Genomic DNA, 71,514 nt, shown 5'->3' with positions numbered 1-71,514 from the left:
TGTTCTCTGTATTTTCTGAATTTGACTGTTGGCCTGCCTTGCTAGGTTGGGGAAGTCCTCTTGGATAATATCCCGAAGAGTGTTTTCCATCTTGGTTTCATTCTTCCCATCACTTTCAGGTACACCAATCAAATGTAGATTTGGTCTTTTTATATATTCCCATATTTCTTGGAGGCTTTGTTCATTTCTTTTTACTCTTTTTTCTCTAAACTTCTCTTCTTGCTTTATTTCATTAATTTGATCTTCAGTCACTAATACCCTTTCTTCCATTTGATCAAATCAGCTATTGAAGCTTGTGCATACATCACGTAGTTCTTGTGCCATGCTTTTCAGTTCCATCAGGTCATTTAAGGTCTTCTCTACACTGTTTATTCTAGTTAGCCATTCGTCTAATCTTTTTTCAAGGTTTTTAGCTTCCTTGCAATGGGTTCAAACATCCTCCTTTAGCTCGGAGAAGTTTGTTATTACTGACCTTCTGAAGCCTACTTCTGTCAACTCGTCAAAGTCATTCTCCATCCAGCTTTGTTCTGTTGCTGACAAGGAGCTGTGATCCTTTGGAGGAGAAGAGATGCTCTGGTTTTTAGAATTTGCAGCTTTTCTGCTCTGGTTTCTTCCCATCTTTGTGGTTTCATCTACCTTTGGTCTTTGATGTTGGTAACCTACAGATGGGGTTTTGGTGTGGATGTCCTTTTTGTTGATGTTGATGCTATTCCTTTCTATTTGTTAGTTTTCCTTTTAACAGTCAGGTCCCTCAGCTGCAGGTCTGTTGGAGTTTGCTGGAGGTCCACTCCAGACCCTGTTTGCCTGGGTATCACCAGCGGGGAGACTGCAGAACAGCAAATACTACAGAACAAAAAATATTGCTGCCTGATCCTTCCTCTGGAAGCTTTGTCCCAGAGGGGCACCCGCCTGTATGAGGTGTCAATCAGCCCCTACTGGGAGGTGTTTCCCAGTTAGGTTACATGGGGGTCAGGGACCCACTTGAGGAGGCAGTCTGTCCATTCTCAGAGCTCAAACGCCATGCTAGGAGAACCACTGCTCTCTTCAGAGCTGTCAGACAGGGACGTTTAAGTCTACAGTAGTTTCTGCTGCTGTTTGTTCAGCTATGCCCTGCCGCCAGAGGTGGAGTCTATAGAGGCAGCAAGCCTTGCAGCAGCGCTGCAGTGGGCTCCACCCAATTCGAGCTTCCCAGTTGCTTTATTTACCTACTCAAGCCTCAGCAATGGCGGACGCCCCTTCCCTTGTCGGGCTTGCCTTGCGGGTCAACCTCAGACTGCTGCACTAGCAGTGAGCAAGGCCCCTCAGTCTGACCCACTGAGCCAGGCACAAGATATAATCTCCCGGTGTGCCATTTGCTGAGAGGGTTGGAAAAGCGCAGTATTTGAGCGGGGGTGTACCACTTTTCAGGTACAGTTTGTCACGGCTTCTCTTGGCTAGGAAAGGGAAATTCCCCAACCCCTCACGCTTCTGGGGTGAGGTGATGCCCCGCCCTGCTTTGGCTCTCCCTCCGTGGGCTGGACCCACTGTCCATCCAGTCCCGTTAAAATGAACCAAGTACCTCAGTTGGAAATGCAGAAATCACCCATCTTCTGCACTGATCATGCTGGGAGCTGCAGACCAGAGCTGTCCTTAATCGGCCGTCTTGGAATGGACCTCTAATATTTTTTATTTCATTGTTCATGTGTACACATCTTTTCTATTATATTCACTCAGCAAACATTTATTAAGCATTTATTTCTTACTAACCCCTTTTTTAAGAATTGGAGACAGAGAAATCAAATGAGAATCTTTTCCTTCAAGGAACTCACAGCCTAATTGAGGGTCGTAGACAACAAGTAAACCTGGATCTAGAATATAATACCGTGTGATAATTGTATTTATTTATTTACTTATTTAAGAGACAAGGTCTTGCTCTGTCACACAGGCTGAAGTGCAGTAGTGCAATCATAGCTCACTGCAGCCTCTAACTTCTGGGCTCTCCCGCCCCAGCATCCTGAATAGTTAGGACTACGGGCACGTGCCACCATGCCCAGCTAATTTTTTAAAACTTTTTTTGTAGAGATGGCATCTTACTATGTTGCCCAGGCTGGTCTCAAACTCCTGGCCTCAAGCCATCCTCTTGCCTCAGTTTTCCAAAATGTTGGGATTACAGGCATGAGCCACCGCACTCAGCCCAGTGTGATAATTTTAATATCAGTATTTCTAAATGTTCTGAGCAGAGAGATGGGGTGCTTAATGCTGCTACCATGGGATTGGAAAGATAAGGCTATTACATTGCTCATCCTATGTGTATAATTGTCTGTATTCATACTGCCTTGGAAAGACCCTGCCATCAGTCAATCAGTTGAGAAATGAAGAGGCATTATATGTATTTAATAGTGTTACATTCACTTTTATTTGTTTCACAGAAATAGTAATAGCCAATATTTAAAGTACTTGCTTACCACATCTCAAGCACTGCTCTAAGCACTTTACGTATAGTAACTCATTAGCCTTTATAACAGTCTTTAAGTTAGGTGCTATTGATACCGCTATTTTATAGAGGAAGCAACTGAAGCATAGGCTTTAAATCTGTGCTGTAAGACACTCTCCTAGTAAGTAGCAAAGGTAGGTGGCTTGAATCTAGAGGCCGTATTCTTAACCACCTTCCTCTCCTATCTCTCAATTCTACTTCCTTAGTATTTAATAAAATAAGGTAGCAATATATTTTCTTTAGTAATTCTTTCCCTCTCCTTTCTCCCCCTTTCCCCCCTCCTTCACACTCCCCATTTCCATAATCATTTGTTAACTACCTATTCTGTGCAGAGTGTTGGGGACACAAAGGCAAATATAACAACAACAACAGCAAAAGACATACTTAGAAAATTAAGGGAACACTGAGGAAAGAGATGTCTAAACAGGATGGAGAGAGGAGGTCAAAGAAGCCCTACTGGAAGAGATGATCTTGAGCTTAGTTTTGAAGGGTGAATAGGAATCAACTACTAGGATACAGCAAGGCTTAGAGGAAAACACACAGGCTCTGGAATCAGATCCAAGTTCATTCAAATCAAGTTCTGTGTGACCTTGGGCAAGTTACTTAAAATCTTCCAGACTCAACTCCCTGCATATGTAGAATAGGCATTATAATACCTACCTTTTGGCCAGGTGCAATGGCTTATGCCTGTAATCCCAGCACTTTGGGAGGCCGAAGTGGGCCGATCACCTGCGGTCAGGAGTTCAAGACCAGCCTGACCAACATAGTGAAACCCCGTCCCTACCAAAAAATATAAAATTTAGCTGAGCATGGTGGCCCATGCCTGTAGTACCAGCTACTTGGGAGATTGAGGCAGGAGCATCATTTGAACTCAGGAGGCGGAGGTTGCAGTGAGCCAAGATTGTGCCACTGCACTCCAGCCTGGGTGACAGAGCGAGACCTTGTCTCAAAATAATAATAATAATACCTACCTTTTAAGGCTGTTGTGAGAATAAGAATGATGACTTATGGAAAGCGTCCTGCACAGTGCCTGCCACAAAGCAGACCGTATGTGCTGGGTGTCATGATGATTGTTTGTAATCTCATTAACAAAAAGTGAAATAGAACCACTAAATAATAAAGCTAAGCAGAGCGTTAAGAGTTATTATGTAGATAAGGAAATGGAGACCCAGAGAGAAGCCAGTGTCACACAGGCTGAGTGGCAGTTGGAACTGCAATCCAGATCCTCTGACAGTTCTACTTTTTTCTTCGCCTATCTGACATTCCAAACTCCTTTGTTTACAAGTCCAATCCACCTCATCCCCTAGCTTAACGAAGTAGTTCTCAAACTTTCCAATTGTTTATACTCTACCTTTGTGATTTTTACCATGTTCTTGTATTGACATTCTTCTGTGCTATTATTTACTTAGCTTTTTATTTTTCAAAGAAACTCATTTTTACTAAAAGTACTTTAAATGAAACTTTAGCCTGAGCAACATAGAGAAACTCATCGCTACCGAAAAAAAAATTTTTTTTAATTAGCCAAGCATGATGGTGTGTGCCTGTGTTCCCAGCTACTTGGGAGGCTAAGGTGGGAAGATTGCTTGATTCCAGGAAGTCAAGGCTGCAGTGAGCCATGATCACACAACTGTACTCCAGCCTAGGTAGCAGAATAAGACCCTCTCTCAAAAATAAATAAATAAATTAGTAAATAAATAAATACAATGACAATTTTATATCATTATCGTAAATGGAAAACCAAAAATATCACCTGTGAAATCATAGGTTTGTGGTATAATATAGTTCTTCAAAGACATCTTAAAGTAAATGCTGAACTATTAAAATAAAAGGTGTTTCATCAAAAATGATCTGCACTGCCCTGAGTGGCATGCATACTACATCTTAGGAAATGCTGGCCTATAGAGTGAATTCTTTTCCTGTCACAGAAATTCTAGATCATGTACAAATCTATCCTAAAACCAAACTGCCCTTTTCAGTGGCTGGTTTATATTCAGAAGGCACAGAACATAAGACCCAGCTCACTCCCTGGCCTGCCACCGACCCACTGTTATTCATATCAGCTACCACTGGTCCTTAGTTGAATACTAGTCTCACCTCTTTTAGCTAACTTCTCTACTCCTTGGAGTTTTAGATCCCTAGTATAAAACATGTACTAGAACCTAACTTGATAAAGCTCGTTTGTTTGGAAACTTCAGCACCCTGTTTCTAGCAGATTCTATCACATGGACTTGGGGTTTAGAGTTGGAATAACCTAGATCGGTCCCTGCCCAAAAGGGACCACTACTGGCAAATGCAACCTTCCAAATGGTTCCATTCCAGGTGGCTGCCAGTTGGCCTGTGAACCAATTGAGGTGCAGGTGCTTCTGGCTAGAACTGCTGCCACTAGGTGGACATAAATGGCAATTGCACCATTCTGACCTGTCAACTAGGTCATGAGCCCTGGCTCCCCCACTTTTCCTTAGAGGCAATTGGCCTTTCTCTCTAATTCTCTGACACCTTCTGTTCCCCCTCCCTCCAAGTCCTCCTCTGGGTAAGTTAGCAATGGGGATGTTTGCATACCAAGCACTTAGCTAATTGATATTCTGTCACAATCTGCTCAACAAATGTTAGGCTTTTTTGTATTTTGTTAGAATTTAGTGACACTTAGGTTGTATTTTTAGCCAGCTTGGAGAGAGAAAAGGAGGAGTTACTTTAGCATGCAGGAAATGTATTGCCAGGTCTTTCTTGCCCGGCATTCTCCTAAGCATCTGTGAATACCTTTAACACACAGCGTTCAGGATCTGATCTGATCTGATTTTATCAGCTTGTATCCTGGGCAAAGCCAACAAGAGGATGAAGAATCTTTTGTGCTTTTTCATGTTCTGTATCATTACCCTTTATTGTTAGTGCTCTCATCTCATTCTAAAGAGGCCAGCCTTGCTCAGCCATGGCAGGCACCTGTGTGGGAGTCACATGGCAAAGTCTGATGCACCGCTAGAAGTAAAGAAGGTGGCAGGTCTGGCCTAGAACTTTGTAATGAGGGTCCCCCCACCATCAGCAAGAAGTACATCTTATTCATATGTTTAAATGTCAGAATGTTCTTGTGATCAAGAGAAAAATGGAAACAAACCCAGACAGAATCGCCATCCTCAAAGACTACTAGGAACACCAAGAATTACCCACAGTTCTTTTTTGTTTTATTTTGTTTTGTTTTAAACAGAGTCTCGTTCTGCCACCCAGGATGAAGTGCAGTGGCGAGATCTCTCGGCTCAACGCAACCTCCACCTCCTGGGCACAAGCAATTCTCTCCTCAGCCTCCTGAGTAGCTGGGATTACAGGCACAAACCATCACGCCTAGCTAATTTTTGTATTTTTAGTAGAGACAGGGTTTGCCATGTTGGCCAGGCTGGTCTTGAACTCCTGACCTCAGGTGATCTGCCCGCCTTGGCCTCCCAAAGTGCTGGGATTACAGGTATGAGCCATCGCGCCTGACTTAAGAATTACCCATAGTTTGGCCAGGTGTGGTGGTTCACGCCTATAATCCCAGCACTTTGGGAGCCCAAGGCGGGCAGATCGTAAGGTCAGGAGTTCAAGACCACCCTGGCCAATATGATGAAACCCCGTCTCTACTAAAAATACAAAAAAAAAAAAAAATTAGCCGGGCTTGGTGGCAGGCACCTGTTGTCCTAGCTACTCAGGAGGCTGAGGCAGGAGAATCGTTTGAACCCAGGAGGCAGAGGTTGCAGTGAGCTGAGATCATGCCACTGCACACCAGCCTGGGCAACAGAGAGAGACTCCATCTCAAAAAAAAAAAAAAGAATTACCCGTAGTTCTATCTGAAGGGCCTGGGACTTCCTGATGAAAACAAAAATAGGATATCATTTTTATAGCAGCCTATGAGACAACAAAAATAGAATATCATTAAAACTGGAGACTGCATTTCATGTCTGTCTCAGGAAACACTAACTAATAGGAGCAACTGTCACCCTGAAAAGTATGTGGTACAGTGAATAGAGCCTGGACTGCAAACAGAAGAAAGTGGGATATCTATTTCCATCAAGCTGCTATTAACTCTGATTTTGCCCAGTTCAAATAGATGTACAATACTTTGTTCTTATGCAGGGAGGCTGGGGAGAATCCTGTCAGGCAGAGCTTAAACAACCTGTCCATCCAACCAAGGCAGACTGTCCTTCCTAGAATCCATGCACCTACAATGGCCTATCAAAAACTCCCTTAGCACATCCCACTACCAAATATGGCACCCAAATGAATTTAGTCATCTCTATGAGAAGAAATGAATCGAGTGAACCTTCACTAATCCAGTCAATTTAATTCCCCCTTAATGGGAATTAAATTAAGAACTCAATAATGCATGCTGACATTTCTGCTTTCTAGTCTTATATAGAAATTATTCCTCTAGCTTTAAATCATGGTTATCTCTGATAGAGGAAATGAACAATTGATCAAGTAATAGGAGTGCCGTGTTGTAGGAAGTGAAGGAGTAGAAAAAATAGAGTGAGAAGTAAGTGATAGAATAAGTAAATAATGAGCTTGAGACTCTTCGATAAGCCAGACAGGGATGCTGGGCTGGGCAGGAGAGCTATTTGTTTTGGAAATTACTTAGTAATCATCTCAGGAATTACATGAGCCTGGGACACAGTAAACACTAAATTTCATAGAATGTCCTGGCTGGAAGAACTCTGTAATTTCATTTAGTCAAACTTCCCAAAAGATGCCTGAAAGCCTTCTGCAGACTCAATTTGCTAGAAAATGTTTCTGATTTTAAGCATACTATTAACACAAAACCCCAGCAAAGATTTTTTTTTTTTTTTTGAGACGGAGTCTTTCTCTGTCGCCCAGGCTGGAGTGCAGTGGCGCGATCTCGGCTCACTGCAAGCTCCGCCTCCCGGGTTCCCGCCATTCTCCTGCCTCAGCCTCCTGAGTAGCTGGGACTATAGGCGCCCGCCACCGCGCCCGGCTAATTTTTTTGTATTTTTAGTAGAGACGGGGTTTCACCATGGTCTCGATCTCCTGACCTTGTGATCCGCCCGCCTCGGCCTCCCAAAGTGCTGGGATTACAGGCGTGAGCCACCGCGCCCGGCCCCCAGCAAAGATTTTAAAAATAACTCTCGCCGGGCGCGGTGGCTCAAGCCTGTAATCCCAGCACTTTGGGAGGCCGAGACGGGCGAATCACGAGGTCAGGAGATCGAGACCATCCTGGCTAACCCAGTGAAACCTCGTCTCTACTAAAAAATACAAAAAAAAAAAAAAACCTAGCCGGGCGCGGTGGCGGGCGCCTGTAGTCCCAGCTACTGGGGAGGCTGAGGCAGGAGAATGGCGTAAACCCGGGAGGCGGAGCTTGCAGTGAGCCAAGATCCGGTCACTGCACTCCAGCCTGGGCGACAGAGCGAGACTCCGTCTCAAAAAATAAAAAAAATAAAAAAATAAAAAAAATAAAAAAAAAAATAACTCTCATGTGTTACAGTACTGATTATTACTTCATAGCCCTGAGAACGGGACTTCACTTGTATGATCCTTTGCTTACAATGTATGTGACCTTGGGCAAGTCACTTCACCTCTCTGGACATTAGTTTTCTTATGTATAAATAACAACTCCAGCCCTGCCTTGCCTGCCTGCCACTCAGGGTAAATAATGGGCTAAAGAAGATAATATTCAGCCTGAGCAACATCATGAGATCCTGTCTCAAAAAAAAAAAAAAAAAAAAGCCAGGGCTGGTGGTGCCTGCCTCTAGTCTCAGCTACTCAGGAGGCTGAGGTGGGAGGATCCCTGGAGCCCAGGAGGTTGAGACTGCAGTGAGCCGTGATCACACCATTGCACTCCAGCCTGGATGACAAAGTGAGACCCTGTCTCAAAGAAATAAAAAAGATATTAGTGGAAGTCTCTTGGTAACCATTAAGGTTTGGTGGACATTTTAAAATACTGTATAAGGCCGGGGCTGGTGGAACATGCCTGTAATCTCAGCACTTTGGGAGGCTGAGGTGGGTGGATCACTTGAGCTTAGGAGTTCAAGACCAGCCTGGGCAACATGGCAAAACCCCATCTCTCCAAAATATAAAAAAAAATTAAAAAAAAAATAAGCCAAGCATGGTGGCATGTGCCTGTGATACCAGCTACTCAGGAAGCTGAGGCAGGAGGATCACTTGAGCCCTGGAGGCGGACATTGCAGCAGTGAAGAGCAAACCACTGCACTCCAGTTAGGAAGATGGAAGTGAAACCCTGTCTCAAAATAAATAAATAAATAAATAAATAAATAAATAAATAAAATTAAAAGTAAATACTGCATAAAAGTGTTGCTCTTAGCTCCTACATTCCATAACCAGGGTCATCCCATGTGCTATGTAAGAGTAGCAGTGGTTCATGCCTCTCTTTCTTTTTTTGAGACAGGGTCTCATTCTATTGCCCAGGCTGGAGCAGTGACGATCATAGCTCACTACAGCCCCAAACTCCCGGGCTCAAGTGATCCTCCCACCTCAGCCTCCAGAGTAGCTGGGACTGTAGGCATGCACCACCATGCCCAGCTAATTTTTTTTATTTTTTTGTAGAGACGGGGTCTCATGATATTGCCCAGGCTGATCTCAAACTCCTGGACTCAAGTGATCCTCTCACCTCGGCCTCCCAAAGTGCTGAGATTATAGACATGAGCCACTGTGCCCGGCCTCATGTATCTCCATTCTACTAAGAGGTTCCTCCCCTTTGCCAATAATTCTTCCCCAGAGTTAGCCACAGATGGGTCACTATAAGAGCATTCTTCAAGGGGTCCTGTGTTTTTTCACGAAAAACAATGAATGGGCTTGTGTGGCCACACCGTCTGCTGGGGTAACAGCCAGCAGATAGTGAGGCTTTCAGCAGAGACAGCTGCAGGCCTCTTGCTTTTCCCCACATCTTCAACTACCAAGGCCACTTGCTCGCTAGGCCTCCCTTGGCATGGGTGAGCCCTAAGGAGCATGGCAACAGGCAGCCACGCAGAGGATTCTCGTAGTCTTCGTTCTCAGGCACAGGAGAACCTCATAAAGGCACACTTGTTGTTCATCCTAACAGGCATTTAGTAAGTGTTTATTATGACTCAGGTCCTGTGCTAGCCACTGGGGATAAGAGCTGAGTCAGACGTGCTGCCTACCCCTGAGACCTCACAGTTTAGTGAGAGAAACAGACTCATGAGTGTTATACACAGGATGTGTTATGATCAGAGCCTGCAGTGTCTGGGCATAGCTGATGGGTCACTAAAATCTGTCTGAGGACTCAGGCTCAGGGGAAGCTTCTCAGAAGAGATGAGATTTAAACTGGACTTTAACGGGCATTTCAGACAGAAGGGGCTGCAAGTACAAAGGCACAGAGATGTGAAAGGGCATCTTGGCTCTGGGCACGGTAGCAGTAAGTTTGAAGTGTCTATTACATATCAGGGAGTGGAAGAACTGAAACAGGAAAGGTAGCTGGAGTCCAAGGGGCCTGGCCTTTATATGTCACAGGAGCCACAGAAGGGTTTTAGGGAGGAGAATGTGATGGGCAGGTAAGACTCTTCAGTTATGGCAGTATGAGGGCTGGGTGGGAAGAGGTGAGAAATGAACTGGGGTATTGAAGTGAGAAACAGATTCTAGAGAGATTTAGACGGTAGAATTGATTGATCTTATTAGAAATTCTAAGAGCTTCTGGGACAGGAAATTAAAAGAGAAAGAAGGCAGACTGAAAACTTAGTGAAGGCCCATGAGTAAGATGACAAGATATCTTGCATCAAGCAAATCAGACCTTGATTTCACCTTCTGGACAGCCTCGCCATGATGGCCTATGTAATGTTTGTGGACAATAGATCAAAAGCTTTTTGTTACAGTTTTACAACTTTTTTTGAACAGCTACAGAGTTGGATTCAGCAGATCTGGCTGGCTAGGACAGTGTGCCCTTCCTCCTCACCTCCTGCCCCCACCTCATGTCTTAGCCTCAATACAAATTATTTTGTCAAGGAAGAAGCCTTCCCAAGATAGAGGAAGGTTAAGAATTAAGAAACAGCTATGCTGAGATCTCCATATTAAGTCCTGTCTACTTCCATGCATTACCACTAAGAACTGTATCACTCAGAATGCCCTGCTGCCTGTAGCATACAATTACACACCATGCATAGGGACAGATTCCCAGAAGAACTGGTATTTGAGCTGGGTCTTGAAGGAAAGCAAAGGAAAAATAAGCATACTAAAATAGTATCCTCCCTGGTGTAGCCCTTTTCTAGAAGTACACCTAGAATGCAACAGAATGTTCTGCAGTGATAGAAATTGTCTTCTGTATTATCCCATATGGTAGCCACTAGTCACACATGACTAGTGAAGCAGTTGAAATGTGGCTAATGCAACTAAGGGACTGAATTTTTAAATTTTTATTTTGCTTTAATTTAAATGTAAATAGCCATATTGCAGCTAGTGGCTACCATATTGGACAGCACATCTCTGGAGTCCACTTAGCATCACGAAGATTCTGTTTCACATGGTCCTTCCTTGCTTCATTCCCCTTGGGAGATTTGCCTATCCCTGTTCTCTTCTGCCCAGTCCCTCCAGTTTGACATGCTCATTGGCTACCTTCCAGCTTCCAAAACCAGCTCTGTTTCCTGGTTATTTTTTTATTTTCTATTTTTATTTTTTGAGACGGCGTCTCGCTCTGTCACCCAAAGCGACAGAGGAGCCTTGGGAGGCTGGAGTGCCATGGAGCGATTTCGGCTCACTGCAACCTCTGCGTCCCAGGTTCACGTGATTCTCCTGCATCAGCCTCCCGAGTAGCTGGGACCACAGGCATGCGCCACCACGCCTGGCTAATTTTTGTATTTTTAGTGGAGACAAGGTTTCACCATGTTGGCCAGGCTGGTCTCGAACTCCTGACCTCAAGTGATCCACCCACGTTGGCCTCCCAAAGTGCGGGATTACAGGCGTGAGCCACCACACCCAGCTTGTTTCCTGGTTATTGATTTCCTCTCTGTCATCATGGCAGAACCCTGAACTGTCTTCCATTTGACTCAGCCTTGCTACCTCCCAAGCTTTGCTGGTGTGTGGTAGATAATGTAGCCTCACCAGATCGTGTTCCTACAGTTTTGGTCCTTTGTTAGGCCTTATTCACTCCTCCCTTCTTTTCCTGGCTATTTAAACCAGCCAGTTAGTAACCTGGAATATTCTTCGATGTTTTCCCTCCCTGTCAACTTGAGTTAGAGAAGGGAACAGTTGGGATGGCGGTGTGTATGTACTGGGACAGTGTGTGTGTGCGTGTGTGTGTGTGTGTGTGTGTGTGTGTGTGTGTAACTGGTTGCATAAATACTTTGATAGGAGGTCTCTGGTAGTAGGTGAAGGGCTCCATCTCTGAGATCTTTGCTGTCTGGCATTTTAAAATTTGATTCATATAAAAAGGCCAATATTAATAGATTGATTACATTTGTGGGTGGAAAAGATGGATTCAGAATCTAAGAAACAAAAAGTTTCTTGACGAGCCAAAACACTAGGCCAGATTTAACATGGTTATATGTAACAATGACCAATTTCCAATCCTGTATTTGGGTCTAAATGGCTAACTGCCAAGGTAGCATATAAGGTTTAGAAGACTTAGTGGCTTTAGCTGATTATGAATCAGTGGTGGGTAACAAGATAATAAACTCTTAAAAAGAACCAATAGAATAACATCCAAGAAGAGCGATAGGCCTACTCACTTTCCCACTGATTAGACCACACTTGGATCATTGTTTCAGGTTCTGAGCACCTCTCTTTAAAACAAAAACAAAACAAAACCCAAGAGTTTAAAAAAAATCACCTCAAACAACTAAGGGGACTGACCACGATGGTGAAGGGACTGGTGACCTGTCATACAAGGACCTGGGACAAATAAGCTTTAGGAGAGCAGACCATCAAGATGGTCACTGTCTTCAGTCTCCAAAGGGCAGTTACAGAGCACTCCAGAGGGCAGGGCAAAAATAAACAAGTGAATATTTGAGCAGATTTCAGCTCAGTATAAGGAAAATGTTTCCAATTGTCAGAACTGTGACTTCTGGCAGTCCAACCTGCTGAGGCAGAGTTTAGTGGAGACCCTGGAGGAACGATGTCAAACATGCCCCAAAGCCAGTCTGCTCAAATATTGATTGTCTCCCCAGTGATGGATAGCTAATTCAAAGTTTGTAGGCCCTGTACTTGCTGACCCCGTTTAGCTTACAGGTTCTATATTAAGTGTCAGACTCTTCTCATTCTAGCTCAGCATTCCAGTTAAATAACCTTGGCTCCCTGCATGTGGGAAACAGGTTTCAAGCACAGAACCCCTAGCACCAAGCAGAATGGCAACATAATTTTAGCTCCTGAGCAAAACGAGTCTCACAATAGCGTCAGTACAGTGTGCATATTAACATTTGAATATGCTGTATAATAAGCGTGCTAATTACTCTGAGAAGAATACTTAAAGAATAGAATAAGCTGTGATCATTAGAGGAGAAAGGGGTTAGCAATTTATGGCATGGGCTGCTGCTTGATATTCAAAAGTACATGATGGCTCTCATCTCAGGTAAAAGGGAATTATTGAAACCATAAAAATGTAACGATCGTGACACGTAGTGATCAGCATTTCATAGGAAATGTTTGTGGCAGAGTCTTTTTTTAAAAACACTTTCAGATTTACTACTAATAAAATGTGTCCCCATTTGGTTGTTTGGTTCCATGGAGCAGTTTGAAATGTGAAGCCATTGTTGTAGCCTTAATCTCAGCTTTGTAGAAATGGCTGACGGAGTCTTCACCCAGATGAGCAGCTGAGATGGAGAGCCCTCAGGCTGGACACAGGGGCCTGATAACCACCTTGTGCCAACAGAAGCTGGAAAGGGAAGCTGGAACCACACTTCTTGATGACCTAGACCAGCGGTTTTCAGTCTGGTCTGCACACCTTTTGGGGATCTTAATACTCTTTCAGCAGGTTCATTAGGTCAAAATTATTTTCATAATAATATTAAGATGTTGTGTGACTTGTTCACAGCATTGAAAGACTACATATTATATAATTACATTTATATGAAATGTCTACAAAAATTAGTCAGGCATGGTGGCACATGCCTGTGGTCCCAGCTACTTGGGAGGTTGAGGTGGGAGGATCACTTGAGCCCAGAAGGCAGAGGTTGCAGTGAGCATCTTCAGCACTCCACTCCACTCCAGCCCGGATGACAGAGCCAGATCTTATCTCAAAAAAAAAAAAAAGAAAAAGAAAAAGAAAGAAAGAAATGTCCATAATAGGTAAACCCATAGAGATAGAAAGCAAATAGTAGCTGCCAGGGACTGGGGGAGGCCAGAATGGGGAGTGACGGCTTAATGGGCACAGGGTTTCCTTTTGTGATAAAAATGTGCTGGAACTAGGTAGCAGTGGCATTTGTATGACACTGTGAATGTACTAAATGCCGTGGAATTATATACTTTAAAATGCTTACTGTTACATGAATTTTACCATGTACATACACAAAAAAGGTAAAGGTCGCATAATGTAGTACATGGGAGAGTCTTCCCATCCAGAACAGAAACTTCTTGAGGGTCTTCTAATCTTGGAAGTTCTCTTTGTTATGTGCTATTTGAAACCAGCACATGAAAGTTCTCTTCATCACAATTCTTTCAGTAGCTACAATTCTTAAAGTAATGAAACATTTTCCCTAGTCCCCCGACATGCTAGGTATTTTAAATCTACTTCTTTTAACCCTGTCTATGCTAGTTTCTCTACCTGAAATATCTTTTCTGTCAACCTGGAAAGCTACTACCTGTCCTTTGAAACCCATCTAAAATGACACTCCCTCTTTGAAATCTTCCTGGGCCACTACACACCCCAGGAATTGGTCCCTTCTGCCTCTCTGGATTTCTACAGTACTTCGGTTCTATTCCTTTTAACGCAGTCCTGATACAAGACCTTATCACATTGAAACACAGTTAGAACATATCATTTTTTGTTAATGTCTGTCTCCCCAAAGGTGACTCGTAAGAGCAGTATTTTCTTTTTTTTTTTTTTTTTTTTTGAGACGGAGTCTCGCTCTGTCACCCAGGCTGGAGTGCAGTGGCCGGATCTCAGCTCACTGCAAGCTCTGCCTCCCGGGTTCACGCCATTCTCCTGCCTCAGCCTCCCGAGCAGCTGGGACTACAGGCGCCCGCCACCTCGCCCAGCTAGTTTTTTGTATTTTTTAGTAGAGACGGGGTTTCACCATGTTAGCCAGGATGGTCTCGATCTCCTGACCTCGTGATCCGCCCGTCTCGGCCTCCCAAAGTGCTGGGATTACAGGCTTGAGCCACCGCGCCCGGCCTAAGAGCAGTATTTTCTTATCCCTAAAGCACAGTGCACACACATACACAAACACACACATACTCCAAATGTGCTCATTAATAACTATATGTTAGGTACTTTTTTAGAGGCCTTAGAGACATTGACTCACTTAATCCATATAACCTTATATACATTTTATTGATGATTCAACTGAGGAAACAAAAACTTTCAGGTTGTAAAGTGATGCTAAAACAGCAAATCCATGTGATAGCAAAACCAAACTTGGCCCTTGGTTGCTGCACATGGTTGCTGCCTGTTTTCTCTAACAAAAGAAAAAAATAGCTAATAATATTCAGTAAATGAAAGAGACTTTATGACTTAAATGACATTTAGGAAGATGTTTCCATACTTTTCAGACTTCATAGTGTTAGAGTTGAAAGGGACCTTGGGGATCTCCTGGTGCAAGTTAAAGGTAAGGCAGGGAAAATAGGGCTTGCCTGTACCAGAATAATCCTGTAGAAGAAATCCTGTTGAAGAAACAGGAACCTAAAGCTTAAGGGGAGAGATCAGGAAGAGGAAAAGAAGCCAGGAGAGTGAAGGGGTTCATCAAGGAGAGAAAGGGTAATTAAGACAATTATTCAGCTAGCACCTTAGAAACCCTGCACAGAAGAGGGCCGGGTGCGGTAGCTCACACCTGTAATCCGAGCACTTTGGGAGGCAGAGGCAGGCAGATCACAAGGTCAGGAGATCGAGACCATCCTGGCTAACATGGTGAAACCCCGTCTCTACTAAAAATACAAAAAATTAGGCGGAGCTTGCAGTGAGCCGAGATCACGCCACCGCACTCCAGCCTGGGTGACAGAGCAAGATTCCGTCTCAAAAAAAAAAAAAAAAAATTCGTTTGTTGATTTTGTTTTTGTTTTTCTTAACCCATCCTTGCTCAAAGAAATAAAATACATTCATTTGTAAGTAACTAAAACACAACCAACAGACTGACCTAACAATGAAAATTCACACTAAAAGTCCAGGGTAATTCAGGCTCCAGGCTTGGTTTGATTTAGCAGATGACCAATGTCATTAAAGCTGACTTTGATGTGAGATGGCTGCCAACAATTCCCAGAGCTACATAAGTCCTTGTGCATATCCAGATGGACAAAGGTCATTTCTACAAGCCTCTCTCTCAGGAGCCCCCAGAGAACCTCTGTTAATCTAAACTGAGTCATATGCCTACAGTGGCTATGTGGGGCCTTGCCCGGTGCCCCTCTTCCCTGCAGATACACCCATCCTTCAGCTGCAGGGGATATTCCTGCTCTCAGCCTCAGGAAATCATTTCATGTTCTCCTAGGGTACAGCCTAAGGCCAGTGACAGGCTGATGTGGGAATACACTTCGACTTCGGACAACTCTGAAGGGCTAGCTCAGCCCCCGAGCTCCTAGTGGGACCAGAGAAAGCCTTCATTGTAACTACCCAGCAACTATTTTGCTGGTCAGCTTCTCTCTACACCCAATCCTATCTTCTCCACTTCCCCACAGTTGTATGTCCTGAGAACACTTTTCAGTAAACCATCTGCATGCCATGCACAGTAGTGCATGCCTATACTAGGTACAGATGCAATCCTATACCAGCTACTCAGGAGGCTGAGGCAGAAGGATTGCTTGAGCCCAGGCATTCAGGTCCAGCCTGGGCAACACAGCAATTCCCTGTCTCAATACTAAAAAAATGAAATAAGAAAAAATAACCCTGTCTCAATATTTTAAAAATGAAATAAGAAAAAATAAAAATGAAGAAAAAAAGCCCTTCTGCATGCAACTTTCCATCTTAAATTCTGTTTCCGGGGAATTCAGTCTAAGACAGTGCTCATTTCTGAATCAATAAGTGTGACAAGATGTGGGACTATGCTGATAAATTAGGATTAATTGCATGCCCTATCCTAGAGTTGGAATCAACCTCTGTTGCTTAGAAATTAGCATTATAGTCTAGCATGTCAGAGCTGCAAGAGTTTCAAAGATCATGCAGTCCTTCTCCTTTAGCTAATAGAAGACACAGAGAGGGGATGGAACCCACCTAAGTTACACAGTTAAACCAGGACCTGGACCCAGATGCCTTTATTCCAGAACAGAGTTCTTTCCACTGTAACCCATTTCCCATTTTTGGTCATTAAGCAGAAATGGCAATTGATCTATCTCAAAGTGACAGGACTGCCTGTCTAATGGACCTCAACATTCTCACAAATAGGTGGCAGACAATCTCTGCACCCCATTCCTTTTTAGCAGCCTAGAATGCCTAATTTATAGACATATTTTTATTTTATTCCATTCAAGATTTTAAAATATTTTTGAAATAGTAATGTGTGCATATGATTCAAAAAATATTTTTAAGTATAAAAAGGTATGCACTAAAAAGTTTCACTCTTAGTTCTTCCCCATCCCGCCTACTCCCCTCCCACAGGTAATTTCTCTTATTCAGTTTCTTATGAACCATAACAAGAACTTTGAAGTCAATTGTTCTGATTACCAAAACAGTCTGGAGGAGTGGCAACACTGCGATGTAGACAGCCTCAGTGAATGAAAGAACGAAATATTGACCAAGTCCAAATTCAGTGTTCTTTCCATAATATCACCATGCTTTTAAAAAGACCTCAGTTGTGTGGTGAGAGCTTAGATACCAGAAGTAGGATAAAAGATATGTTAGCCTGGAAGACAGGCTGAGCTATTGAACCAGGGCCCTTTAAATTCCCTGACTGGACAGAGCCTGCAGAGGGGTTGATTGGCCCAAGCTGTGAAGAGAAGAGGAACTCAATAGGCGGGTGTCTGCATTGACATAGGACTTGATTCATCCCGCATCTTCATGTAATTCACCTAGTCTGTCACAAAGTCTTGTCAAGTCTTCTTGTGAAATATTTACCCTATCTGTTCCTCACTTTCTCTTCTCACAACAAAAAACATACTCCAGACTTCAGTCAACTCACACATGGGTTATTGCCACAGGCTTTAAAAAATTTATTATTTATTTATTTACTTATTTATTTGAGAGCGAATCCCACTCTGTCACCCAGGCTGGAGTGAAGTGGCGCGATCTTGGCTCACTGCAACATCCACCTCCGAGGTTAGAGCAACTCTTCTGCCTCAGCCTCCTGAGTAGCTGGGATTACAGGTGTGTGCCACTATGGCCAGCTAATTTTTATACTTTTGGTAGAGATGACAGGGTTTCACCATGTTGGCCAGACTGGTCTCAAACTGCTGACATCAAGTGATCTGCCTGCCTCAGCCTCCCAAAATGCTGGGATTATAGGCGTGAGCCACTGCGCCCGGCTGCCACAGGCTTTTAATTGATCTCCTGGTAGGACTAGCTAATTTTTGTATTTTTAATAGAGACGACAGGGTTTCACCATGTTAGCCAGACTGGTCTCAAACTGCTGACATCAAGTGATCTGCCCGCCTCAGCCTCCCAAAATGCTGGGATTATAGGTGTGAGCCACTGCGCCCCGCTGCCACAGGCTTTTAATTGGTCTCCTGGTATACAAATAGCTTTAACCTAAATGAGCATGTATTGCATCCAGTTTCCATTTATAGCTTATGTGTAAATTTTGCTGGTCCTTTAAAAAGCCCACTTCTTTCAACTTCCAACTCCATGTAGTGGCAACAACTCCATTAGCGTGTTAGTTAAAAGGCTCAAAGAAGACTTGCTCCAGCTCAGAAACAAGGCTGATCACCAGAAAAATGAGACTTGCCCAGCAAAAGGATAAATTGTTTATCCATTGTTTATCAATTGTTTATCCATTGTTTATCCACTGTTGCTGGGTGCAATGGCTCAAGCCTGTAATCCTAGCACTTTTGGAGGCTGAGGTGGGCAGATGACCTGAGGTGAGGAGTTCGAGACCAGCCTGGCCAACATGGCGAAACCCTGTCTCTACTAAAAATACAAAAAAAATTAGCCGGGTATGGTGGCACATGCCTCTAATCCCAGCTACTCAGTAGGCTGAGGCAGGAGAATTACTTGAACCCGGGAGACGGAGGTTGCAGTGAGCAGAGATCGCACCCTCTGTACTCCAGCCTGGGTGACAAGAGCAAAACTCAGTGTCAAAAAAAAAATTGTGATATATTCATACACTGGAATACTAATCAGTAAAAAGAACGCCAGGCACAGTGGCTCACACCTGTAATCCTAGTGCTTTGGGACTGAGGTGGAAGGATCTCTTGAGGCTAGTAGTTTGAGACCAACCTGGACAACATGGTGGGACTCTGTCATTACAAAAAATAAAAGAGAGAACGAAAGAAAGAAGAAATGAGCTACTGATGCACCCAACAACCCAGATAAATCTCAAAACATCATGTTGAGTAAAAGAAGTCAGATATAAGAGAATACATGCAGTATGATTCCATTCAAATGAAGTTTAAGAACAGGTAAAATAATCTATGGGGGCCAGATGCAGTGGCTCATGCCTGTAATCCCAGCACTTTGGAAGGCTGAGACGGGAGGATCACCTGAGGTTAGGAGTTAGAGACCAGCCTGGCCAACATGGTGAAACCCTGTTTCTACTAAAAATACAAAAAAGCCAGGCATGGCAGCAGGCACCTGTAATCCCAGCTACTTGGGAGGCAGAGGCAGAATTGCCTGAACCCAGGAGGCGGAGGCTGCAGTGAGCCGAGACCACGCTGCTGCACTCCAGCCTGGTGACAGAGTGAGACTCTGTCTCAAAATAAATAAATAAATAAATAAATAAATAAAAATAATCTGTGGGGATATAATTTAGAATAAGGGTTGTCTCTGATACGCATTGGAAGGAACACAGGGGCATGCGATAGCAGTAAATTCTATCTTGACTGAGGGACTGGTTATACAGGTGTATATTTTTGTTAAAATTCATCAACTGCATGCTTGAGATCTGTGTATTTCACTGTAACTATTCCCCAATGAGGGGGAGAGAGAAAGACAGAGTCCAGGCACGATAGCTCACACCTCTAATCCCAACACTTTTGGTGGTCGAGCCAGGAGGGTTGCTTGAGCCCAGAAGTTCAAGACCAGCCTGGGTAACATAGGGAGACCCCCATCTCTACAAAATAATAATAATAATAATAATATTGGCCAGGCGTGGTGGCATGCACCTGTAGTCCCAGCTACTTGGGAGGCTGAGGTGGGAGGATTGCTTGAGTCCAGGAGTTCGAGGTTGCAGTGATCATGCCACTTTATTACAGGCTGGGCAACAGAGCGAGACCCAGTCTCAAAAAAAATAATTTAAAAAGCCCAGATGTTGGTAAAAAAACAGAGGCTTCCTAGTAGACTCCTACTCTTTCTCAGTTCCTTACTAAAAAAAATCTGAAGAAAATGGAAAATTAGGAATCCCCAACACCATAAAAAGTCTGAAAGAAATCTGATGCCAGAGTCTTGGCAGCATTTCTGTTCTCTGTTTTTCTAATGTGCATGCTGCAGCTGCATTAAGAAAAACTGACCCAATTTAGAGCACACATTACACTCACCTGAATTTTATGAGTGGATGCCTGTGAAAAGGAAAGAATGCCCTTGGCTGCTCCCACACCATCTGTCCTCTGCCCCTCTGGGACATTAGCCTGATGGGAACAGATCGCTGAGGAGGCAGAGCACCTTTTCCCAGCACCTACACCCAAGGTCAGGATGCTCCTCTGCCAGCTTGCTTGCTTTTTCAACATAAATCTCATTTGTTTCAGAGTAATTCATGGGCAGAGTTTTAAACATCAAATAGAACTACTCCAAAGTCTGGAGGCGCAGTGGCTCACACTTGTAACTCACTCCTAGCACTTTGGGAGGCCGAGGCGGGTGGATCACTTGAGGTCAGGAGTTCAAGACCAGCCTCACCAACACGGTGAAACCCAGCCTCTACTAAAAATATAAAACTCAGGCCGGGCACAGTGGCTCAAGCCTGTAATCCCAGCACTTTGGGAGGCAGAGACGGTCGGATCACAAGGTCAGGAGATCGAGACCTGACCTCTAACTAACGCGGTGAAACCCCGTGTCTACTAAAAAATACAAAAAAACTAACTGGGCGAGGTGGCAGGCGCCTGTAGTCCCAGCTACTCAGGAGGCTGAGGCAGGAGAATGGCGTAAACCCGGGAGGCGGAGCTTGCAGTGAGCTGGGATCCGGCCACTACACTCCAGCCTGGGCGACAGAGCTAGACTCTGTCTCAAAAAAAAAAAAAAAAAAAAAAAAAAACTCAGCCAGGCATGGTGGCGCATGCCTGTAATCCCAGCTACCGGGGAGGCTGAGGTGGGAGGATTGCTTGAGCCCAGGAGGCAGAGGTTGCAGTGAGCTGAGATTGTGCCACTGCACTCCAGCCTGGGTGACAGAGTGAGACTCCATCTCAAAACAAACAAACAACAACAACAACAAAAACAAAGTCTGTTACCAAAAACGGCAGGCCTCTGCCTTATCCCTTCCCACCTCACTTGTCATTCTCCACAGACAGTGCTCCAGAGACTGTTCTTTTAGCGGTTGCTTCTGCTGTTTACCTCCTTTTATATAAATACTATGACTATATTATTATTTTTAAAAATTTTTGCCATTAACTATTGACTTCCTACTATGAAAAATAAGACTCCCTCTCTTCATCCTTACTCTCACACACTTCTGACTCCCCCTCCTTTCAGTAGTGGTTACTTATGTGAATGTGACTCTGTGGTGTTTACAGGTGATTTTAAGACCTACATATAACATACTATAATTACATATTTTTATACAACTTTTAAATTTTCCTGGCATTAAGAATAACCTCCTTTTGTCTTCCTTTGGCTTAATTTGCTACATCCGTCAGAACTGTAAAACTCCTTTCTCTTCTCAGTATGGTTACGCAGGTGGTACCCTTGATTGTTATTTCCTGACATCCCCACACCACCCCACCTCCGGCCACCCCAAGAACCTTCTGTCCTCTGGTTCCCGCCTGCACGGAATTGCTTTCCGGGCCAGCTGTACAGCTAACATTATTGGAGTGTATTCTCCAGGAGCAGGGAAAAGGGATGCATGGAGGGTCAATAGTCTTACACCCTGAATGTATGAAAATGTCTTTATTCTATGCTTACTCTTGAATGATAATTTGGCTGCAGAAGTTCTAAGATGATAACTTTCTTCACAATTTTGAAGACGATGTCAGTTGCTCCACTGTCTTCTAGTTTCCGGTGTTCTATTGAGAAGGCTCATGCCATTTTGAATTCTAGTCCTTGGATTATGAATTTTTTTTCCCCTCTTAGGACACTTTTAGGATTTCTAGTTTTCTGCAACTTCATTATGATATGTCTTGGTGGGCTATTTCGATCTGGAATCCCAAAGGAATTGCGTTGTATTATTGTTTGATAATTTCATTATTTACAGCTATCGGTACTAAAAATACTGACATTTGGGGGTTCCTCAAGGAACCTGCTTCCTGATCACCCTGGGGGAATGTCCACTAGTCTTTAAGACCAACCAGTGGACACAGAGTTCCCACAGAAGCACTTTTTAGTGCCTCTCTCATAAATATAAATGATATTTAAGGATGATCATATACTCAGGAAAGACTCTACAATGAAAGCCAGAACTCTGTGTTACAAAAAGAAACCTGGAGGCTGAGCGCAGTGGCTCATGCTTATAATCCCAGCACTTTGGGAGGCCAAGGCAGGTAGATCGTCTGAGGTCGATTTCGAGTTCAAGACCAGCCCGGCCAAAATGGTGAAACCCCGTCTCTACCAAAAATACAAAAAAATTAGCCGGGCGTGGTGGCGGGCACCTATAATCCCAGCTACTTGGGGGGCTGAGGCAGGAGAATTGCTTGAACCTGGGAGGCAGAGGTTGCAGTGAACCGAGATGGTATCACTGCATTCCAGCGTGGGTGACAAGAGCAAAAACTCTGTCTCAAAAATAAACAAATAAATAGAAACCTGAAAATGGAGACAATTCAGAGATTAGAATAAAACTTAAGGGGCCAGGCATGGTAGCTCCTGCCTCTAAATCCAGAGCTTTGGGAGGCTGAGGTGTGAAGATCACCTGAGGCCAGGATTTAAGAGACCAGCCTGGGAAAAACCAGCCTGGGCAACATAGTGAGACTTTGTCTCTACAAAAAAGTTAAAAATAAAAAAAATTAGCCAGGCGTGGTGGCTACTTGGAAGGCTGAAGCACGAGGATTGCTTGAGCCTAAGAGTTTGAGGCTGCAGTTAGCTATGATCCTGCCACTGCACTATAGCCTGGGTCAAAGCAAGACCGTGTCCCTCAAAAAATGAAAACTTAAATATATATATTTAATGTACATATGTTAGATATAAATATATGTTCATAAATATATTTATGTATACATATATTTATGTATATATGTTTACATACATAAATACATATGTGTATGTATTTAAAGATGTTAAAATATTTTCACCTGAGCTCCATATGCTTGAAAGAAAAAAAAGATGCTAAAATATGTTACATTAATGGAATAAAAACAGCATGTTATGAAAATGAACATTAAAATAAGACAGAGCCCTTGGAAATTAAAAATATGATAGCCAAAAAAAAAAAAAAACCAAACGTGTTTATCTTATTTTTTCTTAAACCAGTCACTTTCCCCCAGAAAAGACTCTTCCAGTCTCCTGCCTCTGGAGATTAGCCATTAGCATTCTGGAGTCAGCTGGGAAAAGGGGAGTTGGAGGAGTAGCTCGCCATTTAGGATGTAGACTTCCAGTTCATCCCCTCCATTCTGTCTTTTCCATCTTTCTTGAACTCTGATTAGTCAGATGTTGGACCTCCTGGACCAAGTCTCTAGTTTTATACGTATTCTTCCTTTAGTATATTTCTTTATATTTTTATGCTACTTTCTGGGCAAATTTCCTCAATTCTATCTTTAAATCCTTTTAGTGATTTGGGAGGGTATGAAGATAAGCATATCAATTTACCATGACTAACTAGAAATCCTTCTGATACCTTTCTACATCTTGGCTGATAGTTTGTTCTTTTGCAGAAAGAGAGATAAGAAATGGGCCTGGGGAATCCACAGCCACCCTCATCTGTGCCTGGTGTCCCTGAGCCCAGCGCCTCTATGAGCCTGTTTCCCCAGAAAGTAAATTTCTGCTCTTCTGCCATTTGTCCACTGGCTTAGCATTTTCTAAACTCTCCCAGAGGTACTGGTAAGGCCACAGACAGAAAAATTAACGAACAGAGAAGGAGGTTCAGAAATAGACTTAGAGCTGGGCGTCATGGCTCACACCTGTAATCTCAGCACTTTGGGAGGCTGAGGTGGGTGGATCACTTCAGGTCAGGAGTTAGGGACCAGCCTGGCCAATATGGTGAAACCTCATCTCTACTAAAAATACAAAAATTAGCTGGGCATGGTGGCATGTACCTATAATCCCAGCTACTCGGGAGGCTGAGGCAGGAGAATCGCTTGAACCAGGGAGGCATAGGTTGCAATGAGCCAAGACTGCAGCACTACACTCCAGCCTGGGTAACAGAGTGAGACTAGTCTCAAGAGAGAAAGAGAAAGAGAGAGGGAGAGAGAGAGAGAGAGAGAGACTCACGAATATGTAAGGATTTAGTATGTTATAAAGATCACATTTCATGTTCATTGGGGGAAAGATGGTTATTTAAGAAATGGTATTGGAATAACAGCTAGCCATTAAAATAAAGAAAATTAGATCTTGGCCGGGCGCGGTGGCTCAAGCCTGTAATCCCAGCACTTTGGGAGGCCGAGACGGGCGGATCACGAGGTCAGGAGATCGAGACCATCCTGGCTAACACGGTGAAACCCCGTCTCTACTAAAAAAAAAAAAAATACAAAAAATTAGCCGGGCGAGATGGCGGGCGCCTGTAGTCCCAGCTACTCGGGAGGCTGAGGCGAGAGAATGGCGTAAACCCGGGAGGCGGAGCTTGCAGTGAGCTGAGATCCGGCCACTGCACTCCAGCCTGGGCGACAGAGCGAGACTCCGTCTCAAAAAAAAAAAAAAAAAAAAAAAAAAAAAAAAAAGAAAATTAGATCTTTACTTCAAACCATACATTAAAAGTCCGAGACGGCTGGGTGCAGTAGCTCACGCCTGTAATCCCAACACTTTGGAGGCTGAGGTGGGTGGATCACTTCAGGTCAGGAGTTAGGGACCAGCCTGGCCAATATGGTGAAACCTCATCTCTACTAAAAATACAAAAATTAGCTGGGCATGGTGGCATGTACCTATAATCCCAGCTACTCGGGAGGCTGAGGCAGGAGAATCGCTTGAACCAGGGAGGCATAGGTTGCAATGAGCCAAGACTGCAGCACTACACTCCAGCCTGGGTAACAGAGTGAGACTAGTCTCAAGAGAGAAAGAGAAAGAGAGAGGGAGAGAGAGAGAGAGAGAGAGACTCACGAATATGTAAGGATTTAGTATGTTATAAAGATCACATTTCATGTTCATTGGGGGAAAGATGGTTATTTAAGAAATGGTATTGGAATAACAGCTAGCCATTAAAATAAAGAAAATTAGATCTTGGCCGGGCGCGGTGGCTCAAGCCTGTAATCCCAGCACTTTGGGAGGCCGAGACGGGCGGATCACGAGGTCAGGAGATCGAGACCATCCTGGCTAACACGGTGAAACCCCGTCTCTACTAAAAAAAAAAAAAAATACAAAAAATTAGCCGGGCGAGATGGCGGGCGCCTGTAGTCCCAGCTACTCGGGAGGCTGAGGCGAGAGAATGGCGTAAACCCGGGAGGCGGAGCTTGCAGTGAGCTGAGATCCGGCCACTGCACTCCAGCCTGGGCGACAGAGCGAGACTCCGTCTCAAAAAAAAAAAAAAAAAAAAAAAAAAAAAAAAAAAAAAGAAAATTAGATCTTTACTTCAAACCATACATTAAAAGTCCGAGACGGCTGGGTGCAGTAGCTCACGCCTGTAATCCCAACACTTTGGGAGGCTGAGGTGGGCGGATCACCTGAGGTCAGGAGTTCAAGACGAGCCTAGGCAACATGGTGAAACCCCATCTCTACAAAAATACAAAAAAATTAGCTGGGCATGATGATGGGTGCCTGTAATCCCAGCTACTCAGGAAGCTGAGGCCAGAGAATCACTTGAACCTCGGAGGCAGAGGTTGCAGTGAGCTGAGATCGCACCATTACTCTCCAGCCTGGACAACAGAGTGAGACTCCTGTCTCAAAAAAAAAAAAAAAAAAAAGTCCGAGTAGATGAAAGATTTCACATAAAAAATGAAACCAGAAGTACCAGAAGAAAATATAGGTGAATACTGATATAATCTTGGAGTGAGAAAGGTCTTTCTAATCATGACATAAAAGCATTAACCATAAAGATTGGTTTGATCCTAAATAAAAATTTAAAATTTTTCTTCATCTCCCCCGTATGTGTGTGGCATATGTATGTGTGTGTGTGTGTGTGTTTACACCTATACATGGAGATATATCTCTATCCTATAAACATTTAAAAAGCACACACAAAAAAACTGGGAAAAATAGTTTCGACATGTATATGTTAGACTATGGGTTAACATTCTTAATATATAAGAGCACTTGTTAAATAATTTTTTTTATTTTTATTATTTTTTATTTTTTTGAGACGGAGTCTCGCTCTGTGGCTCAGGCTGGAGAGCAGTGGCTGGATCTCAGCTCACTGCAAGCTCCGCCTCCCGAGTTTACGCCATTCTCCTGCCTCAGCCTCCCGAGTAGCTGGGATTACAGGCGCCCGCCACCTCGCCCGGCTAGTTTTTTGTATTTTTTTTTTAGTAGAGACCGGGTTTCACCGGGTTAGCCAGGATGGTCTCGATCTCCTGACCTCGTGATCCGCCCGTCTCGGCCACCCAAAGTGCTGGGATTACAGGCTTGAGCCACCGCGCCCGGCCGTTAAATAATTTTAAAACACCAATAAGACACAAACATGCAACTTATAAAGTACACATGGCTTAAAAATATCTGAAAAAGTATTTAGCTTTATTTGTTATATAAAGAAGTACAAATTCCAGAGCATTTCCCTTCCCCAAAAAAGAAGCCCCATACTCATTAGCAGTCACTCCCCATAACGCCCAGTCCTTGGCAACCACTAATCTGTCTCTATGGGTTTGCCTTTTTTTTTCTTTTTTCTTTTCTTTTCTTTTTTTTTTTTTTTTTTTTTTGAGGCAGAGTCTCACTTTGTCGCCCAGGCTGGAGTGCAGTGGCCAGATCTCGGCTCACTGCAAACTCCGCCTCCCGGGTTCATGCCATTCTCCTGCCTCAGCCTCCCGAGTAGCTGGGACTACAGGCGCCCGCCACCGCGCCCGGCTAATTTTTTGTATTTTTAGTAGAGACGGGGTTTCACCGTGTTAGCCAGGATGGTCTCCATCTCCTGACCTCGTGATCCGCCCGCCTTGGCCTCCCAAAGTGCAGGGATTACAGGCGTGAGCCACCGCGCCCGGCCTGCCTTTTTTTTTCTTGAGAGGGAGTCTCACTCTGTCGCCCAGGCTGGAGTGCAGTGGCGCGATATTAGCTCACTGCAACCTCCACCTCCATGGTACAACAATTCCCATGCTGCAGCCTCCCAAGTAGCTGGGATTACAGGTGCACACCACCACGTCCGGCTAGTTTTTTTTGAAAATATTTTTAGTAGAGACAGGGTTTCACCACATTAGCCAAACTGGTCTCGAACTCCTGACCTCAGGCAATCCGCCCGCCTCAGCCTCCGAAAGTGCTGGGATTACAGGCATGAGCCACTGTGCCCAGCCAAGTTTTGCCTATTTTAGACATTACATCTAGGTGGAATCACACACTATGTGGCCTTTTATGTCTGGTTCGTTTCAGTTAGCATATTTTCAAAGTTCATCAATGTTGTAGCATGTATCAGAATTTAATTCCTTTTTATGGCCAAATAGTATTCCATTATATGGATATATCTGTTTCCCATTTGCTGCTATAACAAATTACTACAAATTTTTATATTTATTTTTTATTTTTTTTGAGACAGAGTCTCGCTCTGTCGCCCAGGCTGGAGTGCAGTGACATGATCTCTGCTCACTGCAAGCTCCGCCTCTCAGGTTCACGCCATTCTCCTGCCTCAGCCTCTCTGAGTAGCTGGGACTACAGGCGCCCGCCACCACGCCTGGCTAATTTTTTGTATTTTTAGTAGAGACAGTGTTTCACCGTGGTCTCGATCTCCTGACCTCGTGATCTGATTGCCTCGGCCTCCCAAAGTGCTGGGATTACAAGCATGAGCCACCGCACCCGGCCACAAATTACCACAAATTTAGTAGCTTAAAACACAAATTTATTACCTTACAGTTCTGTAGGTTAGGAACCTGAAGTAGGTATTATTGGGCTAAAACCAAGGTGTTGTCAGAGCTGTGTTCCTTTTTGGAGGCTCCAAGGGAGATTCTTTTTCCTTCCCTTTTCCACTTTGTAGATGCCATCCACATTCCTGGGTTTATGGCTCCCTTCCTCCACCTTAAAGGCCAGCATTCAAGTCCTTCTCACACCACATCGCTGTGGCCTCCTTTTTCGTAGTCAGAATTTCCTTTTTTCTTCTTTCATCTTCCTCTTCAACTTTTAGGCACCTTGTGATCACACTGGCCTATGCAAATAATCCAGGATAATCTCCCCATCTCAAGGTCCTTAATCACATCTGCAAAGTCCCTTGGGGGCCATGATTTTGCCTACCACACAGATACACCATATTTTGTTTATGCATTTACTAGTTGATGGATTTGGGTTATTTCTACTTTGGAGGTATTATAAATCATGCTGCTATGAACATTCCTTTACAAGTTTTTGTGTAGATTTATGTTTTCAATTCTTTTGGATATTTGCCTAGGAGTAGAATTGCTGGGTCATATGGTAGCAATATGTTTAATTTTTTTTAAGTGTACAATTCAGTGGTACTTACAAAGTTGTACAACCAAACCATCACCACAATCTAATTCTGGAATGTTTTCATCACTCCAGAAAGAAACCCCAGACCTGTTAGCAGTCACTCTGCATCCTCTCTCCCCCAAACCTCTGGTAACCACAAATCTGCTTTGTCTCTCTCTACCTATTCTGGACATTTTACATAAACGGAACCACACAGTACGTGGCCTTCATGTCTGTGCATTAGCATAATGCACTTAGCATAAAGTTATTAAGGTTTACCTATGTTCATTCCTTTTCATGGCCAAATAATATTCTATTGTATGGATAACCATATTTTGTTTATTCATTCATTGCTAATGGATATTTGGGTCGTTTCCATTGTATGCCTATTAAGACTAATGCTGCAATAAACATTCACGTGCAAATTTTGTGTGGACATACATTTTTATTTTCTTGGGTATATACCTAGGAGTGAAATTGCTGGCTCATATGTAATTCCATGTCTAACTTTTTCTTTTTCTATGAACCTGACATTGTAAACAAAACAACTTCAAAATTGTTTTCCAAAGAGGTTGTTGGCCAGGCGCGGTGGCTCATGCCTGTAATCCCAGCACTTTGGGAGGCTGAGGCAGGTGGATCATGAGGTCAGTTCAAGACCAGCCTGGCCAACAGGGTGAAACTCCCTCTCTACAAAAACACACACACAAAAAAATAGCCACGCATGATGGCGGGCGCCTATAATCCCAGCTACTCGGGAGGGTGAGGCAGGAGAATCACTTGAACCCGGGAGCTGGCAGTTACAGTGAGCCAAGATCTAAAGAGGTTGCACCATTTTACATTCTCACCAGCAATGCTCAAGGGTGTGAGATTGTATGTCATTGTGGTTTTACATTTCCCTAATGACGATGTTGAGCATTTTTTCATATGCTTATTGGCCATGTGTATATCTTCTTTGGAGAACTGTATATTCAAATCCTTTGCCCATTGTTTTTTAAGATGGAGTCTCACTCTGTTGCCCAGGTTGGAGTGCAGTGGTGCAATCTTGGCTCACTGCAACCTCCGACTCCTGGGTTCAAGCAATTTTCCCGCCTCAGCTTCACAGGCACCTGCCACCACACCCAGCTAATTTTTGTATTTTTAGTAGAGACAGGGTTTCACCATGTTGGCCAGACTGGTCTTGAACTCCTGACCTCAACTGATCTGCCTGCCTCAGCCTCCCAAAGTACTGGGATTACAGGTGTAAGTCCCCGTGCCCAGCCTGCAATAGTTCTTTATACGTCTGAAGACAAGTGTCTTTTTTTTTTTTTTTTTTTAGAATGAGTTGTGGAGTTTTATTTATGCAAATATAGTGAGTGACAGATGGCAATTACATGAGGCTATTTGAACAAAGGTGCACAAGCCTAAACAATTTCACCTAGGTAAAATATTGATGTCATAACCAAATCATATGGCCCCGTTTCATAAAGGTTACTATATTCTATAGAGACTGAAAAGGTGGCCTTTCTATCCCAGCTTACCCTATTCTTGTTATTGTTTAAATTCTCCTGAAGCTTGTATAACTAGCTGCCATTAGATAAATGCTATAGGCTAGCAGAAGACTGCGGTTCTATTAATATTAGAACCAGCAGGGGAAACTTAACATTAAAAATCTAGGAACAGAATTTTAGGATGTGTCTCATTAGATACCTGAATTGTATAGGGACTTAAGTAAAAACTATCCCAAAGAATGTGAGCTTTAAGGTGATAATGTCTTTTCAGAGATTGTAGCACATGAAGAACCCACGGATACTACATACATGGACACTACATAGAATATGAAGTTAGCAGAAAAAGATCTCGTGACTAAAATGGGGAAGACATAAAAAAAAATTTACAAAAGGAAAAAAGTTCAGAATACAGGAATATTTACAAGATGTTAAAAAATTATTAATCTTCAGCCAAAATGAGGCCCCTTCGCATTCCTAAAACCTTTGCTTTCTTCTCCTTTCGTTCTTGCTCGCGTTTCTTCCATTGCTCTTCCTTTGTCTGGAGATGGGGTTGTTTGTAAGTTTTCTTGTAGAAGTTAATTCTGTTGATATGTTGATTTAGATAATTATTTTCTTTAGATTGCCCCCATGGTTTTAGCTTTCCTTTGTGTGGTTCATAGTTGAGGAGACGAGACAAACTTGCTTTAAGATCAAACACTGGTTTGTTATTGGAGACTGGAGTCTGCGTTGCCTCAGTTGTCAACTTGAATGGGGTAATAACTTTTGGGGTGCCCCCAGACACGGTCACATGTGCAGACTTTCTGGCTGGAGTCTTGGTTAGTGAACGCTTATGCTCATTATATTTAGTAGCAGCTGAAAACCTGACACCTGTTTTAGCTGCAGAGATAGCAGAGCGCTTGAGTGACCCCTTCAGACCCAAGGTACTCTGACTTGCAGGGCCACAAGACCGGCCTTGCGAGTGTCGTTGGCCGACAGGAGTAGAAGCCACAGAGAGTCTTCCTCTTGGAGGTACTGGAGTCCTGACCCCTCCCTTATTGATGGGATGCTGCTTCAGATCATTCATGGAATTGTGTTCTTCAAAATGTTTCTTTTTTCTCTCAATATATTGATCGATGGACTCCATTTCCTTAAAATGAGCTTCATGAAGCTTCTTAAAGTTTGGAGTAGGAGTAGTGATTGCAGTTCTTTTATTTTTTCCAGGTTTGGATGACTCATCTGTGTAGACAGATTTCTTTCTTTTTGAAGGTGCCTTTGAATCTTTGTTACCTGAGGAAACAGCATTCTCAGCTCCTTGGTGCTCATCTGGTGGAGAAGGAACATTTGCAGTAGCTCTGAGATCCTGGTTTTCCTGCTTTTCATGATTCTGGAATTCAGTGGGATTACTTATTTTTATCTCTGAATGATTTGCGAGTCAGGGTCCACACGGACAGTCCTGCGCCTTCTCCTTGTTTTGGTGACATGGCCAGTTGGCTCTCTCTCAGCTTGTTCCTGGTTGCTCATCTGTATCTCAGTCTCATCACAAGAGGATGCAGAAGTTTGACTTTCATCCTGATTCTCATTTTCTTTTCTTGCCTCATGTTTAACGTGGCCTTTCAAGGCTTTTAACAACTTGTCTGCCCACAGGTTGGCCCGGAGACCCAGACTCTTGGCTAAGTTCTGCAGGTCACTGTACTTGAGGGAGTCCAGCTCCTCTAGGGAGGGGATGAGCATCGCGATTCAAAATCCCGGCGATACTCAGAAGATGGATCACCAAACCTCCTAAGCGAGGTTCAAATCCCTGGTGCGACAAGTGTCTTATCAGATATATGATTTGCAAGTATTTTCTCCCATCCTATGCATTGTCTTTTCAGTTTCCTGATGGAGTCACTTGAAACACAAAATTTTAAATTTTCATGAAGTCCAATTAATCTATTTTTCTTTTTGGTGTCCTATCTAAAAAAAACTTTGCCTAATCCAAGGTCATCCTACTTTTTCTTCTGAGTCTTATAGTTTTAATTCTTATATCTAGGTGTATGATCCATTTTGAATTAATTTTTGTAAATGATGTCCAACTTCATTCTCTTGCTTGTGGACAGCCAATTGTCACACATCATGTTGAAAAGCCTATTCCTTCCCTCATTGAACTGTCTTGGCACCCTTGTTGAAAACTAATTGACAACAATTTTTCAAAGATAATACCTAGTTTAGGCAAGAGTGAGGGAAAGTCTTGTACACTGCTAATGGGAGCATAAAGTAGCAGCCTTTGAAGGGCAACTTGGCTACGTGTATACCAGTTCGAACTGTGTACACTCTGATTCAGGAATTGCACTTCTAGGAATTTATTCCAAGGAGCTAAATGTATTCAACGATGTTATGTATAATAGTAAACAACTGAGGCCGGGCACGGTGGCTCAAGCCTGTAATCCCAGCACTTTGGGAGGCCGAGGCGGGCGGATCACGAGGTCAGGAGATCGAGACCATCCTGGCTAACACGGTGAAACCCTGTCTCTACTAAAAAATACAAAAAACTAGCCGGGCGAGGTGGCGGGCGCCTGTAGTCCCAGCTACTCGGGAGGCTGAGGCAGGAGAATGGCGTAAACCCGGGAGGCGGAGCTTGCAGTGAGCTGAGATCCGGCCACTGCACTCCAGCCCGGGCGACAGAGCGAGACTCCGTCTCAAAAAAAAAAAAAAAAAACAAAAAACAAAAAAAAAGTAAACAACTGAAAGTAATCTAAATGTCCATTAGTAGGCGACCAAGTGAGTAAATTATTCTCCAATCCATACAATAAAATATGATGCAGCCTTTAAAAATGAAGTAGATCCAACTTACTAACTTTGAGCAATCTCTGTGACCCACTGCTTAGTGAAAATTAAAAATGTATTTTACAGTATCATTTATAGAATTCCATTTATATAAAATTATATATTATATATATGCACCTTCATTCACAGAGTAATAGCTTAGAAAATATTCACAAAAATGTTAACAGTAGTCCGTCTAAGTAATGGGATTTTGGCTGGCTTTTATTTTCTTATTTATACTTTTTTGCATTGCATGAATTTGCTACATGAATATGTATTGTCTTTATGCACAGAAAAAGAAAACATATTTTCATTTTTGTAGAATATCTTCAAGGAATATATATTGTACAAGATTATTCAAAGACATGGAAATATGTCTATAATATATTGTTAACTAAAAAGCAGGTTATACTATCCCACTTTTGAGAAGTATTTTTAACTGTAACATTTCCTAGGTATTATATTTTTTTCACTTCTACATGTGAAATATCTCTTATAATTGACATGAATATTTGATGTTGTGGGTTCCCCCTCCCTCCCTCCTGAAAAGCTCTTACTAATGAGATGATGCTTCTCACTATCTGAGACTTAAGAAAATCCCATATGTGTGTAGAGAAAAGATTGGAGGGACAGACAACAAAACATGAACAGTGCTTGGCCCTTTAAAAAAGCCTTAGATGGAAATTCTTATTTTCTTCTCTGTAAGTATAGTTTCCAAGTTTTCTATAGTACATGCATAGATAAACATAAAAAGAAGCCAGGGGCCTAGATGCCCTTATTTTCAAGGATAAGGATATTTGGTACTTGTAGCCTTTATCAAAATAAGAGACTAGCAAATTTGGGACCACACAAGCCACCTCAGTAGTGCCAGGGTCTAGAGTGAGACAGGACAAAAGCACAGGCCCACAGAGGGGTGCCCGGCTGGACAGGAGCAGGTAAGGCAAGCTGGAGAACAGATGGCAGAGTTCAGTCAGCAGGAGCTGGACTCTTGGATCAGTCTCAGTTTCATGTGGACAAGGAAACCCCTGTGAGGTATCAGAGGGTCCAGATGGCAGGGATGCTGGCTAATTATGGAGAAGGGCACTTCGATATTTTCCAGTGTCAGGAGCATGTTCCAAGTTCCTCAAGAGAGACCAAGGACTATGTGAAACAGAAAATAAGCCTGACTATTTGAGATTTAAAAATATATTTCCCCCTCAGCCAAAAGGGTAGCACATGGAGCAGAGATGGAAAACTGATGGCCACAGCAGAATGTTCCTAGCCTTAGAGGGGGCCAGCGGGCTCTGGGACGCTGCTTGGGTAAGGAAGGGACTCAGGCTTGCAGTGACTGCGGCTGCGAGGCGGTGGGGGGCGGGAGCAGAGAAAAGTGACAGGCACTCAGTTTCTCCTCTAATGTGATTATGTCCAACCCTCAATAGTTCTGAGATGAGCAGCCTGAGGCCCAGAGAGGCTATATGTTTTGCCCTCAAGCACACAGCCAGTAAGTGGTGGAGTGGGATTCTCGTCTCACTGAAGTCCTTCTCCAAAAAGGGAAAACCACTGAAGAAAGTTATATTAATACAGATTTATCATAATGATAGGCGGAAAAAGCAAGTCTCTAAAAAAAATCTTCTATCTGATCCCAACACTTAAAAACAATATGTATAGTATAGAAAAAATTGCAAGGACATACAACTTAATGGTGGTTATATCTCAATGGCAGGAACTTTTAAATTTATTTTGAGTTTTTTTATTTTCTCTGCACGATGAGCAAGTAACCCTTTTTAAAACAGGAAAAAAATGTTTTATTTTTCAGATGCAATTCTGAGGACTAGTTGATCAAAGTAATGAGAATGAATTACAGTGAGCCCTTAATGATAGAGAAATCTAGCTTCTTAGTAGTTATGTGAATTTCAGCAAACCTACTTGGCTTTCCTGAGTCTGTTTCCTAAACACTATAAAAGGTGGATTATCATCCTGTCCCGGGGAGCTGTTGCTAGGATTAACTGAGAAGCAGTGTACACAAAAGTCCCATGCACAGCACTTGGAATAAGGATGGTGCTTAATAAATATTAGACTTGACTCTTGGTAGTCATAGCTCTTCCTTGCTGCACCAGGAAGGCCTAGCACCTCCAGCTGGTTCAGATAGCAGAAAGGAACCTGGGCAGGGGCCCATTACTGGGCCTAGAGCTTCCTGTACATCTGACACATTCCCCTCCTCTGTTTTTACCATGTGAAGACTAACAGGATCTCCTCCCTTAACCCATTTTCACCTATTTGCCTCTCCCTCTCCCCTTGTCTCAATAATCTCAGCTGCCTAGATGGTATTTTTTTTAAGTACATGTGACATTATTTTTAACATAACACACATTTGCAAAGCATCTGCTCTGTTCTAAAGATGGACCCAAGGTCTTCCTCTCCATTCCTATCATCCAGAAATACTTGTTTGAGTTCTAATTGAGAAGTTAGATCCTTCAACAACTACCATTTGTTGCCAAACTTCGATAATAGAGGTACATACACTAAGTTGTGGAAACTCCGGGGCGGGGAAGAGATATGTTCTTACCAGTGTATGCACATGTGTATGGAAGAGGACAGGAAGAATGGAAGTATTTAAAGAGTAATCATTTCCTCATCCTATATTACACATCAGCTTCAAATACTGTCATTACTAAAAGGTAGGGCTGTTTCTTCTCATCTTCAGATTTATTAAAGTCTGTCCACAGCCACAAAGTTTGTGGGGAAGGCTCAAGTCATCTGATAATATGACAAGTAACATGCTGTTGCTGAGGCAGGGGGGTGGGGCACAGGTCCAAGGAGTTACAAACTGGCTCGCAGTGTTCTGCTCAGACATTTTAGAGCTTTTCGGAATACGCAGCCATTCTGATTAACAGGCAGTTTTAAGGCTCAAGGGGTGCCAAAACCTGGCATTATTTGATATTTTTATTACTTACTGGTCAAATGTTAACCATCAATGGAAGTAAAAAGAAATTCATTCTTAGTTTGGTCTAACAAACTCTTTTTACATTTCCTTATTCCCTTTCAGCCCTTGTTGAAATCCATAAATCCATGGTCACGATAATACTTGCAGATTAGATACAACTGAACATTCTACATCTGTCTCACACACAGATGCATACAGAGAATGATGTTAAGCGCAGCAATATTCAAAACCCAGGCCCTGTGACAACAGCCCCTTCAGGCCTGTAGACTGACACTCCCGTAGAAGATGTTGGCAGGGCAATGAGACACACCCTGTTCTGCCTGTGTTATTTATGCCTCTGGCAGTGAAGCCCCTGACAAAGAAGCATGTCACTGGAACACATGCTCTTTGTTCACAGAGGTGCATGCCAGCACCGGCTGCGTAAGAAGGGACAGTGCCGTGTCTGTAGTCTCTCCTCCTTTGGTTCTTTTGCCTTCTATTTGCAGCACATTGTGGCTATGTTTATTAATTACTTTGTAGCTTAATACTATAAAACACACATCTATCCTGTGAGCTATGTACCCTGGGGAAAGAGTCCTTCATACCCTCCAGTTGGCCATAAAGAGAGGACAGAGTCTCAAGATTTGCCCTGATGCTAAAGATTAATACCATCTCCTCCGGGAGCCACCAGGACTCCTTCAGCACCATCCCCTCTTTTCCTGCAAGAGGACAGTTGCATGCTGTTTGGTATTAAAAGTCCTCTACAACTGTTCCCAACCCACAGCACCAACGCAGCCCCCATCATGTTATGCCTCCACTCAAGACAGACTGATGATGTAGAAGATGGTGGCCTGCAGAGTCAGACCTATCTGGGTCTAAATCTTAGCTCCACTTCTTGTTGGACGTGCAGCTTAAAATTCCTGAGCTCTTCATCTGTAAAATGATTATCACCTACTTCAGAAAGTTGTCTGAGAATAGTATCAAGAGAAATATTATCAAGCCCCTTAAAGCAGATGCTCAATAATCGCTTGTTGGCTCATGAAACCGATTTGGTAGTTATTTGTTGTTGTTGTTGTTGTTGTTTTTGTAAAAGCCCTCATTGCATAGCCCTGTGGTTCTCACAACCTTAGTTACAGACCTCTTGTAACCTCCTGAGAACATGTCTCCATTTTCCCTTGTCATGAAGACATCTGCTGAGACTATAACAGGAGTCAAGGAACCACATACTAGAAAGTTTTTCTTTTCCCATATTCCTTCCAAAACTTTCATCTTCAAATGTTAACTCACTCAATATTTTAAAAGCTGATCTATAATTGGCTTACAACTAAGTTTGGGTTGTTTGCCACTAAAACTTAGGTAAAATACGAATTGGGGCACTTTCTTAACTTCATAAAACTTTATATTAATGCATAGAATTTCAAGTTTTTCTTTAACAAATTGTTCTTAATTTTTGGTGCTTCTAGTCGGTACAATCTCACATTGTATTTGACATATTATGTATTTACTTATTTTACGCTGAATATAAAGTCATTCCCAGGTGGTCTACAAAGCACAACACCCACCGCGATCTGGTGCTCTAACCCCTGGGACCCTTTCAGCCAGACCATGACAAAGGCTGCCTGCCAGGTTTCAGCGAAACTTAGACCACCAAGAATTTACACACCTCACAGGGGTGCCCTAACGAATAAATGAGATTAAAAAAAAAAAAAAAAAGGGCGGGGAAACCCTGAGGCCCTGTTAGAAATGCTAATTGTTTCCTTCTCTAGCTCCTATTAAAATGTTAGAAAACCGAGGGAGACTCTCCTGAAGAGGGTGGAGATGCTAGCCTGCTCTGTGGCTTAGCAAGCGACCCCAGCTGCCATGCCAGGGCCGGCCGGCCACGATTCTGTCCCGACGGGGGGAGCGCGGATCCTCGGCGGCACTACAGACGCCACTCTGCCAAGGAGGCAGCGGTGTTCGGCCTGTTGGCCCCAGACTGTGTGGCAGGCAAAAGGTGAACCTCAAAGCCTCTCCCTGGTTTCTTCACATTTCGCGCCTCCGCAGGCGTCGTACTGCCCCCGTGAGCCTCTCCGGATGGACTGGGCTTTAGGGACCCCTGAAGCCGGACTGCCAAGCTTCCCACCAGCCCTTCCCGCGAACCCCCGGGCCCGGGCCGCAGACCCAGCTCCGGGCGCCACGAGGTGGGGCCGGGAGGGAAGTCTCAGCCCGGCGGGGGTCGGGGAAGCCCCCCCCTCACCCCCGAGAAAGGTCTTACATCAGCCGCCCCACGTGCAATCGGAGGGAGGGAGGAAGTCGCTCCTCTACCTCGGCTGCGCCTTTGCACAGCCTCCGCCCCGCCTGTCGCGCGTCTCCCCGCCCCGTCCTTGGTGCAGCCGCGGCCGCCGAGCCGAGCAGCGCCGCGCCGGGCCGAGTGGAGCCGAGCAGCTGCCGCGCCGCGTCGCCGGTTTAAGCGCAGTGCAGGCCGCGGCCGGGGGCGGCGGTAGTGAGCCCAGCGCTGCGCTCCAGCCCCCTTTTCCCTCCATGGTTTCTCTCCGCTCCCGTGAGTAACTTGGCTCCGGGGGCTCCGCTCGCCTGCCCGTGCGCCGCCAGCCACTCAGGACCGCGCCGCCGGCCTCCGCCGCGAGCAAACCCTTCCGACGGCCTTCGCTGCGCAGGCCGGGACGCCTCTCCCCCCTCCGCCCCCGCCGCGGAAAGTTAAGTTTGAAGAGGGGGGAAGAGGGGAACATGGACATGAAGAGGAGGATCCACCTGGAGCTGAGGAACCGGACCCCGGCAGCTGTAAGCAGAGCCCCCTCCGAGCGCCCTCTCCCCTGATGACTTGCATGTAATGGTGGCCACCTGCGGGGCCCGGCCTGAGGGTTCGCCGGCCCCGGCGCGGGGAAGAGCGCAGCTCGTGGGCTCGGACGGGGAAGGCGGGCGGGCGCGGAGGGGGGAGCGAGCGCGCGAGGATTAACTCTTTGCCGCCCGCGGGCCCCTGGGGCGGCCGGAGGAAGGCAGCGGTGTGGGGGAAAGCAAACTTTGAGCGCTTCGCCCGCCAGGGTCTTTCCCCGGAGGGAGCGCGTGTGCAAGTGGCCGGAGGCGAGGGAAGGAGGCGGGGGTTGTGTAACGCTGGGAGCCATGTTTGCAGCCTCCCGGGATGCGCGGCCGGGCGGAGGCCGGGCCTGTCGAGGAGCTGCGCGGCCATCCCCGCCTGGGCCAGGCCAGGCTCCGCGCGCCCCGGGCCGGCCGGGGAAGGGGCGCGGATGAGGCGGGGCGGAGGGGGGGCTTCTGTGACCGGAGCTCGCGATGGGCGCCGGCCTGGCCGAGGGCAGCGGCCGTGGGGCGAGGAGGGGGCTTTTTTTCCTTTGAAGCGAGCGAGAAGCCCCCCTCGGGCGCTTGGGCGGGCGCGGCCTGGCGCGCAGAGCGGGGGAGGGGCGGGCCAGGGCGGCGGAGGTGGCGCAACCGCCGCCCCTCCCGAGGCCAAGTTTGAAAAAAGGACGCGGTTCCCGCCATTTTTCAAGCCTAAAAATAAAACTTTCTCTCTTGTTTCGTCGCTCCCTCTTTGCCCACGGCCTTGCCCACTTTGACCTCCCAGAGGCAGCCCGGGTCGACCGGGGCCAGCCGTTGTGGCGACGGCTTCGCCCTTCCCCCTGCGCCGCGGCGGCGGAGCCCGGGGCCCCTGCCCCGGGAGGATGGCCCCTCTGTGTGGGCGGGCGGCGGCTCCTCACGCCAGCCGGGGCGCGCCACAGGCCGCCGCAGCGCCATGTTGGCGGGTGCCCGTCTCCCTCCGCCTGGTGAGCCGGCCACGAGCTTGGCCTTGCCCGCCCGCCCTCGGCGCTGGCTGTTGGCCGCCTCTTCCCGCGCCGAGCCCTGGGTCTGTTTCCCCCCGCCCCGCCGGGGCTTGGCTCGTACTGTCGGGAGCCGCGCGCCGTGGCCGCCGCCGACTCATCCCGTCGCGGGCGCGCTGCCCACCCCCTCCCTCTTCTTAAAAGGGCAACGGTAGGCGGCCACCCCTGCTCCGCGCCGCGCGTGCGGGGTTTCGGGCGGGCCTCGGCTCGTCTCGTGGGCCGGGCGGCCTCTAGCCTCCCACGTGCTTGAGAGCGGCCTGGTTCGGCCGGCCGCGCGCCTTCCGGGCTGCAGGGGCCTGAGGGAGGCTCTCTGGCGGCGCGGCTGCGTGGGCGTGGGTCCGGTCTGTGGGAATCGCCCCTTTCGTCTCCCGGTTTTAGCGCGGCTGCCCGCCGCCGCGAGTCCCCCGACTCCGCGAACCGGCGCGGGGCCAGTTAGCGCCGCGGCCGGGTGCCCCAGCGGACCAGTGGTTTTCCCGCCGCGGGCGTCCCTGCGGGGCTTCCCGCCCCGGGCTACGCGAGCTGCCGGGTTTTGTGCCCTCAGGTGGCTGTGGTTAACAAGTCGCGAACGTGTGGGAATTTGTCGACCAGAGTTCACCTAGTGTGCTCGACGTTTTATATCCTTGCTTTCTAGTCTTTGAGGTCACCACTAACGCGGGGTGGGCCGGGCTCCACCGCCCGGCGCTGTCCCTCCTGGACGGCCCGCGAGGGTGGACCGCTCCGGGGGTTCCGAGATGGAGGGTCGCGGGCGCGCATTTTTCCGATCTTCCGTCAGACATTTTGTGCCCGCCACGTGCTAGCCTATCGCCGGGGCGTTCAGCTCGCGCCACAAAACTTGAGGAGAGGCGTTCTTGCCATGGGAAGGTGTTCGTTCCAGACTTTTCCATTGCGGCGTAATTGCAAAGCCGTAGGTTATGGACTAGCTAAAATCAGCCAAAGTGCCTGCGAGAGAAGTACACATGTGGGTCTTCAGAAATCTAGAGTTTGAGTTCTTTAGAATATGCTCAAACTAAAGATCTGCTATGATTCTCGAGTAGTGTTCCCCCTGGGAAATAACAGTTGGCCTGCTGTTCCCCTTAGATGATGATTTCATATATGAAGTAATATTGCTTTAAAAACACATGTATATCTACAGGTGTTCATTTTTCTTTCTTTTTTTTTTTGTTTTTTTGAGACTGAGTCTCTCTTGTGCCCAGGCTGGGGTGCAGTGGCGCTGTCTCGGCTCACCTCAGCCTCCGCCTCCTGGGTTCAAGCGATTCTCTTGCCTCAGCCTCCCGTGTAGCTGGAATTACAGGCATGCGCCAGCACGCTGGGCTAATTTTGTATTTTTAGTAGAGACAGGGTTTCTCGCTGTTGTTCTGGCTGTTCTCCAACTCTTCACCTCAGGTGGTCCACCTGCCTCTGCCTCCCAAAGTGCTGGAATTACAGGAGTGAGCCACCGCGCCCGGCCACGTGTTCATTTTTCAAGTAATCAACTTAACCTTCTTGCCAGTCAGGCCAGAGCCATTTAATTCAGTTAAATTAAAACATTTTCTCGGTAATACTATCCACATTTCAAGTGCTCAAACGTGACAAGTGCCTCGTGGGTGCTGCGTTGGCAGCACTGGCCTGCAGAATCCACTGGTTTATTAAGTAAACATTGGAAGCCTGAGAAACCATTGAGGTGGTGTGGTGCTTTTTGCACTTGGGAGAGTTTGTGAGGCCTTGAGAGAGTGTTGCGGGAGCCAGCTGAGATTGTGGGGGTAGAGGAAGGTTCCCCTTAGGGAGATTGAGACCAATGGGAGTTAGGAACCCAGGTGGACGAATAAAACTTTGACCTAAAACTGAAGGGTTTTCAGGAAAAAATGCTGTAGATTTTGAAGGAAATTCTAAAAGAGAATTTAAAGTGTTTTTCGCACAGAGGCATCATCTTTAAGGCAAATGAAAAGTTCGGCGATCACTCCCTTAAAATCACATTCAGCTAGTCACATGATACCTTATGTGCGTTGTGCTGGAACATACTATAAACGCCACAGAAATTGGTGGCATGGTCAGCTGTTACCCAGTAGGCTTGGCGTCTGGGATCCTGCAGACTTGTCATGTGGGGTAACAAGAATCCATGACCCCGTTGAAGGTGTACTGTTGTATGCATAGGATGCTCTGAAATATACAGCAGTGTCCCATGGTTGACCTTAATGATTTTAAAGTCAAGTGAGATGTAAGAGTGTTTGAAGAGGGCAAATAGGGGTTTAATTGTAAATGTGTTCTTATGTTTAAGACCAGGTGGGCTTTTATTGTGTATATGGCTTTTTTCTTATTACTAGGGTTTGAAGAAGACCCTAGTAACACTTTTGTTCAGTTGGGCTCTTGTGTGTTCTGACCAAGGAAGACAAGAAGGTAAACATAAAAGTATTACTAGGGTCTTCTTCAGTTCACCTATTACTATATCCCTATTCCTTATAAACACAAGTTTGCCCATTTCCCTAAGGGATGAGGGCGAGGAATTGTAAAGAAATACTGAATTTTTTTTTTTTCTAAGTCCAAAACAGCTCTTATAGCAGCAGGGTGTATTCTCATAGTGGAACAAAATGGCCTAAGATGGCATTTTAAAGTAATCTTCATGAAGAATGGTGGTTACCGTTTAAAAACTTAGACAAGGGTAGGAGCTATTTTGCATGACAAGGAAATAATTTATATAAAATATTGGCAGTTCACTGAGTAAATTGAACAGTGCTAGAATATACCATATATACACCATGGAAACTGGAGGTCTGGTCAGTAAGATGAGAAGACACTGACATGCAGTAGTTAGATATAAACCACATTTAGTTGTATTCCAAAATTGGAAAAGAATACCTGTTCTTTATGTGAGATTCTTACCCTTCCAGTAAACTGAACGTGTCGCTGTGTTAGAAGCACATCATTAACCATGCATCTGGGGACAATCAGCCTTCCTATCAGCTCTTGAGTTTTTCATTCAAAGTTAGAAATCCAAGCATTTCCTTACTGTGGCTTGCAGTCTATGCCCCTGCGAAATGCTGGTGTGCTATTTGCTGGATTATGACATTTCATATACCAAAATAAAAGCAGTCTTTACGTAGTCCCAGTTTACTGGGAAAAAATGTAGATTGTCTTTAACTTCCATCTTTTTTTGATCCGCACCCCCTCCCCAGCTTTTGACCTCCCTTATTATGTCTACTGTGATGTAATTTTGAGCTCAATCGGATATGCTAATTGGTTGCATAGCAACTAATCGGGGTTTTCCTTGTGTAAGTAATATATCTTCATTGAAGAAAATTAGATATAGATAGGCCAAAAAAATTGTAGGTATAGATAAGCAAAAAGAAGATAGACATACATGCCTAACCTACCATCTAGACACTTTAGTGTATAGTCTACTAGAATGTTTAAATTTTTTCTAAACTTGGTTCATGCAAATAATCTGAATGCTAGCTAGCTTGTTTTGTTTAGAAAAAAATACAGTGAACATCTTTGTGTGTGTCTTTATTTTATAGACCCATTATTAATGTCTGCATAGATCATAATTTAAACATCTCTCTCAGGTTGTTCACAGGGATTTTGGCAGTTTTAAATACTGCTGAAATAAAACATCTTATAATGTTATTTTTTTCCCCCCTGCCAAACTGCTTTTCAGAATGGTTCCCTTCTTTTAATACCCACCAGTAGGGTATTGGTGGGTCTTAAACACATTGGAGAACCACTAATATAAATCCGTTCTTGGCCGGGCAGAGTGGCTCATGCCTATAATCCTAGCACTTTGGGAGGCGGAGGAGGGTGGATCACCTGAGGTCAGGAATTCAAGACCAGCCTGGGCAACATGGCAAAACCCCGTCTCCACTAAAAATACAAAAATTAGCTGGGTGTGGTGGCAGGTGCCTATAATCCCGGTTACTCTGGAGGCTGAGGCAGGAGAATTGCTTGAAACGGGGTGTGGGGGGCAGGCAGAGGTTGCAGTGAGCCAAGATAGCACCACTTCACTCCAGCGTAGGTGAAAGAGTGAGACTCCGTCTCAAAAATAAAAATAAAAAGTTCTGTTATTTTGAAAACATTATTTTAAATTAATGGGTAGAAGATTTGAACGCTGACTAACTCAGAAGGATGGAAATTGCAAGGATGGCAGGAATTACTTTCTATATTTTGGGATTATTTCACTTACCATAATAACCAGTATTCTAATTAAAAGAATTGACAACTCACAAAGATCTTTAATTCCTCCACACTCTTTCCTCCTTTTATGGCAGAGACAACTGGTATAGTTGGAGAGCATCAGCCCACCAGTTAAGTAAAGTTGATCTTTTTTCATAGTAGCTAGGGGAGTGGCAAATGAGCACATTGAAGAGAATGCAAGGGAAAAACATTTTTCCATCTCCTGTGGCCCCCACCTCCAATCGCTGGGGATATTCCCATGACCTAGACTCATCATAACTTAAAGAAGGACCTCATAGACATTTTGCCATTTAGAACCTAAAATATGTGTTTTCTTTTTTTTTTAGAAAGAGAGTGTTATAAATCATTGTTATATCTTCCAATCATATGTGAAAAGGTATTTGGCCGCACTGTAGTTCAGATTTTTCAATGAAAAAGTAGTAGGAAACTACTGTTTTGCTGCTAACTGTAGAAAACAAATATAAGAGTGAAGTAGGAGATAGTACGGATTTTTCATTTTTAAATGTTTACCTTAAATTTGTGCTTGAGAAAAGGCAAGTTTAATTGGCGGATGAGTGAAGAAAAGGAATGAATTTGGCCCCAAAAGTTAAACTGTCCATCTTCAAGCAGAAGGCCAGTTAACTCTTGGACCAAATAGATCATTATACACAAATGAACAAGGGCCTGCCTAACCTTTCTTCATTAGATAACAGCTCTGGGAGGATTTGAGATATAAGAAGAAACTAGGACCTTTCTTCTTTGATTAGGACCTTTGGTTTATTCTGAATCTAGATGGGGAAGCTGTGGGATCATCTTGACCCCAGCCCCACTCACTGTCTCAACCACACTCTTCCCAAGCTGTCATCTCCTTTGCAAGGCAGTTTAGATCTCTATACCCAGGGAGGAATGAAAAGAGATGATGAGGCTTAGTTAGCTCTGTGGAGATCCACTGAGAACCCCGGAGTTGATATAAAGATTGTTTTAAGCTGAAGATATTTGAGATTCAACAGATGCAGAGAGAAGCCTACTTGGAGTTTATCTGGCTAAAAGCAAATACATACCACATACGAGGGAATTCTCCCTTTGGAGTGTGCCTGTTCCCAGGAAAGAGGCCAAGAATAAATCTCTGGTGGGGGTGGGGGGAGTAGTCTTACGGCCCTAAGAAAACAAAGACCACTCATATCTATGTAGACAGACATTATAAACTTGATCTCTCATCTGTTCTGAAAATCCCATTTGTGTTCCCTAAAGAAATCTGTTCTTCTCAAAAGGTTTTTCTCCTCCTATCTTTTCCTCTTCTAAGTTAGGTATATAAGCCCTAATTTCTAACTACTCAGTTATCACTGAGCGTGAGTGCACCCGTGTATGTGTGTTGTACGTGTAAATACACTTTTTCTGCACCTCAAATGCCACTTTTCTGCCATTGAAACAATATCTGAGCTCAATACCTTTTCATTAAGGTCCTGTTGAGAACTTTCAACAACTTTGAAGTTGGCTGATGGAACATTTAGACCTGCTATCCTTGGGTACAGCCCTGAGTGGGGCCCTCCAGTGGTCTCTGCTTTATGCAGTAATTCCCATTATCCTCTGTGCTTATTCCCCAGTGACTCATCTTCTCAATATGCTTCTTGCATTCTGTTCTTGGGGTAGCATGTTTCTTTACATTCTCAGCCTTCCTGGAAAAGTCAAGGGACATGCCTTTTCTGCCTAGCCCAACGACTCTCTGCCCTATTTATCCCAGTATATCCTATTGCCTCTTACTGGTAGAGGCAGTTAAAGGTCTCAGGTATTCATTTCCTGAACTTCTCACTCTCACTTAATAAATTCACTTACATTTCTGTCTATCCTAGCCATCTCTCTTGAAGGAGCTGTCCCTCCTCCAACAAGGGTAGAATGATACCTCATTTTTAATATGCATTTTTACTACTTACAGTTGAACCTTTTTTTTTTTTTTTTGGAGACAGAATCTTGCTCTGTTGCCCAGGCTGGAGTGCAGTGGTGCAGTCTCGGCTGACTGCAACCTTCCGACTCATGGGTTCAAGCATTCTCCTGCCTCAGCCTCCCGAGTAACTGGGACTACAGGGGCACACCACCATGCCCGGCACATTTCTTTGTATTTTTAGTAGAGATGGGATTTCGCCATGTTGGCCAGGCTGGTCTCAAACTTCTGACCTCAGGTAATCTGCCCGCCTTGGCCTCCCAAAGTGCTGGGATTATAGGCGTGAGCCACCATGCCCAGCCAAACTTTTTGTTGTTGTTGTTTTTCTTTTAACTGGGTCTCTGTCGCTGGGATTGTAGGCACTAGCCACTGCACCTGGCCTTGAACAGTTTTTTTAGTGTTGGCTATTTCTGTCTTTTAAGAGCTTGTCTGTCCTTTGTTAGTGTTTCTGCTGGGGTATTTATTTTTTCCTCACTTAGGGTAAAAACGATAGAAGATATCCTCAAGAACAAGATAATGCAAATAGCCAGAATTTCCATAATCGAGAGGTTACAAAAAGTAACAGTCAAATAAATCGGAAAATAATTTTGCAGCAGTTAAAATGAACTACTCATTTAAAGGAGAAGTTGACGTTTTAAATAAAGAACTCTTAACTAATAACAGACTCAGATGTTTGTATTCTTTCACTTAGCAATGGATTCTGAAGACACAGTCCTAAACACCGAAGACATTTTAAGTAAAGATATGGCATTATTTATAGTAGGGAAAATTGAGTACAAATGTTAAACAGGGAGGATTGTAAAATGATTTATAGTATATCCACACACTGTAATTTCTTTGGCTATTAAAAAATACTCTATGATCAGAAAGTTGGTCCCCTTTATGTCCAGGTTTTCATCTTAGTTCCCCGCAGTTGTGTCACAAACCTCTGTACAGTATTGCTGACAAACCTGTGACCATTTTTTTCCTCATTCAGCAGTTATGTAGGCTCTTATACAGTGATATAGTGGTAACTGGAATATACATGACCCTGTGATCATGAAGCTTAGTCTAGCAGTGACTTTCTTTTTTTTTTTTTTTGAGATGGAGTCTCCTTTGTCACCCAGGCTGGAGTGCAGTGGCACAATCTCAGCTCACTGCAACTTCCGCCTCCCAGGTTCAAGCAGTTCTCCTGCCTCAGCCTCCCGAGTTGCTGGGACTACAGGCACATGCCACCATCCCTGGTTAATTTTTGTATTTTTAATAGAGATGGAGTTTCATCATGTTGGCCAGGCTGGTCTTGAACTCCTGACCTTAGGTGATCCACCCGCCTTGACCTCCCAGAGTGCTGGGATTACAGGCATGAGCCACCAAGCCCAGGCAGCAAACACGTTTTTTAACCTGCATTTGAGTCCTCTGGTACTTTCTGATGATGCCTTGCAGTGGTTAAAGTGGAATTTTGCAAGTTGAAAGAAATGTCTTTAAGAGGTGATTTCACTCTGTGAGCTGAGAGGCAATATGGCTAACTCTAATTCTTCTTCACTTCATTTTTGACATATTGGTGTGTTTTGTATTACATTTTTGGATTATTTTGGATAGAATTTTAGAAAATCTCCCAAGGTAAATGGGAACATTTTAATTGTATTGCAGTATACTGTTTACATGGGTGGGTGATGGCAGTTGACCTTTCTAAAATTTTAATGGTTCGTTGGTTTTATGTTTAGTTTCTTTTTAATACAGAATAAATATATGCTTGTAAAGAATTTAGTAGAGATATAAGTAAAGTAAACAGCAAAGGTCTCTGACATTTTCCATTCTCTTTACCCAGAGGTTACTTTCTGGCCATTTATAATGTTCCAAGCCCTAGTCTTTACAACTTTGTGAGGTAGGTTCTGTTATCTCCACTTTATGGGAAACTGAGGCACAGAGCAGTTAAGTGACTCAAACAAGGTCACACAAGTTCTTAGTGGCAGAGGAGAACCAGAATTCGATCCCAGGCATCTGTCTCCAGAGCCCAGCTTTTGTCAGAGTTGACCTATTGAGTTTTCAGATGTGCTCATTTCTTATCAGAAAAGGGAAGAATGGCAGAGATACCTAAATAAAAGTGGAAGGAAGGGAAGAAGTAAGTGGATGTAAAGAGTAAAAAGGATGCCTGGCTTCTGAAGAGGAAGTAGACAGGGTAGTGAGAAGTGGTTAGGCACTTACTATATTGTGGGTATTGCTGACTTGAAATCTGTTTCCTTCTCTGTAAATGGGGGAAGGAGAGTGGTGGTAAAAATAATAAATGATTAAGTACTCTATAATTGATAGCAATTACTAGAGTAGCATCATTGGATGTTGTATGAGAGGATGAGGACACTGTTAATAGCTCATATTCTCTTTTCAGACTATCAGCATCTCCCTACAATATACGTGCTTAATTAATGCTATTAAATATGGTAGGTTCACTAAAAGAATGCCTTTGTTGGTGCAGTTAGAACGGTAATTTGCATCACTGTGAGTAGATCAAAGTGGGCTAAAAAGTTGCAACTTTCAGGATGATCATAGAGCAAGAATGGCAACATGGATTATTGTGGTGGATCTACGTGTAGACTATTAACTAATCAATATTAAAAAGTTCACATCATCAGATGTGATACTGTTTTTGAGACAGAGTCTCACTCTGTTGCCCAGGCTAGAGTGCAGTGGTGAAATCTCGGCTAACTGCCACGTCCTCCTCCCAGGTTCAAGCCACTCTCCCACCTCAGCCTCCCGAGTAGCTGGAATTACAGGCACTCGCCATCATGCCTGGCTAATTTTTGTATTTTTGTAGAGAGGGGGTTTCACCTTGTTGGCCAAACTAGTCTTGAACCCCTGACCTCAGGTGATCTGCCCACCTCAGTCTCCCAAAGTGCTGGGGCTATAGGCGTCAGCCACTGTGCCCGGCCAGATGTGATACTCTTGGATGGACTTAAATTCTGAAAAAGGAGACTGTGTAGCCTGAAAATGAAATTTAATTTATTATCTAGCAGTTCTCTCCTAGAAATGTGCAACGCAGATTGATCTTTGTTTTGAAGTAAGGACTCTTGCATCCTGATTTCTTCCCAGTGTCAAGATAATCTTGGCAAAGATTAATAAAACCGGAGTTAGAAAGTGTGTTGGTGCAGAAACCTCTAGCCAGAATCTCTTAGTGGTCTTGATAGGAAACATAAAGCTTTCCTCTTTTCCAGTGGTCATCTTCTGGGCCTTAAGGTAGTACCAGCCTACAGGGTGTCTTCACTCTGCATTTGCATTTAGATAAAAGCTGCCCTTTGGGGAACAGGCTGGAGAAAAGAAATAAGGGGAATACACTTATTTCACTTATATCTTAAGAAGTATACTTTCTGTTTCTGGAAAAATAAAGAGTGTGTTTGTACCCATGGAGTAATATTCCATCTTTGAATCTGTCAGTATATTGTTACTGAAGGCTTAATCAGTTTTTATCTTTTTATAACTAAGATCTAGGTCTGAGTAAGAGGCTGCCTGTATATATGGGTGTGTTTGCAGGATATTTATGGTAGAAGGCTTTGCATTATTTGTTTTCAATGTGTTTTTGAGAGCTTATCCTTTTTTCTTTGTCATCCACAGGTTCGAGAACTTGTCTTGGACAATTGCAAATCAAATGATGGAAAAATTGAGGGCTTAACAGCTGAATTTGTGAACTTAGAGTTCCTCAGTTTAATAAATGTAGGCTTGATCTCAGTTTCAAATCTCCCCAAGCTGCCTAAATTGAAAAAGGTAAGTGCTTTTTCTTTAACGGTAAAAGAGAACGATCCTGGGAAGGGAAAATGTATGATTTTACCTGTAAGGAAGTACTTAGTGTAGCAGAAAGCACATGGCCTTTGGAACTGGCCAGATATGGGGTTGAATTCTAGCCCTAGCATTTCCTTGATGGGCGCACTTCTGCAGGTTACTTAATCTCTCTAAGGCCCAATTTCCTCACCTGTAAACTGGTGGTATTACTTGACCTTGCAGAATTGCTGTGATGTTTGGAAATAATGTATGTTGGGTGCTCAGTAAATAGAAGTTAGGAAGAGTAATTACTGTATTTTGTGAGTAATTTATTTGTTAATTGTTATAAAACCAATTCTCTGTCCTTTCGGAAAAAAGGACCAAATGCTACATAAAAATGTTTTCTCTGGTCATTGCACATTTAACTGTCACAGGGTCCCAGAACGTCAGAACTGGAAGAAACCTTGCTCCTCTAACCCAGCCCCTTAGTTTATAGGCACAACAATAGTCCCAGAAAAGCGTAGTAATTTGCCTAAAGCCACCCACAGAAGTGGTTAGTACTAGAGCCAAAACTAGAACCCGTATCTCCTAACCCCCTATCATTTCCATTGTATAGGAAAAGATATGTGATTATATAAGTCTTGCAGAATTCTCTGCCATTTCAATATTCACTTTACTAGGAAAGTTAAGTTGTACCTTTATTTAAACTAAGGCACACGTAGAAGGAAACACAATCAAACTTGGGCAAAGGTAGGTTGTTCCTAGAGCTTGGTTGAGTTCTGAGTGGGACAGTTTTTTGGTATTGGGGTTTGTTTGTTTGTTGTTGTTTTGCAGGGGGTGGAGTGGGTTAAGTATAATACATGAGGCCGGGCATGGTGGCTCATGTCTGTAATCCCAGCACTTTGGGAAGCCAAGGTGGGAGGCAGGAGTTCAAGACCAGCCTGGCCAACATGGCAAAACCCCGTCTCTACTAAAAATACAAAAAAATTAACTGGGCACGGTGGCACGCGCCTGTAGTCCTAGCTACTCGGCAGGCTGAGGCACGAGAATTGCTTGAACCCAGGCGGTGGCTGAGGTTGCAGTGAGCCGAAATCGCGCCACTGCATTCCAGCCTAGGCGACAGAGCAAGACTGTCTTGATTTAAAAAAAAAAAGTATAATACATGAATTAAAAAGTAGAAGTATTTTTTGTTTTGCTTTATTTGCCTTGCGTTAGATAATATTAATAAATGCTCAGGCAGTCTTCATGAGTTTCAGGTGACCATTTCTGATAAGAAAGAAATTTCCCCTTCTAAGTATATACTAGAGGTTCAAGTATAATCCTTTTATATTTGCATGGTTTATCAGTGACATTGGAAGCGCTGATTAGCCCAGTTAAACATAGGATAGCTTTTTAGCATCTATTTACATAAACTTGATGCTAGCAGATCCTTAGTGTGTGTTTTGTGTTGTTTTCCTAGCATTCTGATTTTCCTAAATTACTCTTGGTCTCTTACTCAGAAATTCAGCCTATCAGTGACCATTTTTATAGGGACTTTAATAAACCTTTCTGAATAGAGCTTGCTTGAGTTCTGAGGAGGACAGGGCTTTTGTTTTTGTTGGTTTTGTGGGGGGGGGGGGGGGGCGTTAAGTACATGAATTAAAATCTTTTAACATTTAAACATTAATCACTTCACTTACAGGGCTAATGAGAGGGAATCATGCTTAAAGGCAGGTTGAGTGTACTCATGATCAATAAGAACTTTATTTTCTTCCTATTCCAGAACACAAACTGGTGTTATTTTGTTTTGTTTTGTTTCGTTTTGTTTTGTTTGTGAGATGGAGTTTAACTCTTGTTGCCCAGGGTGGAGTGCAGTGGCCCCATCTTGGCTCACTGCCACCTCCGCCTCCCACGTTCAAGCGATTCTCCTGCCTCAGCCTCCTGAGTAGCTGGGATTACAGACATGTGCCTCCACCCCCAGCTACTTTTTGTATTTTTTTAGTAGAGATGGGGTTTCCACCATGTTGGTCAGGCTGGTTTCGAACTCCTGACCTCAGGTGATCAGCCCACCTCGGCCTCTCACAAAGTGCTGGGATTACACGTATGAGCCACTGTGCCTGGCCCAGAAACTGTTTTTAACAAGAAATAAGTACTGAAAAAAAATTGATGTGTAAATGTCACAAATTTTCTAAATTTACACATCTATTTCATTTCAAAATAAATATGCTAATAAATGTTTTGGTAGACTGCCTTGTTTTGGTAGATTGCCTTGTTATTCCTACCCCCTGAGATACACATGTTAAAAGGATATGGATGTTACATGTATATGTGATATTCTAACCACATGGTTTAAAACATGGGTCAGGAAAAGTGAGCTCTGTTTTTATTTCATTTACTAAAATCACCAATAAAGCTAACACTTGACTCTATTATTTATGGGCTTATGTTTTTAAACCTAGACCATGAGTGGGTATTTCACTGAAATATTCCATTGAAAGGAAAAAACTGTTTTGAAATGTTGTATTTTCCTCTTCTGAAATATTTAACAACACCTTAAGCAGCTGACTTGTTTTTTTAACTCAGTTTTTCAGCAAATACTCATATTTTTAAAAGTTACTCTACTCTGCATCATGTAGTATATTTCATTGCATGGCAAAGACTTTATTACATGAAGCTTTCATGCTATTCTAGGTATGTAGCATAATAAGGAGGACATGGATATTTATGAAGCCAGCCTGTCTGGCTTCAAATCATAGGCCCACTATGGTAACAGCTGGGTGATCTTGAGCAAGTTTATTTTCCTCATCTGTAAACAGGAGTGGTAATTCTGCCTACCCCATAGAGTTTTTGTGAGATCAAATGAGTTAAGGTGTTTCTAGTGCTTTGAGCAGTGCCTGGCATTTAAATACTATGTAAGGGTTAAAGTTACTATTGTTGTTGGCACTTTAAAAGAGAGAATTAGAACCAGCTGTGTAGCCGAGTTTTCTTGCCTGCAAAAGGAAGAGCTTGAATTAGGTGCTTTCCAGGCTCCAATTCTTTCTACTCTAAGATTCTAATATTCCTTGGTGAATGCTCATTCCCTCATTGGCACATTACTTGCCTGTGTTACTTGACTTGCAGCTTAGAAATTAGAGTAGGTTCTAATAAAGGCTAGTGCCAGGTTTATGCAAGATGTGGCCTCCAGGGAGCTGGTTTCATAAACCTGCCCCTGTTGACCCATTCCTTTTCCTGAGGTTATGAAGCTTCTTTATGGGCTTGTAGGGCCCGTCCCTCTCTCGTAGCTTTCAGAGCAACATTCCCTGGTGGCTTCCAGGTGTAGAACTCCACAGTGTATGTCAGTATTGTCCAGAAATTAGGTTTCAAATGGGCATTGCAAGCTTTGAAGGCACACAAAATAACCTGCTCAGAATGCACACACTATTAAACCATTTACCCTTTCTGGCAGGTATAGGGTATTACAACTTGTCAAAGGATTCTAATTGGTTTTGACCTACTTTTTAAGTTGGAAAATTTATTTGCTGATGTTAGAGACCAGTTCTTGAGTAAGCTGTTAGTAGTAGCTGATTAGGAAAACACAATACTTCTGACCTTTCCTTCTGCTGTTAATTATTTGGATTTAAACAAAATGAACACGCATGCCCTGATAGAAATATGGATCATTTGATCTTGATACATATTTGAGAACTGTATTGGTTACTTATAATACCTTAAATGATTTGTTTTTCTCTTTGTGTATTTGTGTTTGTGCTGTATCCATTTTCTCTTGCAGCTTGAACTCAGTGAAAATAGAATCTTTGGAGGTCTGGACATGTTAGCTGAAAAACTTCCAAATCTCACACATCTAAACTTAAGTGGAAATAAACTGAAAGATATCAGCACCTTGGAACCTTTGGTAAGTAACCAAGAATTTGGAAACTGGGATTTACTGGTCATTTTCATTTTCATATTTCTTTATAGTGGGGGGGGGAAATTACTGGCAATAATAATTGGTTGAGAAAGTGGTGGTTTTTTACTTTTTATAGAAGTCCCAATTTTAAAGATCAGGGCCTCTCTAGCTAGATGTATTCTTGTGACTTTGCTCTCTCCCTGCCTGATATTGTGGTGGCATCCTTCTGAAGAGAATTTTTGGGGGTATTTTGTTTTGGGTCCACTTTTGAAATTTATATATTGACTCTATAGCCTTAAACATGTCTCTTAACAATTTTTTCCCCCAGACTGGCCAAGCCATTATGCACATTTATACTCTAACAGAAAAGGCTATTTATGTTGTGTGGCATGCCTGAATTATAGATGAAACAATCAAAGACAGCTCCATTTTAAGCTTTAAGTCATCTAATTCATGATCTTGTATTCTAGCTGGATTACTGTTGCCTAGAGTTTTGCATGGAAACCCCAAGATCCTCCTCAGTCTTACATATTGGGATAAGATATGAAAAGCTAAGTTTTATTGCCACTTGGGTTGTAGACTTGCTGTGTGACCTTGGGCAAACTGCTTCTTCTCTCTGGGCCTCAGTTTCCTCATTTATAGCAGGGAGGATAATAATCCCTGCCTTACCTCACTTAGGAGTTCTGATAATAAGATAAAGTAATGTATTTACTTTGCTTTGTAAGTTAATGTACTTACTTTGCTTTTTGTCCAGTTTGTGTGGAAGTTGTAGTGGCCAGAAAAGGGCTTCCAGAGGCAGGACTGGAGGCAGGGGGCTTAATGCAGTTTGTAGGGCAGCCCCATAGGCTGTGCTATTTGGCAGAGGGTTATGTAGCATATAGGTGTCTTTCAGAATCCAGAAGAGACCCTAGAGGGTAAGACATTTCTTCTCTGTTGTCTCTATTCTGATGTCAGAGTATATTAAAATATGTGGATTTCACATCACTTGTATAGAATGCTCTGTTATTTCAGGGGAAGACAGAGTTAAATTGTAGCTTCTTTTAATGAAGAGGACTTCCTGACAACAGTTAGAAGATCTTTTCCTTCCTAAACAATTTGAGACTGCTCCAATACAGATTTAATCACCTTTTACTGAGTCTCTTTGTGTGTGTGTAATATATGTATTCTTTTACAGAGGTCTCACTATGTTAGGCTGGTCTTGAACTCCTGCCCGCAAGTGATCCTTCCACCTCAACCTCCCAAAGTGCTAGGACTACAGGCCTGAGCCACCATGTCTGGCTGAGTCTCTTTAGTTTTACATTTCATTAAGTTGTCCATATTTAAGAGCTCATATTTCTCATAAATGTAATGCCTCACCAGTGCTCCATGCATTTTGCCCTTTTTCCTATTACAGGTATACCCAGATACTCAGGCTCTTAGCAGTTTTATTCATTTCCTTCAAACCAACCCCCATTTCTAGTATTTAAGCCAACATTTACTGACTTTTGCTGCATCCAAGGACATGAACATTTGTCCATTGTATCCTTATATGACCCAGGGAAGAGAGAATGACTGTCCTCTTTTTAGAGATGAGGAAGCTGAGTTTAGAGAATGTAGATAATTGTTCGGGACAAATGGCAGAGTAGGGATTCAAATCTAAGTCTAGGCTGGGCATAGTGTTTCACACCTGTAATCCCAGCACTTTGGGAGGCCGAGGCGGGCAGATCACTTGAGGTCAGGAGTTTGAGAACAGCCTGGCCAACATGGTGAAACCCATCTCCACTAAAAATGCAAAAAATTACCCAGGCGTGGTGGCAGGCGCCTGTAATTCCAGCTACTTGGGAGGCTGAGGCAGGAGAATCACTTGAACACAGAAGGCGAAGGTTGCAGTGAGCTGATATCATGCCTCTGCACTCCAGCCTGGGTGACAGAATGACACTCCATCTCAAAAAAGGAAAAAAAAAATCGAAGTCTGCTGTGCTTTCCATAGCCCTTGGGACTTGTTCTTCTCTTTCCACCTGTAAATTTATTTCATGCCCAAATTTCCTTAAGCTGGGAATTCCAACAGGAGCACCAAATTTTAACTGCTGATGCTTTCCCATTCAGATGGGCTACACTAAGCCTTTGTTTATTGGTTAGTGACAGACATACTAATCCTAGGTTGTTGTGAGCATAAGAAACCTTTCTCCTCCCACCCCCCCCCCCTTTTTTTCCTCATTTGATTTTTAAAGAACAGAGTAGCAGGCAGTACCTTTTCACTGTTGGCCAGTTGATGACTGGCCATTACCTAATTCTCGTGGCAGCCTGAATTTTCTGATGATCAGAAGCCTTTTTCAGTGTTGTAGCACACAGCAGTGGAGCAAAAGCAAATACTGTGTGGGAGTTGTTTGTTTGCTTGAGTTTTTTCCTGATCTGGTCAGTAATGTATAAGAGGACCCTCTGGTGGCTGTGAAAGTCTCAGTTCCCCAGGATAGTGAAGGATGAAAAGTAATCTTGGTTGTGTTCACCATTTTTAGAGGATCTACTATACCCATACACTTACTGGGTGCTTTAGGCATGTTTTATTAGTAATTGTCAAAAAAAAAACTTAGCTACAAAGTGGATAGAAATAGCATGGCCCTTATTTTATATTGAGGAAGCTAAGGCTTGGGTGAGGCTGAATCCCTTGTCCAGAGTCACACACCCTGTGGCAGAGCCACAGGGCTGCACACCAGAGCTATTTCGAAAAGCCTGGGGTCCCGCCATTCTGCTGTACTTGGCACTGAGATTCCTGGCGGTGCTAGGTTGGTCTCCTGAAGTTCTAACTTGGAGAAGGTGAAGGGGGGAGAAGTTGGGTCCATTTTGACTTCTGGCAGTGTTCTTCAGTGGGGAAAAACACCATCCTCATCCTCATTAACCACATACATTTTGAACACTGTCTACTTTGAGCCCAGTTCTTACAGTCAATGCAATGATTGTGAATGCCTCTGCTTGCTACAGGGACATTAATCGAGAGACAAAGAAGGCATCAATTCAAACTTCCTTGGACACCTTTTTTAAGAGACCTGGGCCATCCAAACCATCCCCCAAAGCCCTTCTAAATTCTAAGAAGGCAAGCAAAATTATTGTTAATAAAATGTTTAATGTTTATTATGGCTAGCCTATTAGCTTACATCAAATTTCTGGTATGGTAGAGTTGTAATTTTTTCTATCAGTATTTACACATTACATTGGGATCCTGAATAATCTGTGTATAGTGTATTTTGTGCCTATTGGGCCTTAAAGCACAATTTTACTACTTTCAGCAGTTCCAGAGTACTATAGTTATTTGGGATTTTTGTTGTTTTCTTGCTTTCATTTCATTTTTCAACCTACTGGTTGGCATGTCCAAATTGTTTGATAAGGGGTGCTTTGCCAGGAAGTAGCCAGAAATCTCACATAATTGTACAGTTTCAGAAACAGGAGCGCCTTGGAGGCCCTGTGTACAGGGAGGGTCAGTGAAACTAGATAGAGAAATGACTTTTGGTATTAAAAAGCATTAGATAAATATCCGAGGTTGTATGTGTTTTTGTGCACCTATTTCTAGGAAATAATTATGAAATATAAATGGCTCATTCCTTTAAGTGGAGAATTTTTAGAGTGAACCTTTTTGGAAAAGCTGCCTGAAGCTGACTCTAGCTGGCATTGAGTCAGTCTTTGTGAAGAGAAAGCCAGCATGCTAGCTAGCTGTCTGGGGTGGCACTGCAGCATTTTTTTCCTCTTTGGCAAGAAGTCATACCTGGGCTTCTGGAAGTCAGGGCCTGACTGGAAGGAAACCTAATCTGAAAATTACATGATACAAAAGCAGCTCTATGACCAGAAGGGCTGGGGACAGCTTTCTTAAGACGTCAAGGAACTGACTATGTAAGCACATTGTTTGATCCACAGACTCTTGGATCATTGTACAATTTGTGTTTTGAGGGGTGCAACGTTTGTCTGTTGCTGTAACCCTGCTGTGTGTTCCCTGCATGAATAAAACAAGTGTGGGAGCCTCTTTCTTGATCAAGAAGATCAAGTTTCTTCATGTGCAGGGGTCAGTAGCCGTTTTCTCTAAGGGCCAAATAGTAGGTTCATTTGGCTTTATAGCTTGTTTATATAGTTTTTGTCACAACTAGTCTGCTTGGCCATTTTAGCACATAAGGAGCCATACATAAATAAATGAGTGTGACTGTGTTCCAGTAGAGCTTATTTTACAAAAACAAGTGGTGGGCCAGAATTGGCCACTGGACCACCGGTTCCCAACCCCTGCTCTAGAGCCTTGAGGCAGATTTTCATATCATTTTATATCTCCTCAGAACTACATAGATACCTTGAGTTCTGAAAATAAGGTTTTGTTTTGTCTGCCTTTCTTCTCAGGTCATTGTGAGTGTTGCCCAGCTTTCCTAATAAAGCAGCAAAGCCTGTTAAGCATCAACATTTATTTTTTAGAAATTATTTCATGTGGAAGTCCTCTTAATGTTTGTTTGGGTGTTTTTAGTACTCTTTTCTTAGAGAATACCAAGGATTTTCTCTTGATTCAGAACCATTAAGGTTGTGTTTGTGAAGCTATCTAGATATATGTACTTACTACCCCTATTCTGGAAGGCACCAGGCTATGTGCTACTTCACATTGGGTTTGCCTTTCATAGGCTGCTCCCTCTTCTATCTATAAGGGTCTACTGTTGCCTCCTGTTGCTATCTCCTGACTTGCCTATAGTGTAGTCTTAATTTACCCTTAATCAAAACTTAATAGACCTGGGATTGAAATGCTAGTACACATAATAACAAATGAAGATCTGAGTAAATACATAGACATTTTCCAATGCACTTTGACTACTCAGAAAACTTGACTTAGGCCAACTTTTTATAGCTTAACTGTTTTTAGATAGATGAAACTGATGGTTCCAAAGAAATAAGGTATTGCAACAAAATTTCAAGGTATGGTAAATAAAATCTGAAGAACTTCACATCATAGAAGTCTGGTAACATGTCCGTCTTTTCCCCAAACATTGAAAAAGAAGAGTGCAATGTTTCTCCATATTTCTGAAGTTTCAACTCTGCGCCCCTCTGCTTTTCCCCCAGCCTGTATTGACTCCTGTCTTCCCTGAAAATAGCTGCATTGCCACACTTTATATTTTATTATATTTCTTTTTTTTTTTTTTTTGAGACGGAGTCTCGCTCTGTCACCCGGGCTGGAGTGCAGTGGCCGGATCTCAGCTCACTGCAAGCTCCGCCTCCCAGGTTTACGCCATTCTCCTGCCTCAGCCTCCCGAGTAGCTGGGACTACAGGCGCCAGCCACCTCGCCCGGCTAGCTTTTTGTATTTTTTTAGTAGAGACGGGGTTTCACCGTGTTAGCCAGGGTGGTCTCAAACTCCTGACCTCGTGATCCGCCCGTCTCGGCCTCCCAAAGTGCTGGGATTACAGGCTTGAGCCACCGCGCCCGGCCTATATTTTATTATATTTCATCCTCTAGTGTTTCATGTCTGTGTCCTAAGTAAAATTGTAAGCACCCTGAGATTGTGTTATAAATCTCTAAATTTTTCCCTATACTACCACCCTAGAACATTAAAGACTGCTTGATACCCAGGAAGTTCTTAATGGCCATTTGATTACTCGAATGTTAACATTTGTTTCAGCTACATTTATTAAACTGCTTGATTGTCTCACACTGTGAAAATACCTGGATTTAATAAAAATTATTTTCAATTTATATTGCTTTAGACTACTACGCTGCCAGAAAAACACATAGTTCTGTGGGAGAGTAGATAAAGGAAGAGAGGGACTAAAGTCTAGTAACCTAATATAAAGGTTGCGAAAGACTTGATGTGTTTTTTTATATATGAGACTGAATGGGTAGCAGGAATCGAATATAGAGCCTAGAATTTTACCTCTTCAAGAGATGGGTTTGTTACTTATATTCCTTTGGTTTAGGAGTTGTGGTTTTTGATCCTTTTCTTCAGAAAAAGTTAGAATGTCTGAAAAGCCTAGACCTCTTTAACTGTGAGGTTACTAACCTGAATGACTACCGAGAGAGTGTCTTCAAGCTCCTGCCCCAGCTTACCTACTTGGATGGCTATGACCGAGAGGACCAGGAAGCACCTGACTCAGATGCTGAGGTGGATGGTGTGGATGAAGAGGAGGAGGATGAAGGTGAGTAAACTCAGCATCCAGTGAACCTGATGTCTGCCTTTCAAAGCCTCTGATGAAAGCTATTGGATGTTGGCCAGGCGCAGTGGCACACACCTGTAATCCCAGCACTTTGGGAGGCCGAGGTGGGGGGCATTGCTTGAGCCCAGGAGTTTGAGACTAGCCTAGGCAACATGGCAATACCTTGTTTCTACAGAAAATAGAAAAAAAAAATTAGCCAGGTGTGGTGGCACATACCTGGAGTCTTAGCTACTCAGAAGACTGGAGGCAGAGGTGGGAGGATCACTTGAACCTAGGAGTTTGAGGCTACAGTGAGCCATGATTGTGCCTCACTGCACTCCATCTCAGAAGACAGAGAGACTGCCTCAAAAAAAAAAAAGCTACTAGATGTTCTTACTATTGAGGAAAATTGTGTGTGCACGCGCGTGTGTGTGTATATTTTTTTAAATGTAGGCATTCCATTAAATTGATAGCCTAGGCCTATTTCATAAGCCCCTGGCCTCAAGGGATCCTCCCACCTCAGCCTCCCCAAGTGGTGGGATTATAGGAATGAGACTTTGAACCTGGCCCGGGAAGCATCTCCTGAAGCCTACAAGCTAGTTTAGGATGCTGCGCATGTTAAACTGTAAACGCCTTACTCTTACAGGCTTGCCACCCTGCTGTTTTCAAGTCTTCCTACTTTAGGGGTCTTCAACCCACAGGCCACAGACAGGTACCACTCCATGACCTGTTAGGAACCAGGCCGCATGAGCGGTGGGGAAGCCTCATCTGTATTTACAGCCACTCCCCATTGCTCATATTACTGTCTGGGCTCCACCTCCTGTCAGATCAATAGTGGTATTAGATTCTCATAGGAGCACAAACCGTATTGTGAACTGCACGTGTGAGGGGTCTAGGTCGCATACTCCTTTTGAGAATCTAATGCCTGATGATCCAAGGTGGAGCTGAGGTGGTGATGCTAGTGCTGGGGAGTGGCTGCAAATACAGATTAATATTAACAAAGAGGTTTGACTGTACAGAGATCATAATAAATCAATTGCAGACTCATCAAACCCTATCTGTGAGTAGCAAGTGACAATTAAGCTGCATCTGGTGGCAGGCTTTATGGTGGCAAGTGAGTTGGTGTACTTCAGTTGTACAGCTGCATCTGGTGACAGGCTTTAAGTCAGAATCTGATGCTTAATTTAGTCCGTGCCTGGCCTCCCCATTTTTTTATTTACCACTTCCATCCGCACCTCTTTCCTGCACTGCGTATTCGTCTAAGTCACAGTTTTGGTAGGCCCACAAGCTAACCCTATCCAACATGAGTAAAAAACGTCGCTGGAGAACTTCTTTGTAAAGGGGGAAAGATCCAATAATGAGACAGCGGAAGACAAGATTGCCAATGAAAAGAAAGCTTCATTGAAAAGAAAATACCAAGAGTGCTCCTTAAATTACAGGTTCATTGCAACAGATGATTCACATTCTCCAAGCCCACTTTGTATAATATGTGGCAACCAGCTATCCAACAAAGCCATGAAACCTTCGAAACCGCTTCACTGGTTGGGCACAGTGGCTCACGCCTGTAACCCCAGCACTTACGGAGGCCAAGGTGGATCACCTGAGGTCAGGAATTCAAGACCAGCCTGGCCAACATGGGGAAACCCCGGCTCTGCAAAAATACAAAAATTAGCCAGGCATGGTGGTGCATACCTTTAGTCCCAGCTTCTCGGGAGGCTGAGGCATGAGAATTGCTTGAACCTAGGAGGCAGAGGTTGCAGTGAGCTGAGATTGCGCCACTGCACTTTAGCCTGGGCGATAGAGCAAGACTTCATCTCACAAAAAAAAAAAAAAAAAAAAAGTTGCTTCACCACTTGGAGACCAAGCACCCTGCATTTAAAAGACAAGCCTTTGGAGTTTTTCAAAAGAAATAAATGTGAACATGAAAAACAGAGGCAATTATTGAAAGCTTCCACTTCATCAAATGTGACTGCAATGAGAACATCTCATTCTTAGTGGCTAACTGCATTGCTAAAGCAAAGAAGTCCTTAACTAACTGCATTGCTAAAGTAAGACGCCCTTTACTGTTGAAGAGTTGATCCTGCCTGCTGCTAAGGACATTTGTCATGAACTTTTAGGAGAGGCTGCAGTTAAGCTGCAGTTCAAAAGGTGGCACGTGTTCCTCTTTCGGCTAGCACCATAACTAGATGAATTGATGAAATAGGAGAGGATATTGAGGCACAGTTGTTAGAGAGGATTGATGAGTCACCATGGTACGCAATACAGGTTGATGAGTCTGCCAGTGTTGACAACATGGCAACAATGCTTGTTTTTGTGCGATATATTTTCAGGAGGATGTGCATGAGACTATGTTATGTGTACTTCGTTGCCAACCAACACCACAGCTGCAGAACTATTCAAGTCTTTTGAATGATTACATATCAGGAAAACTGAATTGGTCATTTTGTGTCGTATATGCACAGATGGAGCGGCTTCCATGACTGGATGGCTTTCTGGTTTACTACTCGAGTCAAAGAGGTCACTTCTGGATGTGAGTCTATGCACTGTGTCATCCTTAGAGAAATGCTGGCTAGCTGACAAATGTCACCTGAACTTAACTTTTTGCAGGATGTGATTAAAATTATCAACCACATTAAAGTACATGCCCTTAACCCGTGTCTGTTCACACAGTTCTGTGAGATGGATGCAGAGAACACTTCTCTTACACAGAGAAGCGAGATGGTGTTCTAAAGGTGGATCGCTGGCCAGAGTTGTTGAGTTACGAGGCCTGCTCTAGAGATTTCTTTTAGAATTAACAGTCACCACTAGCAGAACATTTTAGTAACACAGAATAAGTGGTAAAACTTTTTTTTTTTTTTAAGTTCAGGGGTACATGTGCAGGTTTGTCGCATAGATAAACATGTGCCATCCCATCACCTAAGTATTAAGCCCACTGTCCATTAGCTAGTCTTCCTGATGCTCTCCCTCCACAGCCCCCACAGGCCACAGTGTGTGTTGTTCCCCTCCACGTGTCCATACTCACCATTCAGCCCCTACTTATGAGTGAGAACATACGTTACTTAGTTTTCTGTTCTGAGCACTGGGATTTTTGACATGTTTCAAACAGTAGCAGTGATTTTGAAAGAGCCTGAGCCAGGGCCGCCTTTCTCGCAGCTGGTGCATGATCACCTATCTCAGCTTTCAAAAGAGTTTGAACATTACTTCCCAATCACAAAAGACCCCAACCTGGGAAGGAATGGATCCACGACCCATTTGTGAATAAGCCAGGTCAATCGACTTTGTTCATGCTTGAAGAGGATCAACTGGTTGAGATCGCAAATGGCAGTGGCCTTAAAAGTATGGTTTGAGACAACTTCAAAATCTCTATATTCTGGATTAAAATCAAGGTGGAATATCCCGAGATTGCCAAAAAAGCACTGAAAAACCTGCTTCCATTTCCAGTATCCTATGTTTGTGAAGCAAAGGTTTCTGCAGTGACAGCAACCAAAACAAGATTATGGAGTATACTGGACATAAGCAGCACACTTCGGGTGTCAGTGTCTGCCATTGCCCCCAGATGAGACTGTCTAGTTGCAGGGAAAACAAGCTCAGGGTTCCCACTGATTCCACATTATCATGAGTTGTATAATTATATCATTATACATTACAATGTAATAATAGAAATAAAGTGCAGAATAAACATAATGCATTTGAATCATCCTGAAACCATCCCCCGACCCCCAGGCTGTGGAAACATTGTCTTCCACAAAACTGGTCCCTGGTGCCAAAAAGGTTGAGGACCACTGTCCTACTGTACTACAGTCATCATCTTGGGTAAATACTTATCTCTTGATTCATAGGGCCTGACACTTAGTAGGTACTTGGTACCTGTTTGTTATTGCCAACTATAAATAAAATAGCTTTCCCTTCCATTGACATATGACCAGAGTTTAAAAGGTAATGATTTCAAATAACTATATGTTAGATTCCATTTTTCATTCATAAGGGAAATAATCTCTGATCATAACATAGAATTAAAAGATGATTTTCAGTAGTTTTGGCATTTGACCCAGAATGTTTACATATTGTACAGATTTCCTGATTTTAAGAAATAACTAATACTTTCTACCCAAGATATCACTCCTGATAAGTTTGTGTTTTCTTTGTGTGCTGAGTTTGTTTACTCTCAGTCGCTCTTAGAATAAAACACTTCTTACTTCCAGGTGGCTTAGAGCAGAGTTTCCAACATTTTTGGCACCAGGGACTGGTTTCATGGAAGACAGTTTTTCCACAGATGCGGGAAAGGGGTTGGGGGCAGCAGCTGAATGGTTTTGAGATGAAACCATTCCACCTTAGATCAGGCATTAGATTCTCATAAGGAGTGCACAGTCTAGATCCCTCCCATGAGCAGTTCACAATAGAATTTGCACTCATGAGAATCTAACAGGTGATGTGACAGGAGGCAGAGCTCAGGTGGTAATGTTCACTGGCCTGCTCTTCACCTCCTGCTGTGTGGCCCAGGCCACGGACCAGTGCCAGTCCTGGGAGTTGGGGATCCCTGGCTTCGAGGAAGCAGAATGATTAGTTTTCACATCAGTCAATATAAATACCTCTTTTCTTTAAAAATTAGCACATACAGCAGAAATTATCAAGAAAATAAGAGGAAGAAAAGGAGTTTGGGTGCAATTAATGGAAGCATTTTTGCAGTTTTATTTTGAAGCATATTGAGACAGGCAAAAGTTAATGAGTTATAAGGTGGTAAAATGGACAGAGAATAGGACATCTCACCTACTTCCAAATGTTACGTCCCTTTGTCCCTTCTATAGTTTTTCCATTTTTCCTAAAAACCGTTTGTGCTTGTTGTCTATTTAAGTTCACCTCAAGGACAGCCACATGTGCAAGAGCCGGTAAAGGACATTCCTTGGAAGGTGGGGGTCAGTTCCTGAGAGGAAAGATGGATCAGCCAACAAATACTGAAGCATTTCCTATGTGCCAGGCACTATGGAAAATAGTGATTAAAAAAAAAAAAAAAACAAGATTCCTACCCTCTTGGACCTTACAGAGAAATGGTTATATATTTTTTAAATCATAAATAGGCTGTGTATGGTGGCTCACACTTGTAATCCTAACACACTTGGGAAGGGTGAGGAAGGATGATTGCTGGAATCCAGGAGTTCAAGACCAGCCTGGGCAACATAGCCAAACCCCATCTGTACAGAAAAAAATTGTTTTAAATTAAAAATCGTAAATAATAATTGCAAGTAAGCAAAGTATGTTGTAATGGAGAAGCACCACATACTCATGGTGAGAGCCTATGACCTGACATTGGGAGGTCTGGTGAGTAAGACTGCCTAAGCAAGTGATGTTGACTGAAACTCCAAGGTGGAGTCAGTTAGCCAAGCAAAGAGGATGGAAAGAGCACGCAGAGACCAGGAGGCAGGTGAGAGCATGGTGAGCTCTAGGACCCAGGAGAAGCAAGAACTGCCACACTAGCGGTCTGCACAATCAGGTAGAGATGCAGGTGCCTCTCAGCCTCCTGTCCCCTGAGTCACAGGGTTATTATGGGTGTTTCTCAGGTTTCTGATTTGAGCAGCTGACTGTGACTCTGGTATCATTACCCAAGAGAAGGTACATGATTTTTTTTTTTTTCACTTTTTACTGTGGAAAATTTCAGACAGTGACAAAGGTAAAAATAATAGCGAAACAAACCCCCGTGTTCTTATCACTCAGCTTCAGCAATTATTGATCATAGCTGATCTTGGTTTATTCCTGCATACCCTTCCATTCTTCCCCACTCTATATTATTTTGAAGCAAATCTTAGCCATTGTATCATTTCATCAGCGAGAATTAAAGTGTTTGTCCTGTCTACTAGGACTTCTAGCTCTCTTGATTTTATGGGACTCTATTGGACAAAGGGACTGAGCTTTGTCTCGTAGTAGACAGAAAGTGACTGCAGTTTGTGGCCTTACCAGCATTTGTTCTGTGAGCCAGCCCACAGATCCTCAATACCTTGTGCCCTGTGGAGCATCGAGGATATTTAATGAATCCCTTTTGGACTGTTTTCAGAAGGAGAAGATGAGGAAGATGAGGAGGATGAGGATGGTGAAGAAGAGGAGTTTGATGAGGAAGATGATGAAGATGAAGATGTAGAAGGGGATGAGGATGATGATGAAGTCAGTGAGGAGGTCAGTGCAGCTGTTTTCTACCTTGCTTCCTATTTGTAATTACAACAAAAGTGAGGGTTTCAAAAAGATGACAAAAGAAAAGAAAAACACCTTTTGAAGAAATTAGTATACCTGTAAATACATTTACAATATGAATCTGGTTAATTTAGTTTTTGTCTGCCTTTAAATAACTACTAAATGGAATGCCTACTGAACTCAAACTAGTACGGTTCCTGGCTGTGCAAGGTAAGTTCTGGCCCTCTGGGGGAAGGAATGAGTTGAGTATTCAGTATGGTGAGAAAACTGGAAATGTTGAGAATTGATGGTATGTCTGTTCCTTCATTGAATTGTAGGGAAGTCTATGTTTACCAAGTCTAAATTTTTTCTTGTATATTCAGTTTAATTCAGTAAATATATACCTGCTATGTTAAAGAGTTGGGGGTACAAAATGAAATGAGATTGTGGTGTGCCCTGAAAGAGCAGATAGTCTGGTTTGTAGAATACCCAATAATAGAGGATCCCTGAGGAAATGAAAGCTATACGAGGGCAGGAGAAAACTGTGTCTTGACTTTGACCCTCAAAGAGGTTTGAGAAACAGGCAGACAACATTAGTTGTTAACAAAACGCATCTTCTTGTGTAGTATAAAAATAAGGCTAGGGATTTGTGTGATCTCATTAGGTGTATGATTGATATTAAGGTTCTGAAAGAAGCTTTGTATATGAATGGGATATAGAAAGGAATTTTTGTCTAAACCGGTTTTGAAATTTGAGATTTTAAGATGATTTCTTGAATTATCCAAAGTTATATACTAATTAAACATCTAGCAAATGAACTGCTTGCTTCTTAAAAAAGTTTTTTTTAGAAAAATTATAAAGCACATTAAGGAAAATCAGTGGGTCTTGGTACATCAAAGTAGATAAAAATAACATTACAGTTTCCTGCTTGATTGATATTGTCACATTTATTTGTACTTAGTTTGGCAGAATTTGTACTATTTGCACTTTTCAGTTTGGCAGAATTAATCTAATGTTAGGCTGTTTGCTATTCTTTAGGAAGAAGAATTTGGACTTGATGAAGAAGATGAAGATGAGGATGAAGATGAAGGTGGGCCTAATGCATGCATTTTGATCATTCTCAGTTAAAAATTAGATAAAAACATCCATTATTTAGAATTTGATCCCACTGAGAAGAAAATAAAATACCCTTGGCTCTGGCGGTCTACACACACATTCACGTTCTCATTTCTATCATCCCATCAGTGTGTCTGTGCTGGTGCAGGCTCCTTGCTGCTACAGCAGTTATTCCTGTCTGATGGCATGGGTCCTGTTGGTCTTCAGTCCTCATGGGTTTTTTTGAGGGGGGGGGGGCGGTGGTGTTGTTTTGAGACAGAGTCTCATTCCGTTGCCCAGGCTGGAGTGCAGTGACACTATCTCGGCTCACTGCAAGTTCCGCCTCCTGGGTTCACACCATTCTCCTGCGTTAGCCTCCCAACTAGCTGGGACCACAGGCGCCTGCTACCACGCCCAGCTAATTTTTTGCATTTTTAGTAGAAACAGGGTTTCACCATGTTAGCCAGGCTGGTCTCGAATTCCTGGCTTCAAGTGATCCACCCACCTCGGCCTCCCAAATTACTGGGATTACAGGCATGAGCCACTGTGCCTAACCTGGTCCCCATGTTTTAAATATGTTTTTAGGACCAGTCATTTGGTTTACTGCCAAGTGTGAGGTTTCTGTGTTTGGGAGTTATTTCATTTAAAAAAAAAAAAAAGGGCTTTAATAATTGAACCATCATTTTCAGGATATATAAACAGATGTAGCAGTTTCCCAGTTTTATCAGTGTTAGTCCTTTCCCCACTACAACCAACACGAGTGAAATAGCTGTTACTTAAAATTTAATACTGTTGAAAGTATGCCACCCTGGACAACGTAGACCCTGTCTCGACAGAAAATTTAAAAGTTAGCTGGGAACGGGTGGGGTGGCTCATGCCTGTAATCTCAGCACTTTAGGAGGCCGAGGCAGGTGGATCTCCTGAGTTCAGGAGTTCGAGAGCAACCTGGCAACATGGTGAAATCCTGTGGTAGCACGCAGTCAAACCCAGGAGGCAGAGATTGCGGTGAGCTGAGATCACACCACTGCACTCCCCTGGACAACAAAGCAAGACTCTGTCTCAAAAAAAAAAGTTAGCTGCTCATGGTGGTACACGCCTATAGTCCCAGCTACTCGGGAAGCTGAGGTGGGAGAACTGCTTGAAGTTGCAGTGAGGCTGTGATGGTGCCGACGCACTCCAACCTGAGTGACAGAGAGAGACCTTGTATCAAAAAATAAATAAAAGTCTCATGGTTGTGTCTCAGAATCAGGTGTTCACTGTGCTTTTGGCTCATGTTTTCTCAGCATCCACTTTGTGTCAAGCTCTCAATTACATTTACACTAGATACTACCCTGGTTAGGACCTGGTCACTGCCTTTAAGAACCTGTATGATTGGGAGACCGAGGCGGGCGGGTCATGAGGTCAGGAGATCGAGACCATCCTGGCTAGCACAGTGAAATCCCATCTCTACTAAAAATATAAAAAAATCAGCCGGGTGTGGTGGCGGGCGCCTGTAGTCCCGAGTCAAGATCGCACCACTGCACTGCAGCCTGGGCAACAGAGTGAGACTCTGTCTCAAAAAAAGAAAAAAAGCTGTCTGAAATACGATTTTAACATATAGTTAATTTCATTAAAATAACCATGGATTTTATTAGTTGAAAAAGTTGGTCTATATGTCTCTGTGTCTCGACTACATAATACTCTTAAGAAGTTCCTTTATAGTTAATACTAGTTTGCTACAATTTGAGTCTTAACGATGTTCCATACTAAGTGTTTTTTGTGTTATTTAATTCTCAGAGTAACATTTTAAAGTCAGTACCATTGTCCCCATTTTACAGATGAAAAAGACTTAAAGAGGTTAAGCTTGTCCGAGGTCACTTGAAAATAAGCATGGCTTGAAGACATGCTAGATAGCACGAGGGTTTTTGTTTTGTTTTTTTGGAGACACAGTTTTGCTCTTGTCACCCAGTTGGAGTGCAGTGGCACAATCTCAGCTCACTGCAACCTCCACCTCCCGGATTCAAGCAATTCTCATGCCTCATCCTCCGGAGTAGCTGGGATTACAGGTGGATGCCATCATGCCTGGCTGATTTTTTTTTTTTTTTTTTTTTTTTTAGTAGAGACAGGGTTTCACCACGTTGGCCAGGGTAGTCTAGAACTCCTGACCTCAGAAGATCCGCCCGCCTTGGCTTCCCAAAGTGCTGGGATTACAGGCATGAGCCACCGCGCCTGACCAGCTCAGGTTATTAATACGCATTTTAGTAACTGCTAGATTTGTAAAAAGAAACATCTGGAAGAAAACACCTTAAAACTGAGGAAACTGGATTAACTTTCCTGTGTGAGTTGAGGTGCTGCTGTGCATTTTGCTTTTCTTGGTTCTGTGGTCACCACTTATACTCGCTATTAATCACCTATATTAATCTGATCAAGTTTACATTGTTTTATCCCCTAACTGTCAAAAACTTTGTTGTTGCCTTCATTGGCAGTAATCTAAGCAAAATGCCTTGCCACTGTCCTAAAGTCAATTTTTGTTACTGTTCAGAGGAGGAAGAAGGTGGGAAAGGTGAAAAGAGGAAGAGAGAAACGGATGATGAAGGAGAAGATGATTAAGACCCCAGATGACCTGCAGAAACAGAACTGTTCAGTATTGGTTGGACTGCTCATGGATTTGGTAGCTGTTTAAAAAAAAAAAAAGGTAGCTGTGATACAAACCCCAGGACACCCACCCACCCAAAGAGCCAAAGAATAGTTCCTGTGACATTCCGACTTCCTTCCATGTAGTCCCTCTTGGTAATCTACCACCAAGTTTGTGGACTTCACCCCAACAAAATTGTAAGCGTTGTTAGGTTTTTGTGTAAGACTCTTGCTGTAGCGTGGATAGCTGTGATTGGTGAGTCTACCGTCTGTGGCTACCAGTTACACTGAGATTGTAACAGCATTTTTACTTTCTGTACAACAAAAAAGCTTTGTAAATAAAATCTTAACATTTTGGGTCTGTTTTTTCATGCTTTTCTTTTTAATTATTATTTTTTTTTTTTTACATTAGGACATTTTATGTGACAACTGCCAAAAAAGTATTTTTAAGAATTTAAGTGAAATAAACACGTTACTCTTTGGTAAAGCCTAGTTGTATGCTTACATTTTTAAATTACACTCTCATTGTAAGCTCATGTTAAAACACACCAAAGAACTGGTTTATTTGGCATTTTTATATTAGTAGTTGTTGAGGGCAATTGCACAAATGTGTAGGATCTTTAAGCATTTAGATCAAATCCTCATTGATAACTGAGGAGTAAATGAAGCATACTTTTAAAAATAATGTTCAAAATGGAATACTCTGGTGCCCTGAAAACCAGTAAAATAATGTTAGGTTTCAAGTATTATGTGAATTAAGGGAAAGAAGATAGTGTAAAGCAGAAGGCCTTCACCAGAATCCCAAGAGATCTGAATTCTAGTTCTGACTCTGCCACTGATTTTCTCTGTGACCTTGTGTTGACTCTGGATCACCTCCCAGTCTGTAAAATTGAGGGGGTGTGACCAAATGGCTTCTCAAGTCACTTGTGGCACTGATGTTCTGTGACCCTTGTTGACAGGGAGGTCTGAAGAGGAAAATGGGCTTTGCACTAGGCTGAAACATGTAGGGTTTGACTGATGGGTGAACACAGTATGGTTTGTTGTCAAGACAGGCGTGAAAAGGGGGAATGACATGTGAAAAGCCTCACCAAGCAATGGATAGGCACTGCCTGAGGTCAACTCAGGTTTTCCAGAAGATGGAAATTTTCTCTATTCTTACAGATCTTAAAAAGATTTGAGAAAGGAGAAGGATATTCTGTCTGTATTCAGTGATTAACCATTTAGCAAAAATGGATGTATGACTGCATTATCAATACAGTTTTTTATAGTGGAAGATTTAAGGATTGTTTTAGTAAATCTTAGCTTACGGCTACTAGAATGAGGTTTTTGATGCATGTAAATGCAATATGTAAAATTGGAATCTAATTTGAATTTATAACTAACAGAAGTCACAGTCTATGGAGCCCTCAAATTCTGTACTTTAAAATCAAAATCTCCCATAGACTTTAAAATGGAGTTTCTTTTTTGCAAAGAAAATCCAAGAAAATTTGATTTCTGATTTTATAGGTATTACTTTATTTTCCCCAACCATAAGGCCGTTTTGGCAAACCTTCAATACATTGTAAAATGGTTTCTTCTGTAGCCTAGGTGTGTCCTTAAGGTTTTGCTTATTTGTCAAATATCAAACACAGTAACTGTGAGTGATTATTTTTCCTGGTTTTTTGTTTTGTTTTGTTAGTTTTTGTTTTTCTTTTTTTTTTTTGAGACGGAGTCTCGCTCTGTCGCCCGGGCTGGAATGCAGTGGCCGGATCTCAGCTCACTGCAAGCTCCACCTCCTGGGTTCACGCCATTCTCCTGCCTCAGCCTCCAGGTAGCTGGGACAACAGGCGCCACCACCTCGCCTGGCTAGTTTTTTGTAGTTTTTAGCAGAGACGGGGTTTCACTGTGTTAGCCAGGATGGTCTCGATCTCCTGACCTCGTGATCCGCCCGTCTCGGCCTCCCAGAGTGCTGGGATTACAGGCTTGAGCCACCGTGCCCGGCCTGTTAGTTTTTTTTAAAGAAAGTTTACAGAACTTTCCAGTATCTACCAAGCCTGTAGGATATGCCAGGCTCATTGGCTAGGCAAAAGGGAAGGGAATTGGGTTAAAGAGACAAGCCAGCCTTTGGTGCTCATAGTAACTAGTCAGGAAGAAAAGACATCAACACAAGTAATATTTACTAGGACCTAGGAGCAAGAGGTTTAGGTAAGTTTTAGTGTAGCTCAGAGGCTGGAGAGGTAGCACCTAACCCTGAGGAAGGGAAGCTTCTTAGAAAGTACTTGAGCTGCACATGCAAGTGTGAATAGCGTTTATAAATAGGAATAGAGAAGGGAGTATCTTGGTAAGCAGAGGTTAGAGGTAGGAAACTGCTGAGTACAGTTAGA

At 43.4% G+C, this 71,514-nt stretch overlaps 2 protein-coding genes across 6 annotated transcripts; one reads left to right on the top strand and one right to left on the bottom strand.

The window, feature by feature from the left end:
- Positions 1 to 29,804: 29,804 nt before the first annotated feature.
- LOC117098943 (nucleolar and spindle-associated protein 1-like) lies at positions 29,805 to 31,749 on the bottom strand. Its single transcript, XM_033238020.1, is given in 2 exon segments — positions 29,805 to 31,381; positions 31,384 to 31,749. Coding segments are annotated over 2 exon segments (1,269 nt in total). The 5' UTR covers positions 31,685 to 31,749; the 3' UTR covers positions 29,805 to 30,413.
- A 6,278-nt stretch (positions 31,750 to 38,027) lies between these two features.
- On the top strand, positions 38,028 to 69,510 carry ANP32B (acidic nuclear phosphoprotein 32 family member B). 5 transcript variants are annotated; one of them, XM_033238016.1, is made up of 7 exons: positions 38,028 to 38,435; positions 49,152 to 49,301; positions 53,044 to 53,166; positions 59,098 to 59,287; positions 65,331 to 65,449; positions 66,482 to 66,533; positions 69,060 to 69,510. In XM_033238016.1, the coding sequence occupies exons 1-7, from the start codon at positions 38,382 to 38,384 to the stop codon at positions 69,125 to 69,127; spliced, it is 756 nt and encodes a 251-aa protein (XP_033093907.1). In that variant the 5' UTR covers positions 38,028 to 38,381; the 3' UTR covers positions 69,128 to 69,510. The 5 variants fall into 5 exon arrangements, with proteins under 5 accessions (XP_033093907.1, XP_033093906.1, XP_033093909.1 ...); XM_033238015.1 differs by lacking the exon at positions 38,028 to 38,435 and adding an exon at positions 39,314 to 39,430; XM_033238018.1 differs by lacking the exons at positions 38,028 to 38,435; positions 65,331 to 65,449 and adding an exon at positions 39,314 to 39,430 and having other exon boundaries at positions 69,060 to 69,509.
- Positions 69,511 to 71,514: the final 2,004 nt, after the last annotated feature.

This window comes from Trachypithecus francoisi, unplaced genomic scaffold (genome assembly GCF_009764315.1).
Source record: "Trachypithecus francoisi isolate TF-2019V2 unplaced genomic scaffold, Tfra_2.0 Lachesis_group16, whole genome shotgun sequence".
Classification (NCBI taxonomy): domain Eukaryota; kingdom Metazoa; phylum Chordata; class Mammalia; order Primates; family Cercopithecidae; genus Trachypithecus; species Trachypithecus francoisi.
This window is presented reverse-complemented; position numbering and strand designations above follow the sequence as displayed.

What these genes read in the sequence shown, in the direction of transcription:
- ANP32B (XM_033238015.1), top strand. Translation starts at nt 39,329, where the DNA reads ATGGCCCCTCTGTGTGGGCGGGCGGCGGCTCCTCACGCCAGCCGGGGC. An exon ending in TGAAGAGGAGGAGGATGAAG is followed by an intron (nt 59,288 to 65,330) that starts GTGAGTAAACTC and finishes GACTGTTTTCAG; the next exon opens with AAGGAGAAGATGAGGAAGAT. An exon ending in ATGATGAAGTCAGTGAGGAG is followed by an intron (nt 65,450 to 66,481) that starts GTCAGTGCAGCT and finishes GCTATTCTTTAG; the next exon opens with GAAGAAGAATTTGGACTTGA.